Here is a 72,089-nt window from a genome sequence, read left to right as displayed (position 1 = left end):
ACGGCTCCGGTGACCCAATGCCGGTGCAAGAAGGAGACCGTGATGACGGCTCCGGTGACCGAACCGAGTCCGGCCAGGTATATATATTAGTTAAGCCTGTGCTGACTAGCTGATTGATGCATTCATTGTTTTGGTATGTACACATATTAATTAAGTCATTGTTCTTTTTTCTAGCCCTCCGGATCGAGCACAACTTCGGTAAAGAGACGAGGCCCGAAGAAAAAGTTGAGCTCGGATGAAAAGTTTGAGATCATAGCAATCGCGCCCGATGGCCAACCGATTGAACCCCTCCGGACAAAGAGCGCATTTATTGCTCAGTGTGGGGTTCTGGTTAGGGACAAGATCCCGATAAGCATCCAGCAATGGTTTAAGCCAGCTACAGAAGACCCTGAGGTGTCTTATGTCAATGATATGTAGAAAAATGATCTTTGGACTGAGCTGAAGTCAAATTTCACCCTACCGCCAGAGGATAATCCAGAGAACCCAGTTAAAGAGAAATTAATCAAGTCTTTTGCTCTTAAGAGGATGGCAGAACTATTCAGGAGGTGGAAGAAAGAGCTGAATAAGTTTGTCGAAAATAATGAGACACCAGAATTCAAGGGCAGATATGAGAAGATCAAAGATCACTGGCCCACATTTGTGGCCCACAAGACATCGGAAAAGAGTAAGAAGATGTCGGTGACAAACAAGCAAAATGTTGCGAAGAAGATGCTTCACCATCGCACGGGTTCAGGTGGCTACCTCGTAGCCCGGCCTAAGTGGGCCAAGACTGAGAATGATCTGGTTGATAAAGGGATCGAACCAGAGACAATTAGCTGGCCAGACCGTTGCCAGACTTGGTTCTTCAGGGCTGGCGGAACCTTGGACCCTGTAACAGGGAAATGCATTTGGACGAATGATCAAATGGACATACCAGTCAGGAAGCTTAAGCAGTATATCGAAGCAGCGCAGCAAGGGAAGTTCTTTCCAGACAGAGAGAACGACGAGCTCACAATGGCCCTCGGGAATCCCGAGCACCCTGGACGGACACGAGGCACGCCAGGCTCCATTCCGTGGAAGGTTGGGTTTCCGGACGCAGGCGGTTACAGATCCCATGAGAGGAGGAAAAAAGTGCAGCAGACCCAAATGCAGGCGCTGCAAGCAAGGGTAGACGCGATAGAGGAACGAAAAGCAAATCGCAGCTAACGTACTGCCGAAGCCTCCCCCGAAGCTACCCCGCCATCTCAGCGCAGAAGCAGCGTGGCTTCCACGGAGCTGCTTCAGCCGGAGCATGCCTTGATGGCTCCTGCCAGCTATCCCGTGGATGCTATCACGAAGTCTCAAAATTGCCACCTTATGACGCAATGGATGAATTTGAAGGTCAAGGCGGCTATTGGCTCTGTTTATCCTACTGAACCCGGCGCAACTTTTCACTGCCAGCCGATTCCAGAAGGATATGCTAGGGTGATGGTGGATGAAATAACGGAGGGATTTGAGGACCTCTAGCTTGACCACCCTACCGGTGAAGGGGAGACTCGGCTGGGGTCTGCTCTGAAGACTCCATGCCTATGGCGGAAGGAGCTCATCAACCTAACGAATTGGACGCCTCCGCCTCCTCCTCCTCCTCCGGCGAGTCAGGGCACTCCGCCTCCTCCTCCGGTGAGTGACAATCAGGGCCCTCGGCCGGCTCCTTCTCCGGCGCGTGGCGGCACTCCGCCTCCTTCTCCGCCTGCGCCGACGTGCCCGAGCAGCCAGCCTCCTACTTCTCCGCCTCGTCAGCAAGGGCAAAAGAGACCAGCCGCCGCTCCAGCTGCTTCGGCGCGTCGTAGTCCTTCTCCTCCGCGTCATAAGCAAGTAAAGAAGACAACCACTCTGTCTGCTCGGTCGGTGTCTAGCAGTACAACCAGAGGCGGGGGGACATACATATTCGGTCCTTCTCTGAAGACTCCAGAGAAGTTACCATATGAGAGGACCCCGGAGGAGAACGCCGAGATCGCGCGAACCGAAGTGGATGACTGGTTTCAAGGGTTGATAGCAAAGAGACATCCACCTCCGGAGGGGAAGGTAGATCCGGTGAAAGTGAAGCGCACTCTGGCTGCCCTGGCAAAACCACCCAAGTCTCCGCCGAAAGGCAACTATGAGCGCATTATTGCAAAGACATGGGTCGAAGCGGAGCTGTCGGGAAGTACAGTCAGTGATCAAAGGCTGAAAGAACGACGAGCAGCTAGGAAACAAATTGCCCAGCTAGGTGAACAAGCGAAGCAATCATGCCCCCCCCTCAAGGTGCCTAGCAACATCGTCGATCCGAGGATGGTGCCCGGTTATGGCAATGTTGACGATTACCTGCCCGACGATGTACATTATGATACCATGGAGGTGCAGATACACAGATACGAGTACGGGAAGCCTCTCGTCAAAGATGAAAAATCTTTAACAATGATGATGCGAAGATTACATGATTGGTACTTGAAAATCTGCAGAGAGTCTGGGGGGAGGAGTACTTTGTATGCGAGAGTTAAACCGGAGCATGACCTTGTTGGAATTGAACTGTTGCCTATTCCATTTGAGGAGTTCTATCAGTTTTTCAATCAATTGGCCCTCGATAAAACAAAGATCACCTGCTACTGTCTGTAAGTACTACTACTTCTGTCATTAAGTCTCTCTATATAGCTCATCTCTTTCATTGCATGTATTTATAATTATCCTCACTATATTATGCAGAATGAAGATCGCTGAATTGAAGAAAAGACAAATCGGTGATATTGGGTTCATTAACACATATCTCATAGATGCAACTGAGGTTCAACATCGTCCTGGAGATACCGAGGCCAACTTGCTACGATCATTCAAAAAAATGAAAACAAAGATATAATACTCTTTCCTTACAACTTCAAGTGAGTGTTACTATCTTGTGCATATTCGGTTTCCCTTATATATTAGTCCAGGTTATAGTAATGTAATTGATGAGTTATGCATGCGTGTGCAGTTTCCACTATATTCTCCTAGAGATTAGGCTTGAGCAGGGAGTAGTAACTGTCTTGGACTCTAAACGAAAAGATCCCCAGGAGTATGCGGACATGACTGAAATCCTCAAGAAGTAAGTTAAATCGATCATTATCCACCATATCAGCAACTTTGTTCATTTCCTGATATCAAGTAATTGTTTTCTTTGTCCGGCAGGGTTTGGAGTAAATTCACCAAAACAGTTCCGGGACTGCCGAAGGAGCTGGAATTTAGACACCCGAAAGTAAGTACTATAGTAGCATGTTCCGCGCATCTCCTAGTGATTCAAGCGCTAGTTTCATCAATACCATTTAGCATTCTTGCTTACCAGTTTGATTGACCTCTATTTCTTGTAAAGTGGTTGTGGCAAGAAAAAGGGAATGATTTCTGTGGATACTATGTCTGTGAGTCCATCCGCCACACGACCTGTGAGCGGGGCGGGTACTCTGACGAACAATATGAAGTACGTAAATAACAACATTCACAATTTTATTTTATTACCATCATTTGTATTGAGTTTCATTCATTCATATATATATATATATGTATTGACCCCCTTCTTCAAATTAGATGTTTCGGAAGCGGGATGAACTCCTAGCACCAGCTCGCATGCGAGCAATTCAAGAGGAATTGGCGGCATTCTTTCTTGACCAAGTGATCGCTGAAGACGGAGAATACTATGTGGACCATGAGTCCGTATGATTATATTTGTAAGAGATAATTATTGTATATATGTAGCCGCTAGTGTCGGATAGATATACGAGAACTTGTTGTTCGACCAATCTCTCGGAGAAGGAGAGGTGGTCGATATCACTTCTCTCTGTATGCATATATGTTCATGACGATCTTCTGTTTCCTTCGTTTGCTTACTAGCTAACTAGCGTGTCTAGTCCTCTCTATACGTATGTATAGTACGTAGCATCGACCAAGCACGGACGTAAGAGAGGACACTTCTCTCTATTAATTATAGCTAGCTAACACAATATATGAAACACCTAAATTAACCCTCCAAAACCCCCAAACCCCCCCCCCTTTCAAAAAAAACAAAAACCCCAGCCACAGAAATGCTGACGCGTGGATGCCTATTGGTCCCGGTTGGTGCCACCAACCGGGACCAAAGGGTCTCCTGCCTGGGCTCTGCGCACTGCCCACGTGGAGGCCCATCAATCCCGGTTCTGGATTGAACCGAGACTAAAGGTACAGGGCATTAGTACCGACACTTTAGTCCCGGTTCAGGAACCGGGACTAAAGGCCCTTACGAACCGGGACTATAGGCCATTTTTCTACCAGTGCTCGTAGGTAAACCAGAGTGAGATCCGCACCAGAGTGGTACGGTAATCCTGTTCTGAAGGTCATGTTACTTGACCATGACGAGCCTACGAACTATGAGGAAGCGATGATGAGCCCAGATTCCGCGAAATGGCTTGGGGCCATGAAATCTAAGATGAGATCCATGTATGAGAACAAAGTATGGACTTTGATTGACTTGCCCATTGATCGGCGAGCCATTGAGATTAAATGGATCTTCAAGAGGAAGACGGACGCTGATAGTAGTGTTACTATCTATAAAGCTAGAATTGTCGCAAAAAGGTTTTCGCCAAGTTCAAGGTGTTGACTACGATGAGAGTTTCTCACTCGTATCTATGCTTAAGTCTGTCCGAATCATGTTAGCAATTGCCGCATTTTATGAAATCTGGCAAATGGATAAACAAAACTGCATTCCTTAATGGATTTATTAAAGAATAGTTGTATATGATGCAACCAGAAGGTTTTGTCAATCCTAAAGGTACTAACAAAATATGCAAGCTCCAGCGATCCATCTATAGACTAGTGCAAGCATCTCAGAGTTGGAATATATACTTTGATAAGTTGATCAAAGCATATAGTTTTATACAGACTTGCGGTGAAGCCTGTATTTACAAGAAAGTGAGTGGGAGCACTACAACATTTTTGATAAGTATATGTGAATGACATATTGTTGATCAGAGATAATGTAGAATTTTTCTGCAAAGCATAAAGGAATGTTTGAAAGGAGTTTTTCAAAGAAAGACCTCGGTGAAGCTTCTTACATATTGAGCATCAAGATCTATAGAGATAGATCAAGACGCTTGATAAGTTTTTCAATGAGTACATACCTTGACAAGATTTTGATGTAGTTCAAAATGGAACAGTCAAAGAAGGAGTTCTTGTCTGTGTTACAAGGTGTGAAGTTGAGTAAGACTCAAAACCCGACCACGGCAGAAGATAGAGAGAGAATGAAAGTCATTCCCTATGCCTCAGCCATAGGTTCTATAAAGTATGTCATGATGTGTACCAGACCTATTGTATACCCTGCCCTGAGTTTGGCAAGTGAGTACAATAGTGATCTAGGAGTAGATCACTAGACATTGGTCAAAATTATCCTTAGTGGAATAAGGATATGTTTCTCGATTATCAAGGTGACAAAAAGTTCGTCGTAAAGGGTTACGTCAATGGAAGTTTTGACACTGATCCAGATGACTCAAAGTCTCAATCTGGATACATATTGAAAGTGGGAGAAATTAGCTAGAGTAGCTCCGTGCAGAGCATTGTTGACATAGAAATTTGCAAAATACATACGGATATGAATGTGGCAGACCCATTGACTAAACTTCCCTCACAAGCAAAACATGATCACACCTTAGTACTCTTTGGGTATTAATCACATAGCGATGTGAACTAGATTATTGACTCTAGTAAACCCTTTGGGTGTTGGTCACATGACGATGTGAACTATGGGTGTTAATCACATGGTAATTTGAACAATTGATGTTAAATCATATGGTGATGTGAACTTGATTATTGACTCTAGTTTAAGTGTGACACTGAAGGAAATATGCCCTAGAGGCAATAATAAAGTTATTATTTATTTCCTTATATCATGATAAATGTTTATTATTCATGCTAGAATTGTATTAACCGGAAACATAATACATGTGTGAATACATAGACAAACAGTATGTCACTAGTATGCCTCTACTTGACTAGCTCGTTGAATCAAAGATGGTTAAGTTTCCTAGCCATAGACATGAGTTGTAATTTGATTAACGGGGTCACATCATTAGAGAATGATGTGATTAACTTGACCCATCCCGTTAGCATAGCACTTGATCGTTTAGTTTTTTGCTATTGCTTTCTTCATGACTTATACATGTTCCTATGACTATGAGATTATGCAACTCCCGTTTACCGGAGGAACGCTTTGTGTGCTACCAAACGTCACAACGTAACTGGGTGATTATAAAGGTGCTCTACAGGTGTCTCCGAAGGTACTTGTTGGGTTGGCGTATTTCGAGATTACGATTTGTCACTCCGATTGTCGGAGAGGTATCTCTGGGCCCACTCGGTAATGCACATCACTATAAGCCTTGCAAGCATTGCAACTAATGAGTAGTTGCGGGATGATGTGTTACGAAACGAGTAAAGAGACTTGCCGGTAACGAGATTGAACTAGGTATTGAGATACCGACGATCAAATCTCGGGCAAGTAACATACCGATGACAAAGGGAACAACGTATGTAGTTATGCGGTCTGACCGATAAAGATCTTCGTAGAATATGTGGGAGCCAATATGAGCATCCAGGTTCCGCTATTGGTTATTGACCGGAGACGTGTCTCAGTCATGTCTACATAGTTCTCAAACCCATAGGGTCCGCACGCTTAAAGTTCGATGATGGTTATATTATGAGTTTATGTGTTTTGATGTACCGAAGGAGTTCTGAGTCCCGGATGAGATCGGGGACATGACGAGGAGTCTCGAAATGGTCGAGACGTAAAGATCGATATATTCGGACATCGGAAAGGTTCCGAGTGATTCGGGTATTTTCGGGAGTACCGGGGAGTTACGAGAATTCGTATTGGGCCTTAATGGGCCATACAGGAAAGGAGAGAAAGGCCTCAAAGGGTGGCCGCACCCCTCCCCATGGGCTGGTCCGATTTGTACTAGGGAGGGGGGCGCCCCCTTCCTTCCTTCTCCTTTTCCCTTCCCTTTCCTTCCCTCCTACTCCTACTACTTGGAAGGGCTCCTAGTTCTACTAGGAAAGGGGGAATCCTAGTCCCGGTGGGAGTAGGACTCCCCTAGGGCGTGCCATAGAGAGGGCCGGCCCTCCCCCTCCTCCACTCCTTTATATATGGGGGCAGGGGGCACCCCAAAGACACAACAATTGATCTCTTGATCTCTTATCCGTGTGCGGTGCCCCCTTCCACTATAATCCACCTCGATCATATCGTAGCGGTGCTTAGGCGAAGCCCTGCAAGGGTAGAACATCACCGTTGTCACCACGCCGTCGTGTTGACGGAACTCTCCCGTGAAGCTCTACTGGATCGGAGTTCGCAGGACGTCATCGAGCTGAACGTGTGCCGAACTCGGAGGTGCCGTGCGTTCGGTACTTGGATCGGTCGGATCATGAAGACATACGACTACATCAACCGCGTTGTGCTAACGCTTCCGCTTTCGGTCTACGAGGGTACGTAGACAACACTCTCTCCTCTCGTTGCTATGCATCACCATGATCTTGCGTGTGTGTAGGATTTTTTTTGAAATTACTACGTTCCCCAACACTGCTCTGTCGGCGTCTAGCAGTACAGCCAAATGCAGGAGGACATACAGATTCGGTCCTTCTCTGAAGACTCCAGAGAAGTTACCATACGAGAGGACCCTGGAGGAGAACGCCGAGATCGTGCGAGAAGAAGTGAGGAACTTCTTTGAAGGGGTGAAAGCAAAGAAACATCCACCTCCGGAGGAGAAGGTAGATCCGGTGAAAGCAAAGCGCACTTTGGCTACCCTGACAAAACCACGCAAGTCTCCGCCGAAAGGCAACTATGAGCGCATTATTGGAAAGGCATTTGCCAAAGCGGAGCGGTCGGGAAGTACTATCAGTGATCAAAGGCTGAAAGAACGACGAGCTGGGAAACAAATTGCCCAGCTCGGCAAACAAGCGAAGCAATCGTGCCCCCCGCTCAAGGTGCCTAGCGACATCGTCGCTAATGATCCGAGGATGGTGCCCAATTATAGCAATCTTGGAGATTACCTGCCCGACAATGTACATTATGATTTCATGGAGGTGCAGATACAAAGATACGAGTACGGGAAGCCTCTCGTCAAAGATGAAAGATCTATCAACGATGATGCGAAGATTGCATGATTGGTACTTGAAAATCTGCAGAGAGTCTGGGGGGAGGAGTACTTTGTATGTGAGAGTTAAAAAGGAGCATGACCTCGTTGGAATTGAACTGTTGCCTGTTCCATTTGAGGAGTTCTTTCAGTTTTTCTATTAATTGGCCCTCGATAAAGCAATGGTCACCTGCTACTATCTGTAAGTAGTACTACTTCTATCATTAAGTCTCTCTATATAGCTCAGCTCTTTAATTGCATGTATTTATAATTATCCTCACTATATTATGCAGATTGAAGATCGTCGAATTGAAGAAAAGACAAATCGGTGATATTGGGTTCATTAACACAAATCTCATAGATGCAACTCAGGTTAAATTTCATGCCGCAGATACCGAGGCCAACATGCTACGATCGTTGGTAATAAATGAAAACAAAGATATAATACTCTTTCCTTACAACTTCAAGTGAGTGTTACTGTCTTGTGCATATTCGGTTTCCCTTATATATTAGTCAAGGTTATAGTAATGTAATTGATGAGTTATGCATGCGTGTGCAGTTTCCACTATATTCTCCTAGAGATTAAGCTTGAGCAGGGACTAGTAACCATCTTAGACTCGAGACGAAAAGATCCCCAGGACTATGCGGACATGACTCAAATGCTCGAGAAGTAAGTTAAATCGATCATTATCCACCATGTCAGCAACTTTGTTCATTTCCTGATATATCAAGTAACTGTTTTCTTTGTCTGGCAAGGTTTGGAGAAAATTCACTAAAAAGCTCCGGGACTGCCGAAGAAGCTGCAATTTAGACACCCGAAAGTAAGTACTATAGTAGCATGTTCCGCGCATCTCCTAGTGATTCAAGCGCTAGTTTCATCAATACCATTTGGCATTCTTGCTTATCAGTTTGATTGACATCTATTTCTTGTAAAGTGGTTGTGGCAGGAACAAGGGAATGATTTCTGTGGATACTACGTTTGTGAGTCCATCCGCCACACGACCTGTGAGCGGGGCTACTCTGACGAACAATATAAAGTGCGTAAATAACAACATTCACAATTTTATTTTATTACCATCATTTGTGTTGTGTTTCATTCATTCATATATATATATATATATATATATATATATATATATATATATATATGTATTGACCCCCTTCTTCAAATTAGATGTTTCGGAAGCGGGATGAACCCCTAGCACCAGCTCGCATGCAAGCAATTCAAGAGGAATTGGCGGCATTCTTTCTTGACCACGTGATCGCTGAAGACGAAGAATACTATGTGGACCGTGCGTCCGTATGTTAGGAGATTATATTTGTAAGAGATAATTATTGTATATATGTAGCCGGTAGTGTCGGATAGATATACGAGAACTTGTTGTTCGACCAATCTCTCGGAGAAGGATAGGTGGTCGATATCACTTCTCTCTATATGCATATATGTTCATGACGATCTTCTATTTCCATCGTTTGCTTACTAGCTAGCTAGCGTATCTAGTCCTCTCTATACGTATGTATAGTACGTAGTGTCGACCAAGCACGGACATAAGAGAGGACACTTCTCTCTATTAATTAGAGCTAGCTAACACAATATATGAAACACCTAAATTAACCCCTCCAAAACCCTCAAACCCCCCCCCCCTTTCAAAAAAACAAAAACTCCAGCCATAGAAATGCTGACACGTGGATGCCTATTGGTCCCGGTTGGTGTCACCAACCGGGACCAAAGACCCTCCTCACTACTAGGAAAAGGGCTATAGATGGAAATGACACTAATGGCGCACCAGACATGTGGTGCGCCATTACTATATACTAATGGCGCACCATTTGTTGGTGCGCCATTAGTGTGGAAGACACTAATGGCGCACCAGGCACACGGTGCGCCACTAGTAACAAAATGTTTTTTTTTCATTTTTTCAAACATACTAATGGCGCATCCGGGCAGGGTGCGCCATTAGTAGTTAGAACTACTAATGGCGCACCAGCTGTAGAGTGCGCCACTACTGTATTTTTTACCTTTTTGCAAAACTACTAATGGCGCACCGTTGCATAGTGCGCCATTACTGGTTTAAACTAGTAATGGGCACTTTTTTTTTACTTTTCGATATCATGAATATTTTTAAATTTCATGGGCACCTTTTGAATTCATGAATATTTTTTTAAATTTGATGGTATTTTTTCATATTCCATATGAAAAAATATTGAATATTCATCAGGACACACGATCTCGATCCCCCTCCCTCTCGATAGCTATCCCCCTCGCCAGATCCCCCTCGCCGCCGAGTACCCCTCTGCACCCTTCCCCCACTCCACCGCCGCCGCCGCCGCCGACCCCCCGCACCCTTCCCCGCTCCACCGCCACCGACGACCCACCGCACCCTCCCCCGCTCCACCGCCGCCGACGACCCCCCGCACCCTCCCCCCCTCCACCGCCGCCGCCGATGATATTTTCAAATAACAAATTTGATGATATTTTTTAAAACATTATTACTGTTTTTATAAAAAATTATTACTGTTAGATATTCATATTCATTTTCTAAAAAATAATTATAAAAAATTGTAGACTACAATTGTTGTTAAACAACAATTATTACTGTTTTTATAAAAAAATATTACTGCTTCATATTCATATTCATTTATTAAAAAAATAATAATAAATATACTAATGGCGCACCGGCCTGGTGGTGCGCCATTGCTATCTAAGAAAAGATTTCTAATGGCGCACAGGCGGTGGGTGCGCCATTGCTATCTAAAAAAAGATTTCTAATGGCGCACCGACGGGTGGTGCGCCATTAGTAAGCTTCCCCCGATAGCTAAGTCCTCCCTCTCCCTCGCCAGAGATCCCCTTTCGTCCCTCTCTCCCTCCCCAGACCCACGACGCCGCCGCCCCGACCCCCGCCGGACTCCACCCCCGCCGCCCACGTGCCCACGTGCCCCCACCCCCGCAGCCCCCACCCCCGCCGCCCCCACCGCCCCCGCGCCCCCGCGCCCCCACCCCCGCCGCCCCGACCCTGAACGTCTTCGCCTTCCTCCTCGCCGTTGACGCCGAGTAGCGACGCAGCACCGTACGCCCCCCGACCCTCCTCCTCTCCTTCCCCTCCTCCTCCTACCCTTGCCCCCCGCCTGTGCCGGGGCTGACGGCCCCTTCTCTGTCTCGCAGGGCAAGGTCTCCGGCACCTCTACGACACCGACGCCTCCACCGTCTAGGGCGTCTGCGCCTTCTTCCACCTCCGGCCACTGCAGCCTCACCGTCGATCCCCGCACGAGCTCGCCATCGTCTTCCTCTCGGTGAGCTACACCGGTTCCCCTCCCCCCCTTTCTGTTAACTGAACATTGTCAGGTTTAGGTTCTGTTAACTAAAAAAGTTTAGATTCGGAAACATTGTTGGACTGATAGGAAGTTTGTTGAACAGAGCAATCTACACCTGTAATTTCTACGGTTACGCCTCTGTTGATTGTGATCTCTGCACATGTTTAATGTCTATGCTGTTGTGCGGCTGTTATGTGTGTCTATGTCGGTGAGCTTGTGTTATGCACTTCTGCGTTTTGATGTCCCCCTTACCTTAGTTTTTTCATCTCACTGGTCCTTTTCATTGTATTGGTCCTTTTCATTTTTGTCAAAGAGGCCCCGAGTTCTCTCTTCACTTGTGTGGTGATTGTCTTGGTCCTTTTCATTTTTGTCATGGCATTCTTGAGGTGCTGATGTGTCTGAGGGCATGAACCATGATCAAGTTGAGTTCAGATTTCATTAGATTAGATGGATTATCATGCCGTGTGTCCTGATAGTTGGATATTTGAGTAGTATTGTCAACAATAATAACTTTTACATGTTTGCATTGCTTCCAAGAGTAACAGCAGGTGCTTATGACACCTTTAGGAGATCTACTCATCTCTAATCATGCTACTCAAGGATAGGAATCGTAGGGATCTCTATATATTTTTTCAGTGTCCTTTATTGGTGGTTCTATGATGTAGTCCAGATGAAACCAATTGCATGCATTGAGAAATAGAGTATTAAAACAGGACTTGACGTGGTTTTCCACTTAGCTATCTGAATTGAGAAAAAACATAGCTTTTGCGGTCTCTGAGGCAAAACTTGCTACTCCATATACAACTAATACTACTACTAGACAAGATACTACTCCATATACTACTAATACTACTACTGTATTTCATTTCAAAGTTCAAAATGCTGGTACTGAGATTTTCATTTCCAATGAGTGATGTTTTTCCTAGCAGTAGAAAAAACATAGCAACTTCTCTGTTTTTATAAAGTTGTTCTTATATGGGTGAAACTTCACTTGTTTTTAGGCTAGTGCAGGGTGTTGCTTCTTCTGTATGGGCCAACTATATCACAAATAAATTGTTCCTTCTTCTGTATTTGACAAGTAATGACTTTTAAAGATGATGATCATCTTGCTAGTTTGCTGGGTTTTGTCTCCGACCATTGTGTCGTGATGAATTTGCAGGTACCCCGAGAGGCCCTTGAGTTTGCCGGAATGTCGATTAACTTCTGCTCCGGCAAATTCAGGTACTCCATATGTCCTATTTTTAGCAAAGGCCATGCCGAAATTTTCCGTGAATTTTAGCATGACTTTGCTAAAATAGAACATATGGGGTACTTGCGACTAATGCATGCATCGGCGTCGACAAAACCTAAATGATGAAAGCTTAGGCTTTTAGGGTGCCTCAGCGTCGACAAACCCTAAATGATAAAAGCTTAGCTTTTAGGATGTCTCGGTGTTGACAAACCCTAAATGATGTAGTTTTGAATTATGAACGTAGGATATGTCGTCATCATCATCGGACGACGAAAGTCTCCCGGCGGAGTGCGACTGGTGCCACGACAATCGAGGTCTGTGCGACATGCCTCACCTGGACGATGATCGGCGCTTCAGCATTAAGCTCGAGGAGACCTTCGAAGTTGAAACGGTACACAACGACGACAAGTGTTATTTTCATAATTAAGCATGACTTCAACTATTTCAACGTGTAATTTTGATCTTTTACAATTCGAGTATAGCTTATCCCATGCCATGCAAGACGCTATGTCTTGGAGAGGATGGATTTTGAAGACCTTGAAATTTCTGAAACAAAGAAAATTCACCTAAGGACTCATCACGATGTGGACTTTGAAGTAAATCTATATAATTCTGAGAGCGTAACCCATTTTGGTTGCAAAAATTGGGAAGCATTTTGCAAGATGTATGGTTTTGATGAGGGTATGCTTATCACCACGGATCTTGGTAATCCTGACATCAACCAAGACAATATGGACATTTGGGTCCTTGTTGATACGCCTCCAGTTCTACCGCTATGTGAGTTTCTCAAACATAGTTATTAGCTAATTTATATTGTTTATTTCAAAATAGTTGACAGCTTATTTCCATTGACAGCTTATTTTTATTGTTCAAAGAATGTGCGGGAGATGGTAGACAAAACCCACTACACCGATGGCTCCGAATTAACAACTTACAAGGAGAAAAATCATCTGGTCGGATTTTGTACTGACATTGAGAATTACACTATCCACAATCAAACTCCTCAACATTATGGTAAATACGTGCCACTAGTGCATGTGTTCAACTACGGTAACTACCATGGAGATACCCTGGTAAGATTTTTACTATTACGACATCTGTGCATCTTTTGCATACTTCTAAAACTAGTACATCATTGCTAACTATGAAGTTATTACTATGTTTTTCAACAGATAATCCCAGAGAATTGTGTGCCTCATATGATGTATCAGAAAGGTAGTGTTAATATTTTGAACATACAGCCAGGTCGTCCTACGAATCTCAACTGTCCATACGAGATTTCTAAAAGAAGTGGAGACTTGAAAATCAAAGGATGGAAAAAATGTATGGACAGTCGTAAGGAGCTTCTTGGAAGAAAAAGGAAGCGAAGCGCAAGAATTGGAGACAGGATGTTCTCCATTCTCCATAATGGAGAGTCAGGGTCTATATTGTTTTATGCTATTTTAGCTTAAATAGGGTATTTAGGTCCTGCCTAATATTGATGATCATGTGCTAAGAACAATTAAGTAGGGTTGGTTCGATGACTATCAAGATGGTGATCGTATGACTTGTTATGAATAACGAGTAGAAGTTGTATGATGATGATTAGTAGGACTTCTTAGGATTAGTATTACTTCCGACAAACTCGATACTCGCGGTCTCGAGACTTGTAATGTTTTATCTTTGTTCGGTCTTTTGAATTCGGAGACTAATATGATGAATTGTATTCGGAGACTAATCTTCTATTGTATTCGATGAATATGTTGTTGTTGTGTGCTACTGTCTATATTCAGTCAAATAATATATTTTATAACCTGTGCAAAAATCAGAAAAGTAAAAAAAATAAAACCTAATATTCATACTAATGGCGCATCACTACAGAGTGCGTCATTACAATGCCAACACTACTTGGGAAAACCCTAGCAGTAGCGCTGGTTTTGTGCTCACTAGTAGCGCGGGTAGGCGCGCTACTAATAAGGCGCTACAGCTATTGCTTAGCAGTAACGCGTGCCGCACGCGTTACTGCTAGGACAAATAGTTGCAGCGCTTGTTCACTCCCACGCTGCTGCTAATGTAACTACTGGCAGCGTGTTTTCTTTCCATCGCTACTAGTATTGTTTTTTTATTTTTTTATTTTTAGTGTATTTATGCGCCATCGTACAAATATTGGTACAATACCAGTTATGAGGTTTACATCATTATGTCCATAACAGTGTGTCAAATGGAGATGGATTAGGTTCAAGTGGAGGCAATATGTGGTGCACGTCAAAAGTATACTACTAATCCAAACTTGATCTAGTTTGGACTAGTAGTACTTTCGATGTGCACCACATGTTGCCTCCACTTGAATCTAATCCGCCAGTACAAGCTACTTAATCATCATCATAATCATTAGCACCAACAATATTTATTTAATCACCAGTAACACTAGCTAATAATAATCATCAGTCATTACCACCAACACTAGCTATTTTATCATCATAGTAATAGTGTAGCACATCATCATCCTCAAACTCATTTCTAGCTAATCACTCATGCTGCTCTCTCTTAGGTAAAACAACATAAAACATGTGTAGCTCTCCTCCTTGATCAAGTTGGAGCATGCAGATGAACCTGTCTCCTAATTTTGGGTAGCACATCTGTTTGCTGGCCCCTAGTACTTGTCTGCGCTCCCCCATCACATATCTGCTCCAGTCTTGCACTATTAAGCATTCATCGCTGATCTTGAATGCACTAAAGTAACATGTAGGATATCTTGGCCGTAAGCTAATAATACTCATGGTACCTTTAGTCTCGATCCCATAAGGCACAACATTCATCGGGAGTCCCTGTTGAAGAACATCGTATGGTCACATACTTAGCAATGAAGTTTAGCTTGTATGGAAAAGATGCACTGAGGACAAATAGTAAAAATCTTACCATCCTTCCTAAATAGATGTGACCGTAGTTCATGACGAACACTATTGGTCGCATGTTTTCAGTACTAAGATTTCTAAGTCCAGGAAGAAAATTTGTCTTGACGGTATCAAGATCCTCAAGCCATGAAACATAATGACTTAGCTCCTCGCAGTTTAGTTCAGCCCCGGGACAGTAGTAGGTCCTGTCTACCAAGCGTTGGACATGTTTGCTTGCACCGAAATAAGCTGACAATACAAATTAGTTGTCAACTATTTTTGAATAAACAATATCAAAGACATAAATATGGTTGACAAACTTACATTTTGGTGTAACTGGAGGCGTCTGCACATCGACCCAGATGTCGGTATTACCTTCAATATCATCTTCCGGACGAATATCAAAGGTGATAACCATATCAGGCTTAAATGCATAAGTCTTGCATAGTGCTCGCCATGTTTTGCATCCAAAATAGGTGTAGTTGTATGAATTGTATAATTTTGCGTGGAAAATATAACCATGCTCGGTCTTCAAATAAACTTTCTTTACCTCCATAGTATGACTGAAACCTATCTTATCCAATACAAAAACTCTTGCATGGCAGGGGATACGCTAGTAGAATAGTAAAAAAATATAAGTTGAAGCAAATGAAGCAGATGTCATGCTTAATTACGAAAAAATACTTGTCGTTGTGACTTACTGTATCCACTTCGAAGTTCTCGTCCAGCTTGATGCTGAAGCGCCTATCATCATCTAGGAAGACTCCGTCGCACAGGCCGCGCTTGTCTTCGCAGTATTTGCAAATACCGAAATCCTTTTTGTCGTCAGACATTTCCTATGTTCATAGTTAAAACATTAATTGAAAATCGATAAAAGACAACTACCAGGATACTCAACACACAAATCCGGGGCACTCGATATTTCCTACATATTCTGGCAAAAGTCATGCCAAAATTCACGGAAAAATCCGGCATGACCTTTGCTAAAATAGGATATATCGAGCGCCTGAAATTTGCCGGAACGGAAATGAATCAACACTCCGGCAAAACATAGGCCACTCGGAGGTGTAACCTGCAAACATGACCGGCCACTTGGATATTGAGCAAAACAAGATATACATTTCAAAATATCTTATAAGACTCAAATTAGCATGCATTCAATAAGCAAAAGTAAATCATCTCATGCGTCCGTACATCGTCGAATATTATCACTAATACATCCCGAATAGTGTCATACATAAAACATCACTAGTACAACTAAAACCCTAGCACACGACGGGTATCGGCGTGGGTGGTGGACACCCACAGAGAAGGAACCATCACGGGATCATAGCTCCAATGAGATCCCTAGAGAACCTGCCAGGTATTGGAGAACCTGTGCTCCAACGCAAACAAGTAGCGATGGACGTGCGCGTCCTCCTCACTGACATGGTGACGCACCACCTCCGCGGAGTCCTCGAGCCTCTGGACCGTCACTGGCCCACGCGACCGCCACCAAAGAAGGTTCGGGTCAATGACAGGCTGGCTCCTCACCAACCTATGCCCCCCGGTAGGTAGCGCCTCCCAGTACCACCCCGGCGGAGCCCAGTCCCGGACATGGCCCATCTGGTCAAGCAGGTGTCGTCCTCCGCCGACTCGACGACGAGGATGCGGGATAGGCATCGTCCACGTCGATGCAGGAAAATTGCTTTAACTAAAAAAATAGCAACAAGTTCTTACTAACTAGTTCTATTAATTCAACTAGTTCTTACTAAAAATAAACTTACTATAAATAAAAATATTCTAGTACCTAATTAGTACCTAGTTCTTACTACTAGTAGAAAAAAGGCTTACAGTCCCGGTTCATAAGGGCCTTTAGTCCCGGTTCTTGAACCGGGACTAAAGGGTCGGTACTAATGCCCTGACCCTTTAGTCCCGGTTCTGCCCTCCACGTGGCCGCTGCCTGGAGGTCCACCTTTAGTCCCGGTTGGTAACACCAACCGGTATTAAAGGTAATTTTCTGATTTTTTTTTGAAAATTTTTTTTGAAAATTTTTTATTTTCAAATTTCTGATTTATTTTAACCTCTAATCTCTAATCACCCCTCTCATCACTGCTCAATTTAATCTCTAATCATCCCTCATCATTCCAAATCATCTAACTTCCCGGACGGTCACCCATCCTCCCACTCCCCTAGCCTGAGCACGCTTAACTTCCAGGTTCTATTCTCCCTCGTTTCCAAGTCTGCACTCGTTGTTTTCCTGACAATAGTAAGATGTTAATCCTATTAACCCTCAAGATTTTAGCTTGAGCATGAAGTCACACATTTCACTGTTTGAGTTTGAAACTATTGTTCTAAAAAACAATAATTATTTAGTAACACTAATATTTCTTGAATAAGTAGTTTGACCATTGTTTGACCATAGATTGACCAGATTTGACCAAAATTCAAAAAAACTGAAATAATTATTTAATAACACTAATATTCTTGAATAATTATTTAGTAACACTAATACTTCTTGAATAAGTAGTTTGACCATAGTTTGACCAGATTTAATGAAAATTTAAAAAAACTGAAATTTGAGCATAACTTTTTTTCCTTTTGGAATTTGAGGATTCTACAAATTTGCAAACAGGCCGTAGGCGGTCTCCATCGGATGTAACTTTTTGAGTAGATGATTTTTCATATAAAAAACTTTTTAATCTGAGTTCGTATGCAAAAGTTATGCCCATTTTACAAATTCCAGAGAGATTTTGTAAATAAAGTCGAAATTCATATTTGTAAATTTTCCCAACAACTAGACCACATATCACACGGGAAACTTATTTTATTTTATATTTTTGACATTTCCATCATTTTCTTTTGTTTTTTCTAAAACTGAAAAGACGGTCCACGAGGGGGGGGGGAGAGTTTGAAAATTGGACCTTTAGTACCGGTTCGTCCCATGAACCGGTACTAATGCCTCAAAGCCCATTAGTCCCGGTTCGTGGCATGAACCGGGACTAAAGGACCCAGGTGAACCGAGAATAATGCCTTAGCCGCACGAACTGGGACTAATGCACCCTTTGGTCCCGGTTCTGGACTGAACCGGGACTAATGGGGTTACCCGGCCTGGACCAAAGCCCCCTTTTTCTACTAGTATAACTAATTAGTACCTAAGAACTATTTCCCTAATTACCATCTAATTTGATGAACCTATAGGGGTGGAAAGTGGTAGCGGATATTCCAATTATCCAACTATAAAGTGAAATAAGTGGTCAAATTTTACTCGTTTTATGATTTATCTTAGAAATTTGATTCGTTTCAACCCTTACATGAACCCTAACTCATTTGAGCCGCATCCGCATCCGATTCGTTTCCACCCTAACTAATTTGATGGAGGTAGAAACCCTAGGCAGAGGTAGGAGCAGGCGTGCTCACCTTAGGTGTCTGCGACGAGGGAGGGGCAGGCGGCGTCGAGGTCGTGGTTGGGGCTCCGGGGCGGCGCTGAGGTCGGGGGGGCGGGGGCGGCGTCCGGGGCGGCGTTGAGGTCGGGGTCGGGGGCGGCGTCCCGGGCGGTGTTGAGGTCGGGGGCGGGGCCGGCGTTGAATCTGGGGTCGGGGCGGCATGGGGAGAGCGCGCGGCGGCCAAGGGGCAACGGCGGCGGCAAGAGTGGAGTTGATTTGGGGGATGAAGTGGCCGTGGGGAAGGACGAACCGCGTGGTTAAGTCAGAAATACCAGTAGCGCGTTTCAGAAAGGGCGCTACTGCTACGTTAGCTACAGCGCGTTCTGAAATACACGCTGTAGCTAAGGAGATTAGCAGTAGCGTTGGGCCATTATACGCGCTACTGCTAGGTTGGGCTAGCCATGTGCGTCCAGTTCAAACGTAGCAGCAGCACTTTTCGCTAGTACGCGCTACTGCTAAAGTCATAGTAGTAGCACGGTTTATTTACGCGCGCTGCTACTAAGTAGCAGCAGCGCTTGATTTTGTACAGCACTACTGGTAAAATTCTGTGTATAGGCTTTTCCCTAGTATTGCAAGTATACTAATGGCGCATCCATCCGCAGTGCGCCATTAGTGTGCCAAACCACATGGTTAAATATGGCCCTGGGAGGCATACTAATGGCGCATGGTGTTATATACTAATGGCGCACTGGGTGGTGCGCCATTAGTATACCAGATACTAATGGCGCACCTGTGGTGCGCCATTAGTAATAAATACTAGTGGCATGATACTAATGGCGCACCAGTGATGCGCCATTAGTAGGCAAAACTGGTGCACCATTAGTAGGCCTTTTTCTAGTAGTGCCTGGCTGGGCTCCGCGCACAGGCCACGTGGAGGCCCATCTGTCGCGGTTCTAGATTGAACTGGGACTAAAGGGACAGGGCATTAGTACCGACCCTTTAGTCCCGGTTCAGAAACCGGGACAAAAGGCCCTTACGAACCCGGACAATAGGCCCGTTTTCTACTAGTGTGAACCCCTTGAAGCAACTGAGATTATTTATTTTTCCAACTCATCCACACCTTCAACACAAGAAAAGTCTTAACATGGTTTCTCCTAACTCCTCTTTCATATGAGAGTTAAGGGTATATAATAGATCTGGGCCGTTGATTTTATTAAGCAATTGGTCTGGGTAACTCTTACCTTCTTACCTCCGTTGATTTTATTAAGAAGTTGGGTTACTCGGTCTTCTGCCGGTGGCGCCGCTGATCCGGGTCTTCTCCGGTGGCCTTAGTGCCATGGGGGCGTGGTGGATCCTAACATTTGCTAGCGGGAGGACTATGTTTTCATGTGTTTCTTTGAGTTTTGTTAGGGTTTGTGTCCTGCTTAAGAAGGTAAGACGGCGGCGGCCTGAAGATGGAATAAGGATCTCCCCACCTAGCCCCTATCTCGGTGGTACGTCTAGCATCTCCGGTGGGCGTATGGAGGTATGTCTCTGATGGATCTGTCTTTCGAGGATCTGCTTAGATCTCGTCGTTGATCGCCTATGTTTGCATGTCTGCAGTTTGGATTCTTTCGATCTACGCTACTCTTCATCGGCAACCGTTGATGTTTTGGTGCGCTGGTCCTATGGGGCGCAGCACGAAGCTCTTCCTGACTGTCTTCTACAATAAGGTTTGCCCGGCTCCGGTGAGGGAGGGGCGATAACGGTGGTCCGCATTCAGCTCGTTACAGTGCTTGTAATCGTCGCTAGGTGGTCTATGGATCTGGATGTAATTTTTTTTTCTAATTTTCGTTATACTGTCATCATTAAAAATGAATAGATCAGAAGTTTTTTCGCAAAAAAAGGAGGAGGGCTGAGAAAGCCATCCACCATTACTTGTGACAAAGCTTCGCAGAACTCCACCTAGTTGCTAATATAGAAATTATCTAGCAACTCACTAACTCCTACCTCGACATAGCTCCAAGGAAAGCATCTAAGTTACAACAAAGTCTACCAGCTTTCAGTCGGTCCCTAGTTTCTTGTACAATTGGCTCCCTCCAACTGTCTACCTCTTCTTTTGGCCCACCTTTGCAAGATTCCTGGCTCCCTCACTATAAACACATGTGTGTGTTGTACGTTGTATAGCATTTGAGAACATAATAAACTTATACTTGACGTGAATTAATCCAAGAATTCAAATTATTTTAATGAAGTTTAAATGTTATACCGATCAAGTGTCAAGTGCCTTTGCTCGCCTCTTTGCCCTGTGGAACCATGCTATTCAATATTGGAATGTAATTACGCTTGTGCAGTTGCACTGCCGCTTCCAAATTCTCTTATAAATTCACACCTAATATATACATTATCACAACATGGGAACTGCATGTACTGTCAGGCCAGCATCATTGTTCTTTCGGAGTACACTGAAGACATACATGCACTTTGTTTTTTTAGCGAGCAAGCAATCGAAGTAAATCAAAAGCCCCTAAGATCTTGCATCTAAACTAATTGGTGTGCAGGGTTATTGGAAGACCTGGTAACTAACAACGGATGAATACATGTTCGCTCGAGAACATGGTAGGGGGCGATGGATCCCTACGTATTTATCCTTGTAAACGATTAAATCTCGGTCCCTACTAATCCCAAAACAAAGCATTCATTATTTAGCTGCCGCACGATGGATCTCAACATGTATACAAACGATTTCTCTGAGAAACGACACTACGGAAAAAAAATTCTCAACTTGGTCAAATTTTGTCTGTTGTCTTTATAAGTAGATTCACACTCTTCACTACTACTTTTTATAGTGTTGTTCTATATTGAGGTTGGCTATCATGGGAGATTTACTTCGTCCCATGTGTTTTTTGGTGGCAAATATGTATTAGGTCTTTATCTGAGGATCACACATATATTGAAAATGGCTTCGTACTGTCATTCTAAATTTTCTTTGAATGTATTGAACTTCACAAATCAAAGAAACGCACATGATCGGATGGAGCGTCTGAATGTGGTTCGGCACTCACTAATCGAGAAGTCATTCAAAACCCTCACCATGGGGCCAGGGCCATAAGGTTATGTGCATCGCTTGATGCGGAGGCCGAGGGTTATCATCCTTTTCGAAAACAATGGGGCCGGGGCCACCAGGACATTGGTGGTGATGCATGGGACAAGTAGGTCACTATTGTGTGTCCTGTCAAAAAGTTGTTACACCCTCCATGGATTCCAACAATGCAACTAAATGATGCCATGTCAAGACGAATCAGCCTGGAAAGTGTAGCACTAGGAGGCATGCGTCGTGTGGCCTATGAAGAAGCGAAATAGACAGGATGACCATCTACCTCAGCAGATGTTAACAGAATTTGCTAATGTTCTGATGTCTCCGACTCCCATACACATGTGTTTGCATGCCATCGCGTGTTCCTTCTCATCATCCCCTCTGTTTATGCGGTGTCTCCGTGTTCCTTCTCATCATCCCCTCTATTTATGCGGTGTCTCCTATATGAACAAACAATGTGGCTTGATGTCCACTTCCATGAAGATGGACCGGTGTATATATAAGGAAGGAACCGGAGAGGGGAGAGCATTGCTCACATTAGTGCAAGTGTGCAACTGGTTGGTAGACTATTCATTAGAGGAGAACATTAACACGCTTGTTGGTAAGCCTCTATGCTTCGCCAAAGGGACCTTTTAACCCCACATAAGTGTGAAGAACAAGACATCGTGTACTATTGTCACTCCAATATCGATAGGTTATTTGGTGTTATTAGTAGGTCCGCACACAATGGAAAACATAGAGCCACCCTTGCCCAGTACTTTTTTGTTCAGTGCTTCGGCACACGGTTCAACTTCTTCCACCGACGTACATAGTAAATTTCGAGTTGATGAGCTAGGCCTCTTCGTGACCCCTGCGTCCCCCCCCCCCCCCCCCCCCGCTCGGGCGACTCGGGTGGCACCACAACCCTAGCCACCGTCGGGGCCAAACTCATCTTCCTCCCCTCTTCCCGCCGCTGCCGGCTGGCGCCCGGAGGCCGACGGTGGTGGCAGGGGGCCTTCCTCCCTGCCGCGTCTCAGGGGTGGCGGGGCCCCAACGCGCATGGAGGTGCGACCGATCTAGAAGTGGCGGCGATGGCTTTGACGACGACGGCGGTGGTCGGCCCTACCTCGGGCCACGGGCGGCTGCCTGTGGCGGCTGGCCTAGATCGGGCGGCGGCGCGATGCGGTCTTCGGCGGCACGTCATCTGGCTTTAGATCGGCGACGGCGTCGAGGGCCTGGTGAATTGCTTGGCAGCACATCTGGCAGATCTATTCTAGCCGATGTAGCCAGTGGTGGTGGTCATCTTCTTCGTCGGAGGTGGCCGGCCAGAGGCTTGGTGATCGGATCTCGAAATCCATCGTCTAGTCCTAGTTGCGAGTTGGGGAGACATGGTTGCCGGTGAAAACCGAGCCGGCGGCAGGCGATGGCAGCGTTCTATGCCGCTACATTGATGAAGGCATCGTCGTGTAACTACTGTCGACCCACTCATGCTGATCCGGGGGAAACCCTTAGGATCTGGTGTTTCAGATCGGACGATGGTAACACCGTGGTGTCGTTTCTCTCTTGGGAGCATCGTTTGTGGAGCAGCGCTGGAAGTCGGAGGCAGAAGGTGGAGCGGCTTCGTCTTGCATGGAGCTTCGATGGAGATGTCAAGCCATGCCTGACCGACAGGTGCTACGCTTTGTCATGCCTGGTCGGCAGGTGCTACGCACGATAGATCTTCCAAAGACTTCAAGTTGTGTCAGCTGGTGATACTTGGCAGCATGGTCCTGAGGTGTATCGGTGGCGACCGCGACGTGCTCAGCTGTTTGCGCGCAGGCAGGTGGTGTCGTGGTGGTGTCGACGATAGCTAGACCGAACAAGGTTGATGCGTCAGTACAGCTTTGAAGATGGAGCGGTGGCAGTTGGCGGCGGCGGCCTCTGAGAGCGCGCCAGACCGGTTTGTGCCTAGACCCGACAAGTGGCTAGCTTGGGGCCTCGGGTCTTAGATGTTAGGATTCGCTGCGAGGTTTGGCGTATTAGGCCCGGACTATCAGTATCCCTTCATCAAGTGAATAGGAGTAGCGACAGATGTTGACTAGATTGTGGCTTCAGACCTATTGTTGTATTTCTTTAGAATGTCTTTTGTGAATAATTAATAAAGTGACTGCATGCATCGCTCAAATGCAGGACCGGGGTCTTTCTCTTTTTCTTAAAAAAACATAGTAAACTTTAGAAAGACAGCAGTCCATTATTACTAGCAAATATCGAGAAGGACGTGCACCAATCGTTCTGAACCATGTGTGAAACAAGTGTTCCATCTCCAGGAACGCGTCAAGCTCTGCCGATGCCGCCTCACGCGACAGGTGTATGTGCTGAGACCAAGCACCACGACGGCACGACTGCCTCGGCAAAGTTCCACTCATTCCATGGCCATACCCGAGCATGCACATGTTCTCTGCATCTGCAGCCCGAACGTTCACCAGAAAAGCCCCCTGAGCTGCCTCGTCACTTCAGGAACTCTTCCGCTGTATTTGTCAGGGGTGTTGTTTAGCTGTGAGCCGCTTCACGTGGGCTGAGACGGGGAAGAAAGCTGAACGAGACGTTTTAGATCTCTACTGTTGTTGTCCTGCTACCATCCTGATACTGTCGACAGTCCCGGGTCCTCCCCCCGAAAGTCTTCACCCCCCACACTGCCCGACTCTCTCTCTCTCTCTCTCAAAGAGAAAACACACACGCGCACTTAGAGAAAAAAAACTACAGATACTCACAAAAAGAAAGAATTACACAACCACAAAAAAAAGGAAAAGAAAAGGTCACATCATGAAAAACAGGGAACTAAAAAAATAGTAAAATCCCCAGAAAAACCGAGAATTTAGTCAAGTCCTGTATGTTGTGTCTACATCCGGATTTGGCAAATCTAACCCCTCAAATACCGACGGACGCGCCCGGACGTGTCTGCGGACAAAAACCGGTCACATCTCAAATAATGCATTCGACATACGGATACCTCAAATTAGAAACCTCAAATCCATATTAATACATGCAACGTAAACCGATCTTAAGCCGATCTCGCCCAATTCCGTCATGGCCATATCCGGTGGCTGGCTACGCTCCCCAGAGCGTTGGTCTGGTCTCCAACAAGGTAGAGTAGGGCATGGGACATGAGTCGGCTCACGGGACTAAAGGCAACATCATCTCCCATGCCATACTCTTCCTGGTCGGAGTCCGGAACCCGTTGGGTGTCGGTGGAGGTCAGGTCGATGAAGAATCCGTTCTGGGACGAGCCGGCTACATCCACCACGACGCGGTTGCGGTGGCTGGACTCGTGCACCATACGGGGCACCGGAGAATGTGTCTCCGCCTCGCCGACCTCTGCGGCCACGAGGGCTTCCACCACCTCCCGCCCCCGCTGCTTTGCACGGCGGGCACGTCGCGCCATGTTTGCGTCGGTCGATGCCCATAGTGCGCCCATGGTCTCCGAGCGCCAACGGAGGGGTTGCACGTACGCCACCGCCTTCAGACGCTAGATGGACCGCACCGCCTCCGGTGAGGCAGCAAAGGCACATCTAGCGCGATCCATGCGCCACTTGGGGGGACGCAGTTGATTCCCGGCGGAAGGAGGCCCAGAGCTGTCGTGCACGGGCCTCCTCCCGGGAGCGGTGGAGCACAAGCCGGACGGCCATCTCCTCCTCAAGGCCGCGTGAGATGAGTTCAGGGTCGACATGGTCTGGAGCTGAAGGGATCGGATCTGCTGCCCGACATGCTGGAGAAGGCCGAAGAACGCTGGGGTTGAGCTTGGGCGACGGAGGGGAGTGGGAGGTCGTGGAGTGCACTGGCTAGTGTTTGGTCCGGCGAGCGAATGAGGAGGGATTGTTGGGTCTGGTGTGTCAGCATGGGCCGGGTCCGACGTGGCGGACGTGTCCAGTCGCCCCCATATCCGCCCAATATTTGGGCTGGATATGAGGGGTGCTGATCGGCATGGGCGTTTGAGGCTTGTTTGAGGCATCCTTCTGGGTCACATTATTGTGACAGGTCAGTGACCGGACGGGCATGGCCGATTTAGGGCGCTCGGCTGTAGATGTTCTCATAGGCCTTCTCAAAGTCAATCTTGAAAACTACTCCACTCATTTTTTAGTACATCTCATGAATGGTATCATTTATGATTACTACTTCATCGTGCATATTCATTCTTTGCATAAAAGTTGTTTGAGATGACCGGACGGCATGGCCACTAACCATGTTGAGCATATTAGTAGCCACTTTGGTGAAAATTTTGAAACAAGGCCAGACAACGTGGCGGATATTTAGGAAACATGTGAGTTTATATTGCAGCAAAACAATCTTACCAAAATTAAGGCTGGATAGGTCAAGTTGATCGACGTGAAGACAATTGAACAACATCAATAGGTCAGACTTGATGACATCTCAGAAATTATGATAGAATTATGCCGGGAAGCCATAAGATCCTGCAGCTTTATTATGTTGCATTTGGAGCACTGTAACCCTCACCTCGTATTGAGAGAAAGGTGTTACGTGCATGTTGTTCTCTTCTATCGTGATTTGTGAAATATCATCTATTCGACTCTCATCAAAGCTGAAATTTCTGTCAACTGATGCATGATGCTAGTTTCCATGGCGTTTGCAAAATATACGGATAGCAGGATTAGTGTGCAATGGATACATATATAGTACCACCAGGTAGGTCTTTCAACAACCGGTAGTAGCTCTGCATCCCATCCCATAAGATACATACCGGGAGAACCCCAGCCTCCTCAGAGTTTAGAGCTTCTCGGCCGTCGGATCCGGCTCTTGATGTGTTCTCGGCCATCTGGTCAAACTCGTGGAAGATCCAGGCCGTTGGATCAAAGTGTGACACTGTGGATCGAAACAGTGCTAGAACTTCTTTCCACCGCCTGTAAATTTGTTGCCTCGATGAGGGCATTCTTGGGATTTCGCATGGTTGGGAAAGTGCCCAATATCGATAGGCTGGGCATCGGACCGTTCCCCTCCATGGCCCACCCACTCTCGTCTCTTCCCTGATTCCCTCCCAGCCCTAGCTCGCCGCCGCCGCTACTCTCCAGTCAGATCCGCCCCACCCTTCCTCCTCCCCTCCCGTCGTTCCCCTCCCAAACTGTAGGAGTGGGTGAGGAGGTTGAGCCGCTGACCGCCTCCGGCTTCCTCTCCTCCCCGTTCCTCTCCGGCCACCGAGTTCGCCATCGATGTTCCTCGCTCCTCCTATCCATGGGATCTCCACCAGCCCTCCCTCGTGCTCAAGTGGTGGAGGGGCGACAGACAACGGTGGACGAGAAGATCCACGACCAGCCGCCGACAGTCGTCCTCTTGCTGCGCCGACCTGCACCATTTCTGCAACCTCCACAAGCCGATGTGCCTCGCCTCCCTCCTCTCAATGTTGTTGTCTCCGCTGCGGCCGAAGCAACTGAAGGTCGACTGCTCCTCATCTGTCAATGGCATCCCCAAGCAGTAAGGTTTGTTCTTGCTCCTACCTACCAATTACTTCCCTACACCGCTTGATGTTGCTATTCCTCCCTCCACAGCAAGAATGTGGTGTTACTTTAAACGATATTGTTGTTCTAGGTTTGATTATTTGTAGGTTTGCATGCAGCTGCTAATGTATGCTTAGTCCATATGTATAATTGATTTTTACAAAGGCCATCCATGGTTTATGGCAGGAGACCTGGAGAAGAACAAGCAACTTTATCTGAAAATGGAAGAGCTAGCACCGATGAGCCCCAACCCACCTCCACGATCAAGTTCTACATGTAATTCACGGATAGTGGTATGATGCTTCACCTGCCTTTTTATTAAGATGAACATGCTTTGTTTTGTTAACTGAGTAAGGTATCTCAAAATAATTCTGATGGATTCTCATTTGGGGCTTCTCTAAGAGTCTAAGATGCGTTTGTTGAATAATCGTTCTTTAAAGATAGAAGTATTAGATATGCCTTGGCAATTCCTTTATGGTGTAGATTTATGTTATCAACATATTTGCTAACCACGAAGTTGATCTTAGTGGATATGTAAATTATTGTTCATTGAGAATGCTTCAGCTGATTTGTCGATGCAGAGTCCTAATTAAGCAAACAAACCTTACTCATCTCCTTCTCTGTAAATCATTGTATGCAGGTTGTTGGCACATCTTTTAACCAAGTCACCTCCATTGATCCTTTTGTTGACAGGCAGCTAGACCCACGGTTAGTCTCTTAAGATGTTTGTTCATATTTTATTTTGTCTGTCACATGTATTTCATTGTAGCTTTGTGCTTTGCTTCCTGTCTATCTATATAGCTTATGAGTTGAGACAATTCCAAGTGTGATCAAATAGCTTGTGTATGTGCCTTGTAGCTCAAGGATCTTTCAAAATGGTTATTCATGTATGGTTGCGTCTGTCGGGCAAGGCGCGACAAGTCGTGCCACCTATAATTGAAGCATCGTTCATGGTCAGGCTAGAACTACATAATATTGCTGCTCGAACTGCAGCTAGCAGGTGCATTTATTCTCCTCCTCAAGCTTCGGCAAGAATATACTACACATATATAGTAGCTGAGAAAGCATGACATGCCATAATTTGTTGTCCTTTTGTATCTTCATACACTGTATCTTCCTTTTTCATGACCCAAAAATAGCTGGGAAAGAATGACATCCATAATTTGTTGGGCAGCACTCTGCGCTGGTGCGCCGGCCGAAAGTTTCGGCCGGTCGCACCGCAACCGCCCGATGCCATGTGCGCACAGCCGTTCGATTGGATCCAAGCAAAAAAAATGAATCACCCCCAGCTCTCTTTCTTCTTCCTCGGGCAGTCTTGTACGGGGGAGCGCGGCGCCGCGACTCCTGTGCCCTCCGGTGGTCGTCGGTCCCCATCCTCGCTGGTCTTCCTCGTCGTCGCCGGATCCCTCCCTCGCCGGCCATCCTCGACGTCGGTCCCCGCCGTCACCGGCCGTCCTCGTCACCGGTCGCCATGCAACAACTCCACCTGCGTTGCAGCTCTTGACGACGGTGGTTGTAGCTCGGCCGCCACCCCTCGCCATTGATGCTCGCTGCAGGGAATTATGTCGATGGCGGTCATCAGTCAATCAACGCCATTTTGAGTGGATGTAGCAAAAAACTTCACCCGTAGTAGCAAAAAATAACTACGGTTGCAGCAAAAATCAAACACCGTCGCCATCTTCGCGAGGTCGCAACTCCGCCTTACATGGATGTAGCAAAAAACTTCAGCGGTCGTAGCAAAAATTTACTACGGTTGCAGCAAAAATCGCCGTTGTCGTCGTCGTGAGGTCGCAGCTCCGCTTGATGGATGTAGAAAAAAGCTTAGCCGGTAGTAGCAAAATCCAACTACGGTTGCAGCTTCCCCTTGTTATGAAGTGTTATTGAAGCTTTCTGTGTCTATGGTTGAAATTTTTGTCAATAGCTGTTGAAGCTTTTCTAGGTCACGGTTGCAACACTTGTATACGCGGGTGGATCCGGCCATGGCGGTAAGCAGCCATGGCGGCCGGCGAGGGAGCGCCTGACCATCGTCGATGGAGCCTGTGGTGGCCAGTCGCAGCCCGATAGGAGAGGGGGGAGGGGATGTGCGCGCGTGAAGGATGTAGGTAGGGGATGGATCTGGCCATGGCAGTAGGCAGCCATGGCGGGTGCGCGAGGGAGCGCCTGGCCGCCGGCGATGGAGCTCGTGGTGGCTCCGTCGCAGCCTGGGGAGGGGGAGGGGATGTGCGCGTGAGGGCTAGAGGTAGGGGATGGAGGCGGGGTGCGCGGGGGCCACTGCGTATTGCGCGTTGGGCCAGCGTGGCGAGTGAGCCGGCCGAAAGTTTGGCTGGTGCACCGCGCCCAAACTTTCCCTAATTTGTTTTCCATCCTAGGCTCATTTGCTGGCCACTTATTATTCTTTTTTGTCCTTAATAAATTGTATCCTTTATTTAGTATTCTTCTTTGCTTATTCAGGTAACCGTCGAGGATGTTTAAAAAAGACATCATCAATAGCAGAGCACTCTATTGTTGCAATTACAGGCAAGTACAAAATCGAAGCCCACTTTGGGATCTCCCCTTATGGTCTTTCCTATAATCATAAGAGATACCAAGAGAAGCAATTGCTTTTAGTTGAAAAAAGTGGATCAACCTCCTCTGCTGCTCGCGCGGGCGATAGGGCAGGCCTCCAACCCCCTCTGCTGCTCCTGCCACCAGCCGATGTCCCTCCTCTTCCTCCTATCCCCTTGCCGCCGCCCAGGCACGCCGGCAGGCAAAGCCTGCCTGGCGTGGGCGGCGGCGGGGCGCCTCTCCCCTTCGTCGTTTGGCTGGCACAGGACGACCCAATCGATTGAAGGGGTTGGGCTCATGTGGGGCACAACAGCGTGGCGACGGGCGCTCCTGGCGACGGCGTGCGGTCGGCGCGTCGACGATATGGTGGCGTTCTCACGATGCGATATGGCGGCTGCGTCCGGTGCAAGATTTAGCGGCTGCATGCGTCGACGGCATCAAGTCGGATCTCTCTGGATCTAGTGCTTCAAGGCTGGAGGCCAGCGCAGGGTGGTGGCTTCGGTCGTTTTTCAGGTCCGATCCTCTAGATCCGGCTTGGCGGCCAGGTTCGGGTGCTCCGGCGGCCCAGCTGGGATGTTGCTCTTTTCTAGATGTCCTTCTCGACCCTCCTTTTTGAAGGGCTGAGCACACATGGCAGTCTCGTCTCAATATGTTTTGGTTGAAGGCTCTTTGTCGGATCCGGAGCAGACAAAGGCTCGTGGCACGGGATGGAGACCAGAGGAAACTTTGGTCGGCTAGCTCGATCCGGCATCGCCGACGGCTTTGGTGTCGTTACTCTCCTTGGAGGCGAAGCCGAGGACCCTCCTATCCACCCCTGACCGCCTCTCGGATGAAAGTCCAAAATCCATCTTGGATTGGGCGGCGACGGTGCCTTGCGCGCCGTGTCCTCCATGGAGGCGCCATCTTGGGAGATTTGGGTGTTCGTGAAAGAGGTACTATGGGTGGTGGGCTCTGCGTGACAGTTGCAGCGGCGGTGGTGTGGAGGTTGGCAGGAGGAGCGGCGTCGGATCTACCGCGTCGACAACGAGGAGTATTGGCGGCATGGTGCTGCTGGATCTCGATAAAGGATGTGTCTGGATGGACGAGCGTAGGGCAGTGGCGCCATGGCGGCGTCGACGGCATGCCTGACAAGGCTGTTACATCAGTACCTGCTCTGAAGATGGATCAGTGGAAGACGGCGGCAACAACCCATGAGAGTGGGTCGGACCGGTATGTGCCCTAGACCCCATATGTGGCTTGGTTGGGGCCTCCGGCTTTATATGTTATGCTTACGTGAGAGGTCTGGGTATTCGGCTCAGCATTTCTGCACCCCTTCATCAAGTTTATAGGAGTAGCGACAGTTGTTGCCAAGATGGCGGATTCAGACATATTAATGTACTACTTTGTAAAATCGCCGCGTATAATTAATAAAATGGTTGCATGCATCTCCCAGATGCAGAGGCCGAGGGTCATCCACCTTTCAAAAAAAATTATCCCCATCAGAATACTAATTATTGATGTAATGTAGAAGGTAAAAGGGAATAAAATGATCTCTTCCAAATACTTCAGAATACATGCTTCAGAACAGTAATTATAGCTATAATATCTCTTCAAATTTAAGAGGAGCTTGGTACTATTTTTTCTGATGGGTTTTCCTTATTAGTAATGCTTCATGAGGATCATAAGATTTGTCTCTGATGGCTTTTATTACAAGTTCCCAGCCATTTTGTCACCCTCCTATCCTATCATTAAAAATAGGACAGAGTTTCGCGATCAGCGACCTGGGGCGCCACTGATAGTATTATCAGCTGGCACTCAGCGGCCAATGATGCACAATGGCACAAGTGACATCATCTTCGTTTTTTTTTCTTTTGTTCATTGCCATTAAAAATTAGCAGGCTGCATTGAGCTTCTAATATTCATTCGATGTTTCAACTAATGGGTTTTATACTATGTATTGTCAGAGATTGGATTGCAGAAACATGAGAAAATAACTGGATGACGATAATGTTGACCTTTTTGGAGAGGAAACCGAACCGGAGAAGGCGGCAGCTGAAGAGCATGCTGCGAAAATGAAGGGTTCTGACAAGAAGAAAGAATTTATGTTATTTTACATTCTTTCTATTTTGAAGATTGCCTTGAGTGTGAAAGATATTGAGCATGGACCTATGTTCTTATTAATAGCTCTTACTGCCTGTACCGTATAGATAGAAAATAGCTATCATTTCGAATGAAATGATAAGATTTCTTGATCTTCAATAATGATGTGTACATAAATATCACTAAACTCGATGCTGCCTTATGATAATCTCATGGTGATGTTGAACTCCATAATGTCTTGCTTCTATCACATGTGAATGTTTCTTCTTACTTTTATTTTGTTATATCATGTTTGAGTAATTATGCTAAACCTGGATTAGTACTAACTCGAGCATTGCCTGCATAACCACAATGCTGGGACTGGCACCCTCGCGCCAAGGCGCGTTACCGATTGAGTCTTCATTATGTAAAGAGAATCGACCGGCCAGTAGAATATCCGATTGAAAACCGATAGAAATTGCATCTAGCTTACAGAGCGTTACCCCCTAAGAAGGTGCACGCGCACTTCAAGCCATTGGCTAAGATCCATTGAGAGCATTGCTAGTGAAGAATGAACCCTTGACCAGTTCGTAGCATTACCACGAAGAGGTTAGAAGTGCTTGACGCTGTGCATGGCCACTTCAGTGTTGGGGTATGTTCCTGATTCCACCCTGGAGTCGCGACTTGTGCGTGACATACAAGTTTGGAGAGAATAACTTTAACTAAAACCAAAGAATCAAATTAAAGGTGACCTGATTATTGTTGGTTCGATAAGAATCAAAGAATCAAATTAAAGATGTTATCAAGTACTCCCTCCGTTTCAAAATAGATGACGCAACTTTGTACTAACTTTATACTAATTTAGGACCAGTCTGGCGGAAAATTGACATCTGAGCACGGGTGCAATGGAGAACTTTATTTTGAAGTTCAAAAAACACATATTTTTAAGGCTCGAAAAATTTCAATTTTTTGCGTGCATGAACATATACCAGTGCAGTATATTAGGCCAAAATTTTAGCAATATACTCCCTCCTTTGATAAATACAAGTCTTTTTAGAGATTTCACTATGGACTATATACAGATGTATATAGACATGTTTTAGAGTGTAAATTCACTTATTTTACTCCGTATGTACTCCGTAGTGAAATCCCTAAAAGGACTTATATTTAGGAACAGAGGTAGTACAACTTACATGTAAAAAATAAAAAGACAAAATACATGAAAATTAGAGGCTTGTTTTTTGTTGTTTTAGGGCCAAAATTTTGCCTTTTTTGTGCAGCACCTAATAAAATGTATTATTGAACGAAATTTGCAGGTACTTAGACCACATGCATGCATTCTCATGTAAAAAATCATTTTTTAATCTTTTAAGCACTTTTTTGGAGCAGTTCAAAATAAAGTGTTGTGTTGCCCCGTGTTCTGAAAATCTGTTTTACAGTCTGGCTCACTACTTCCTTTAAGAAAGACGACCCACACTGGGTCCCCTACCTCGTATATTATCATCAAGGGCCCCTACCTAATAAACAGTTAACACTTAATATTGTGGTGGACAAAGAACCTAATTAGCTCCGTTCTCAAGTTCAAGCTAGCTCGCTGGGCTCGTGAGCTGAGGGTGCTTTAACTTTAAGGGTTTAGGTGAGGTCAAATTGTGGGTTCAAATGTCTCAAATGATTAACCAACAAAAATATTATGTAAATTTCCAACATGCATCCATAAATTTTCACTTCTCCTAATTTTTGGCCATCTAATTTTAAGTAGACTAGACTTGGCTCCCTCCATTCCTTTATGTAAGGTGTATTATTTTCGGTACTGTGACCAAGGCAGATGATTATAGACAAGTTAGGACGAAATTACCTTTGACGAATTTGTTTGTTAGCGGCAAGTAAATTAGTTAGTCCAGAAAAGTTAAAAATACATGCAATTGCCAGAGAGATATTTTCCTTCTTTTGCTACATGGAGACACAAACAATCGGAAGAGAGATACTTTCCTTTTTTCTAAAGGACTACCAATGGAATTATGAGGAATTAGAAGAAATGCACCTTACATTCTGGAATTTTATCAAAAAACAAATATATCTTATATAAAGGAACGGAGGATTCCACAGAATGTTTTACAAGCAATATAGCCATTATTTTGTGCTATACACCACAAAAAATAAGCAAAACTAATTCAATCTGACAAATTTTGCTTAAACTGAAAGATTAACCGTCGGCTACAAAACTGATCTTGCATTTACATGTTGGTTACTGGCTTGTCAAGAAACGAACTACTCGCAGAAAGTAGGCTCAGCTCGGCTCCACCAAACCAAGCCAAGCCAATCCGGCTTGATCGAGCAATTCTCTTTCCTGCCTTGGAATCTATGACGGTGTACATCTTAGACTGATCACAAGGTGAACATTAGAAGGAAGGTATTTCTTTCTTTCGAAGGAAAAGCTAGGAACAGATACTTGCCTTGTGCACGTGAAGAAGAACAAATTCTTGCCACCCACCCACATGGGTGCATACCGAATTAGTGCATCACCGATTTGAACTAGACACGAAGCCACCGGCCGGCACTGTTGTGGTGCAACCGGTGCATCTCCAATACAGAGGCGAGAAGAACTAGACACAAAGCCACCGGCCGGTGGAGTGAGGAGCTAGAAGCAATGGCGGAGCTCGCGTCGGGCGCCGTGAGCTCGCTGCTGGGCGTCATCCGCAACGAGGCCCTGCTGCTGGGCCGCGTCCGGCATGACGTGCAGTTCATCCAGGAGGAGATGGAGAGCATGCAGAGCTTCCTGGCGCACCTGTCAAAGAAGGCGCCCGGCGGTGGCGACCAGGACGAGCAGATGCGCACGTGGATGAACCAGGTCCGGCTGCTCGCCCAGGACAGCAACAACTGCATCGACATGTACCTGTACCGCGGCAACCCCGAGCTCCATCTCGCCAGGGGCGGCCTCCGGCGCTACGTCTTCTGGTTTCCCTGGTTTGTTCACAAGATGGTGGCGCAGCGTCGCGCGGCCGTCCAGCTGGGTGTCCTCAGGGAAAGGGCGCATGACATTGGCGAGCGGCGAACCAGGTACTGTAACACTCACTGCATTCTCAGAACACTATACTGTAGCATATTTGCCGCAATTAGCCTCTTTTATCTCCCAATCCATGGCAGACAACTAACAACAGAAATAACAATTATAGACAAGAGTGTGGTTTTTTCATACCCCTATGTAGCTACACCTTCTACCTACACCATTCAGTTTGCATCAACACCCATGCTATCCTCGTATAGAAATTTCTCAATTTTGTTTCTTCCGAACAAGACCACATTTGATACTAAAACTTTGCAAGTCAACTATACACAAGTGCCACTCTTTGTATAAAATGCTTCCGATCTTTTTGATAAAACATAAATTTGTCAAACTTCAAAATTTGAATGAGCTGTATTGTTTTGAAAAATTCCTATTACTCCCAGATTTCATACATGTCGCTTCAAAGAGTAAAAATATCCCACAAGTAAATTGAAAAGGAAACATCCATATAACGAAACAAAGCTTCGAATAAGGGTTAAAACATAGAAAATTCTTCAAGATACTAGACACGAATTCTTCTCATTGTGAGAATTCCAAATTATGTCAAGATATTCATACACGTTCTTGCATTTATCGTGAAGCCAAGCAAATAGGGCCAGTACTTGGTCACAGACCACAGTTCCCTACTTCCACTATGGTTGTTCATCAGATTCGAGTGCATTAAGGTATACCAATGCAAATAATTGTTCATCAACGTGAACTTGTACCATAAAGTGGTGACAGCACAGGATTGCGTTTCTCCACTAGAGTGTGTCAAGGGAATCTAGAGTGCCATCAACATATTCATAACCTAAGAGGCACATGGACACCCCAAGGTATGGAGGAACAAAGGGACATCAAGATGGATGGCAAGGGAGTGGCACAAAAGTGAAAATCTATTGATTTCCTTAAAAATGCCTCCCTCAGATGAGATGGGATGTTGAGAGTGTCAATCTGGTTTGTGCTCCATAGAACAATCTGATGCATCTAATGATGTTGATTTTGTATTATAAATATTGATATTTCTTCTATAAAATTGGTCAAACTTTATAAAGTTTGACTTTAGACAAATCTTATATGTGGATTAAAAAGGACCGGAGGGAGTACATGTAAAATGTTAATAAAGAAACTTTTGTTTAAAAGCAACCCAAAATACAAATCCATAGCACCACAAATTATTATTTTCCATTACCCTATGTCTAAAACATATATTGATAAAACTATGTATGTACATATATAATAGACATCTATAAGAATATTTTAATTATATTTTTGAGAAAATTAGGGACCAAATATTGTTTTTTCTTTTTCTGGAGTGGATGTAGCTCGCCTCCCTTTTGACTTTTTAGCGACTAGAATGAGATAACACCTTGTGGCGCAGTCTTTTCAACATCGGCTTTCTTTATCTTAAATTTTGACCAGGCTCTTTTATTGTCCCTTATATTTTTTGTGGGATATGTTTGGGATCCACAAAAAGTGACTTAAAGTTGGGGTAGGCTACAGGTGAAAGCCATAAGATCCCGCGACCAACTCATGGTTCGGGCACATGGATAGCTAGCTTGCACGCACCCCTGTCCATAGCTAGTTCGTTGGTGATACTCCAATCCTTCAGATCTCTCTTTACGAACTCCTCCCATATCAAATTCCGGGTAGGCTAGAGGTGAAAGCCATAAGATCCCGCGACCAACTCATGGTTCGGGCACATGGATAGAAAGCTTGCACGCACCCCTGTCCATAGCTAGTTCGTTGGTGATACTCCAATCCTTCAGATCTCTCTTTACGGACTCCTCCCATATCAAATTCGGTCTACCCCGACCTTTCTTGACATTCTACGCACGCTTTAGCCGTCCGCTATGCAGTGGGGCTTCTGGCGGCCTGTGTTGTATATGCCCAAACCATCTCAGACGATGTTGAACAAGCTTCTCTTCAGTTGGTGCTACCCCAACTCGATCTCATATATCATCATTCCGGACTCAATCCTTTCTTGTGAACACATACATCTCAACATACGCATCTCCGCCACACCTATCTGTTGAACATGTCGCCTTTTAGTCGGCCAACACGCAGCACCTTACAACATTGCGGGCCAGACCGCCGTCCCGTAGAACTTGCCTTCTAACTTTTGTGGCACTCTCTTGTCGCAAAGACTGCCAGAAGTTTGGCGCCACGTCATCCATCCGTCTTTAATTCGATGGTTTACATCTTCATCAATACCCACATCCTTCTGCAGCATAGACCCCAAATATCGAAAGGTGTCCTTCTGAGGCACCACATGCCCATCAAGTCTAACCTCCTCCTCCTCGCGCCTAGTAGTACTGAAACCGCACATCATGTACTCGGTTTTAGATCTACTAAGCCTAGACCCGTTCGATTCCAAGGTTTGTCTCCATAACTCTAACTTCCTATTTACCATCGTCCGACTATCGTCAACTAGCACCACATCATCCGCAAAGAGCATACACCATGGGATATCTTCATGTATATCCCTTGTGACCTCATCCATCACCAAGGCAAAAAGATAAGGTCTCTATGCTGACCCCTGATGTGGTCCTATCTTAATCGGGAAGTCATCAGTGTTGACATCACTTGTTCGAACACTTGTCACAACATTATTTTACATGTCCTTGATGAGGGTAATGTACTTCACTGGGACTTTGTGTCTCTCCAAGGCCCACCACATGACATTTCGCGGTATCTTATCATAGGCCTTCTTCAAGTCAATGAACACCATTTGCAAGTCCTTTTGCTCCATGTATCTCTCCACAAGTTGTCATACCAAGAAAATGGCTTCTATCAACCTCCCAGGCATGAAGCCAAACTGATTTTTGGTCACGCTGGTCATTCTTCTAAGCGGTGCTCAATGACTCTCTCACATAGCTTCATTGTATGGCTCATCAGCTTAATTCCACGATAATCAATACAACTCTGAACATCCCCCTTGTTTTTGAAGATTTGTACTAATATGTTCCGTCTCCATTCTTCTGGCATCTTGTTTGCCCGAAAAATGAGGTTGAAAAGCTTGGTTAGCCATACTATCGCTATGTCCCCAAGGCCTTTTCACACCTCAATGGGGATACAATCAGGGCCCATCGCCTTGCCACCTTTAATCCTTTCTAAAGCCTCCTTTACCTCAGACTCTTGGATTCGCCGCACAAACCGCACGCTGGTCTCGTCAAAGGAGTCATCCAGCTCAATGGTCGAACTCTCATTCTCCCCATTGAACAACTTGTCAAAGTACTCCCGCCATCTATGTTTAATCTCCTCGTCCTTCACCAGGAGTTGGTCTGCTCCGTCCTTAATGCATTTGACTTTGATCAAGTAAAATATTCCACTGGCGAAAAATAAAACTGAAGGAAAAATATGAAAAGGAAAAATAATAAAATAATAAAAAAGGGTAAGAAACAAAGACAAATAGGTGAAAATGTTTTTTTCAAAGACATAATAACCATGAAATGTACAAATCGAGGAAAATCGCATGAACACCACAATAAAGAAAAGTAAATTGGATAACAAACGAAGGAAACATTACAAAAGACATGAAAACCATGAAAACACTACAAAAGACAAATAGGTGAAAATGTTTTTTTTCAAAGACATAATAACCATGAAAATGTTTTTTTCAAAGACATAATCAGACTCCTTATGCAACAAAAATAAAAAATAAAAAATCATCATACAACATTATTACTATTAGAAGAAAAAAGAATGAAATAAAACAACTCAATACAGCCAGTTAACAAAAAAGTGGGAAAATCATCTTGACAATAATTTAGGATTTCTATTGGGACAAGACAAGTGGAACAAAGATAATGTCATGGTGGAATAATTCAAGATTGGTGTTGGAAACGAGAAATTACTATAACTCGAACAAATTACTCATGATGAAACAACTCAAGATTACTAAAATTCATCATGGAACATAATTACTATAAGAATAAAAGAAGTGGAACAAAAATAAAATCATCAAAGGAAAAAACTCATAATTACTAGTGACACAAAAAAATTGAAGGAAATTGAAGCTGTTGTAAAGCAATCCACGATTACCGGTGGGGAAATTCATCTAAAAAGGAAGTTGTCATGAATATTCAAAATTAAGTGGTGCCGAATACACTAAAATAAGTAGAACAAAAACCATTAAATACAGAAAATATGTGAAATAAAAATTAGTACATATCAAACAATAAAATGGATACAATACCTATTGTGAAATCAAAAAATTAAAAGAAATGTACTCCCTCCGGTCCTAAATATAAATCTATTTAGAGATTCCACTATGGACTACATAAAGATGTATATAGACATATTTTAGGGTGTAGATTCACTCATTTCTGCTCCGTGTGTAGTCACTTATTGGAATCTCTAAAAAGACTTATATTTAAATATCAACCTCTGATAATATAATGAACAGTTACTACTGAGTTTACAGTTACTGGTAAGAACGAGTAAATGAGGGGAGGAATCATATGCTACTACTGTAGATAGCTGTGCAATTGGCAGCACTGAGATGAATACCTAGTGATAAATGATATGACAAACTCTCGGCTGAAACTGACTATTATAGCTAGTTAGAGCATCTTCTAGCAGACCCCTTAAAATGCACGAAACTGTAAAATTACCGTCAGTTTACAGTTTTAGGCGGAAAAAACGACCGGAATAGAACCTGTAAACTACTCCGACCTGTAAAAAATTTTAAGAGGCGCGGAAAATATCCCGGCCAAATCCATGAAAATAAGGATTTGAAGATCAACCCAAGAACGACCTATATACGACGAAAGACCGTTGGCGGAAATCCAACGGCCGTCGTAACCTTCATGAATCGCTTCCGTTCGCCTGTCCCCGGCCGCCGCGCTCATCCCGACCACCGCAGCCGCCGGCCGCCATGCCCAACCATCGCATGAAGCTAGCTAGCTAGCCATCCGCTCGAATTGCTAACTAGCTCCGCCCGCTCGAATTGCTAGCTAGCTAGCTAGCCAGCCTCATGCGAGTGTCGGCCGCGAACGGCTCGGCGGCGGCCGTCCGCTCGAATTGCTAGCTAGCTAGCTAGCCAGCCTCAAGTGTCGGCCGCGAATGCCTCGGCGGCGGCGGTTGCTGCTGCAGTCGGCACTGCTGCTGGCTCCGGCCCGATCGCGCTTGGTGGCGAGCACGAGGAGATGGTCATGGAGGCAGGACATGCACACACCGAGGGGACGGAACTCGACATGAAAGCATGAGGAAAAAGATGGTATATTTAGAGAATATTCTTTTTTACGGGTTGATTATACGGGCTCTGTTTGCCGCAGCTAAAATCAATCCTTATAATGCGTTTTTCTCGGCCCGTAAAACGCTTATACGGGACGTAGTTTTAAAAGATCTACTAGAGATGCTCTTAGCCACCGAGCGACTATTTTGTCACATAATATAATTATGAATATAATTTGCTTTAAGTTGTATATACATGAACATTGCGAAAACATTGTCAAAACATGAAGCCCATTCCCCCCTCGTCCAGAGTCTTACCTAAATAAACCACCACACGCCCCCCCCCCCCCCCCCCCTAAAAAAAATAAAATAGAAAAATAAACCACCATACCATTTTGACTTTTTTGATGAGATAAACCTATCAAAGGTCTCGGAATTTCCTTCTGGCTTATATATATTGCAGTTCCAGAAGTTATTTTTCTTCATCTGTTGTTCTGGCTACATGGTTAAACTTTTGAGACTAATTAATTATTTCTGGCATGTTACAGGTATGGTGTTGAGGTCCCGGCAAAGGAGGCGGCAGCGGCACTGTCGCCTACAGCGGAGGAGCAAGCGTCCGCATCATCCGCTAGTTCCGATGATGAAAAAGAAAAGAGCAACGATCAACTCATGCTAGCAGTGGCAACGACTAACCATTCTGGTGTAAGAGGGGCATTTTACCAGCCTCGTACGCCGGAGGAGAACACTAGGGTGAAGCTAGCCGAATGGATAGAGGATGTCGCACAATGCGGCACTGCTATGGGGGAGCCCATACCATCGGTCGCCGTTGTGGCACAGGATAAAGAGGAAACCCTGGCTATTGCGAACGAAGCTTCGGCAATGTGGGAAAAACGTTGTCCCCACTGGCGCAGTGTCATGGTCGACATCCCAGCAGTGCACATCCAGTCCCGAACCCTTCGAACTCGGGACATTCTGTACTACATCCTGCGGAAGCTTCAGTCTGTCGAACCCCAGCCCCAGCAACAGGAAGGTCAAGTCGGTGAAGAGGAGGCTGAAAAAATAAGATTTGTTATTCGCTTAGAAAAATGGAAGCTGCTCGATGAAGTCACAGAACAAATCCAAGCAATGAAGGTGGACAACAAACTTTCTGAAATCAAGAACACCATGGAACAAATGAAGGGCGGACAACTGCAGATCAACCTACAACAAATGGATGAAGACCTGCTGGGTCTGCCAGAATCTGTTAAAGATCAACCCTTATGGGTACTCCTTCGAGCGCTGTGGCAGCTCAAGCACAAGCCTATTGAAGGTGAGCCTACTACCAAACAAGACCAAGAATGGAAGGAAGACAGATTCACGCACGAATATATCATCAAGAGAACAGCCGAGAAGCTTAAAGGGCATATGGAAGAAGATGCAGACACAAAGGCAATTCGTCTCAAAGAAGCCCATTATGAACAGATCCTAAGGGAGGTGTTCCCCCCGGTGACCACCAAGAAGAACCCGCAGATCCAGGAGCAAGCCACCGCCGTCAGCGCCACTAGCACCATTATATTGGTCGAGGATCAAATCAAAGAAATGATCCGTAAGGTCCTTCAGGAGAAATCCGTGCACAAACCAGGTGCTGAGCTACAGGAAGACAAAACCATGAAGAAACCAGGTCCAGCTGAGCTGCAGGAAGACAAATCCATGAAGAAAATAGATACAACTGATGGTATACAAAGTCAGCATTGTATCCCCAATGCTCTAATTGAAGAAACCATAGCAAAGATTCAGGAAATCGAGTGCACGATGCAAGACCAGCTCCAGATCAAAAGAATCATGGACAAAATTGAAGATTGTTTGACGGGACAAGATGAAAAGATCCTGGTTATCCTCAAACTCGATGCTGACTGGGTATCCAGATGGAAGGAGACCAAAAATGCTTTCAGCATGTTTGGTTGCATAGCCGGTGCACTGATGTTGACATTCAAAGATAAGATAGCACGAGCCAAAGAATATTGTTGGCCACTGCGGGAGCCTATAGACTATAGTCTTCTTGGCTTCTACCATGATACTGCACTTGAGCTTACAAAAAACCACATGCTTGAAGATAACCCAAAGATTTATCTTGACATCTTGGACAAGTGTAAGCACCATGAATTCTGCATGAAGATCTTCATTCATGCTTTGCACGCCAACCCCAAGAGGAGCAATGAGGAGCTAAGCAAGTTGCACAAAGCCCTGCAGCCGGTACATCAAGCTTCACACACATCTGCACACAACTCATTGGACAGCAATATCATTGCTAAGAAGATGTTCATGTTCTCTTACAGTGACCTGCCTAAGGAATACAGGTCCTGCTTGCTATACCTAGCAATTTTCCCTCGAAGACAACACATCAGGCGGTCAACCTTGATAGGACGGTGGGTTGTAGAGGGGTTGATAACCAAGCAAGACTGGGCCAGCTCTGTGCGACATGCCAATCGATGTTTTGAGGCGCTCATTAACCGGTGGCTTCTTTATCCTGCTGATATTGGTGCTACAGGACAGGTGAAGAGCTGTGTGATAGGTGATGTAGTTCATGGATTCATAACCAAGATCGCCAGGAAACAGCGCATTGTAGAAACACGCCTGTCACATTACTTGGCTCGCCACTTCTCCATTTTCAACAATCTCCGAATCCGTCGCTCTGATACAATCAACAGATTCTTTGAAAAGCTCTATGAAGAATCATTTCGAGTATCCATTATCAAGGTGCTAGATCTAGAAGGTTGTAAATGCTTTGGTGGTAAGAACCAGCGGTACCTCAAGGACATCTGCAGGACGATGTTACTGCTCAAGTATCTGAGTCTAAGAAAAACAGATGTTAAACAGCTGCCTAGTGAAATCAACAACCTCCGTGAGCTGGAAGTATTGGATATTCGGGACACCGATGTGCCTGAGTCTGCAACAGTAAATGTCCTACTCCTGAAGCTGAAGCATTTGTTGGCTGGACACGTTGTGCTGAACTCAGTGCCTTGTGTTCCTGACAAGATTGGAAAAATGTTAAACATGGAGGTATTGTCCAATGTCAAGGCACGAAATCATCAAGTTTTGAAAGATATTGGAAAGTTGTGGCAGCTGAGGAAGCTTGGTGTGGTTATTGAAGACAATGACAAACTCGTTAGGAATTTGCTTCGAGCTATCAGCGACCTGCATGAGTGCCTCAAGTCTCTGTCAATCACTCTTCCCATGACTGACCAAGATCCTTCCACCGAAGATTTTCCAATTGATGTTCTCGAATATTATAAACACCCTCCCAAGCTTCTTGAGAGCCTAAGCATTACTGGAACCACAAAAAACAGGCAACTTCTTCAACTGCTGACCAAAGATAATGACTTCTTCCAACTTGCGAAGATAACTCTAACTGGAACCCGACTGAAGCAGGATAATCTGAAGGTCCTCAACCAGCTTCCCAATATAGTTTGTCTCAGGCTCCGGGAAAAAGCATACATCGATGACAATCTCACCTTCAAGAATGAAGAATTCAAAAATCTCAAGTGCTTTCTTGTTGAGGGCTCCAACATGACTGACATCTTGTTTGAAGGTGGAGCCCATAAGCTGGAGAAGATCATTTTATGCTCAACTGATGGCATACAATCTCTTTCTGGGGTCGAAGCCCTTCCAGAACTGAAGGAAGTCAAGTTGAACAACAACAACAATAAGCTTTCATTGTTTGACAAGGCTGAGAAAGTTTCCAAGGTGACTCTCTGTAGTACCAAACTGAGTGAAGATGACCTGAAAATGTTCGCCAAGATACGATATGTGCGCTGCCTAATCCTGAAGGAGAAAGCTTGTGTTGAAAGCCAGATTAAGTTCAACAAAGATGAGTTCCCAAGTCTCAACCTTCTTATTGTCGATGGTTCTGCCATCACCAACATAGGGTTCGCCAATGGATCTGCTCCTAAGCTCGAGAAGATCATCTGGTCATTCACAGAGGACAAGGTGCGGAGTCTCTCTGGCATTGACAACCTACCAAAATTGAAAGAGCTCGAGTTCAATGGCGACTTGATCCCTGGTGAGTTGAAAGAAGCAATTAACAAACATAAAAATAAACCCAATCTTATACACAACAAACCAGAAAACCAATACCAAGAAATGGGAAACATAAAAGAAATGGGCAAGGCCGCAAGATTCCCATCCTGCTGGAAGAGCCAGGATTGATGCTGGAGGTGCCGTTCCTATCATATCCATTCATCATCGACTCCCATCCCATGGTGTGGCTTGTGTGTGCTATTTGGCTTGCTGTTGTGTGTTTCTGTCCACAGTGCATGTGTGGACATATATATTCTGTATCTATGTATGTTGATCGGCTGAGTGTTGTCCCCTGCTACTTATTATGCATTTGTGCCTTGTAACTAAGATTGAGCATATGTAATGGTGTGTACGGACGGGTATGCTCTGAGTAACTAAGATTGTGCCCTGTAACTAAGATTGAATAAATGTAATGGTGTCAAGTTTGAGCTCATGGATTTGGGTGTCTCTACAGCCTGAGTGAATGACTGCACGGTGTGAGAATTAAGTCACTCGTCTCCAGGTTGCGAGTGGTTCATCCTAAGCTCGAGAAAACTATCTACTGAATGTGATCTCACTGCAGACATGGCCAAATTCTGGGCTCTTTGTTTTTGAGTTCCCGCGGCAGACATGCCCAAATCCCCACACCAAATTCCCTCTAATTTATTCATGTCCAAACCAATCAGATCCCCGTCGCTGCATCGCATCTCAAATCGATCGAGATCGACATCCCCGACACACACACAACACCCACACCCACACGCGCGGTGCGGGGAGCTCACCGTGCGGAGGCCAACGGCGGCCTTGCTTGAAGGTGGCGGCGCGCAGAGGGACGCCCGGGAGGAAGGAGGAGGTCCGGCAGGAAGGCGCCTGCTCGGACGGCGTCGCCGTCAGGGGCTCAGGGCCCCGCCCTATATAGCCGCCCCCGCCGCCAGCCGCCATGGCTCTCCTCTGCATTGGGCCGAGCTTGCCCAGGGCGACCACCACCTCGTCGGCCACGCCCTGGCCGCCCAGCCACCATCGCCGGGCTCCTCCGACTGCCACCTCACAGTCTCGCCGGAGATTGGCTCGACGGCGACGGCGCACGACCAAGCAGGGGGCAGAGATGGGGACGAGACGGGGCGCTGGATGGTCCAACTTATCGTGTTGACTTTCCTTACCAAAAGAATACCATGTGGCCTGACGACTGGGCTCAATATGTCATAATTGTTCTCCTTTCTTTTTGGGACTGTCTATTTAGCGTTTGACTGTTTTTGAATTCGGCAACATTCAAATTTCCCGATGTATAAACAGATCCATCTACTGTATGATCTGTTTTTCTTAAAAAAAACGGGTCAGCTTAAGCTCTAACCCAGTTTCAACTAAACCTGGGCCACAAACCCCCTGGACCACAGCGAACTGCCCATCAGCTTGCGACCCCCTGGACCACAGCAAGAATGAAGAACAGCAGCCAAACATTGAAGAAGATCCCAGGAAAATCAATCAACAAATGATCCCCAGGTCAGGAACACTTCTATTTCAACACCAATTCTTCAACCCCTTCACCCGCTTCACCTCTTTCATGGAAAATATGTAAAAGAAACTAATCAGAGAAACTAGACACAAAAATTAGAAACAACAAGAAACTATGGAATATGTTATCGCTAGCAGTTGTGAAACTTTGAAGTCTAGAATCAAGAATTACAGTGGCAACAAAAGCATGGAAATTACACTCTAATCTTGAAACATTCAGAAATTGACAGAAATTCAGTGCTGAAGTATCATACGAAAACAAGGCTGCAAATAGAAGACAGAAAATAATCAGAGCCTTCACACTGTGTAGACAAAGGAAATGACACTGCAAGTACCAGTGATTGCAAAAACTAGTGAACTTGCACTGCCGATTACCAAGAATTACAGTGTATGAGTCCAAGAATTATAGTGTAAATTCCCTACACAGGAAATGACATTTGCAAAACTTGGTCACTTACACTACAAATACATAAGAATTACAGTGAAACTGCCCAAGAAGTACAGTGAAAATCCTGTGTGCTCTATGATGCTTGGGATGTCAAGTGAGAGAGGGCAAATTACCAAGAATTACAGAGTAAGAGTCCAAGAATTACATTGTAAATTCCCTACACAGGAAATGACATTTGCAAAACTTGGTCACTTACACTGTAAATACATAAAAATTATAGTGAAACCGCCCAAGAATTACAGTGAAAATCCACTAGAGATTACAATATACATACACAGGAAAACTGATGACACTACAAGTAAAACTGATGACACTGAAAATACCCAAGACTTACACTGGAAGTGACCAAGATTAACAGTGTAAATCCCCCTATAAATTACATAGTACATACACAATAAATACACTGCAAGCACACAAGGATTTACACTAAATTACAGTGTGAAAACTGATGAGCTTACACTAAATTACAGTGTAAGTGAGCAAGAATTACATTGTAAAACCTCTATAAATTACACTGCATGTAGTCAGGGTTTACACTGAAATATCCAATAATTATAGTGAACGTGCTTACAATGTAATAAACTCAAAAAATACATAAAACATGCATAGGGAATTAGACTGAAATTATGCAGGGATTTGCAGTGATGAAGTTATGTTGTAACCCAGTAAATTACAATGGAACTTCAGAGCTACTCCACTATAATTTACAATGTTAGTTCCCATGATACACTGGGAATACCCCAACTATTAACAGCAAAATTACATAAAGTTGAACAAGAAGGGAAATCACTAGAACAATTCTGTCTCTACAAAGAACAAAAGGAAACAGAGATCAAAACACATAAGAGAGTACCAATGCAAGAAGGCTACAAAATACACAAAAGGAATTCCTAGAGCAAAACAAAAGACTACAGCTCTTTAGTAAACTAGATTACTTCCGCATATAAGTAAACAAAAACCAGGGGGTAAATTCTGAAGAAAAAAATACTGCAAACTAACAATGGAATAACAAAGAATAAAACATGCGAAGTGCAAGAAAAAAAGAAATGATAATTACATAAGAAATACAGTACACATCACTAAAAAATTACTATAAGGAAAATAAATTACAGAGCATTTTACTCAGATAGAACTTCAGGTACAACCAAGGGGGACTAACGACATTCCTTCTCACAGTAGATGATAATTTCCTCTTCAAGCATTTTACTTTCTGAAAAACAAAAAGACAAGGGTCACCCTAAAAAAAGAAAATAAGCAAAAACAAAATCAACTAGTACAGAAAAAGAATAACATACTTGATTCAAATAGAACTTCAAAAGAGCTTTCTCAAAACCTCCTTCATCACCAGAAAGTTCCTGCAAAAATAAAAAAGCTGACAGACTGAAATTAAATAAAATGATCTGAAGAAGTATGAAAATAAAATATACCTAAAGAAGAAGAAAAGAAATAACTACCATAGACATAGCACAAGAACCATTTTCCGCAAAGGCATTAGGCACAAACAGTTCACCGACACTCTCAAAAAGGTGATACTAACGGAACGTCCTGGTGTGAGACGAAGCATACAAACTACACTGTAATTACATAGTAATTACATTGTGAAAGTGTAAACTATCTCACAGTTACATAGTAATTAGACATATAGCAATTACAAAGATGAAGCATACAAACTACACTGTAATTCGGAGTTAAAATCCACTGTAATTATCTGGGGAATAATACAGTTAGTAAATTACAGTGTAAACTATCTTACAATTACACAGTAATTAAACTTACATCAATTACAGAGACGAAGCATAAAAACTACACTGTAATTCAGAGTTAAAATGCACAGTAATTATCTGGGGAATAATACAGTTGGTAAATTACAATGTAACTAGGGAATAATGGGATGCATTACAGTGAAATTCACAGTTAACATCCACCCTAATTCAGACTTAACATTACAAAAACATTTGCGGACAAAATGCTAAAGAGAATAACATCAACAAAGCTACCTAAACCTTACCTCTACAACCAAAATCACAAACACTAACCCCTACCACATGGAAGAACAACACGAGAAGGGGACGAGCCAGACCAATCCCCTATTAAATTTGACACACAATAATAGCATCAACAAGCAAGCTAAAACACTTACAACTACAACAAAAATTACAAACCCTAACCCTACCAGATGGTAGAACTACATATGCAGAGGGCAAGCCAGACGAATCAAGCCATACGAAGCAATACTACCAGCAGAAACCACAAGCCCGAACCCTATTCAGATGACCAACATCTAAACGTACAACCTACCAGCGCCTCCACTGAGGGAATCAAAACGAGAACACCTAAAACCTAACAGAGGAAGAACAGGCCAGACCTAAGTACCTAACACACGAATTCATACATCTGACGCGTGCAGAGGGGCATCCATGGAACCAAACGCATCAAAATACAACTACCAATAATCCACAGACATAGATCTGGAAGCTACACGAACAGACAGGGCAAAATCGCATGAGAGGAGGGGGAGAGACAAGAACAACCAACCGGGGGAGCCCTGAATCAAAGGAAAAAAAATCAAGCTCGAGCAGAGAGGGAACTCGGTAAACAGTAAGAACCCGACGGAACCGCCTCCTCTCCTCCGTCGCTCGAGCGCCTCTGCCTATCGCTCCCTCTCCGCCCCTCTTCCTTATCGAAACAGTGCGCCCAAAATGAAATGGGAAAAATTTCAAAAGGCAGGGGGGAAAGGAAAATAAAATACTAAAAGACACCGGCAGCGGTAACGGGCTGGCCGAAAATAAAACCCGCGCCCGCAACAAGAATCGCGCGCGAAAACCACGGAACTTAGTGCGAATCTAAACACGAGATTGGACGGACACAATTTTGAGTGACAGCGAATTGAAAAACACTCGAGTGTAAAATAGCAAATCCGTTATTTTAACCGAGTGAACAACTGGAGTTTTTTTAAGCCACCAACCAAATGTTGTGATAGTATTTTGAGAATTTTACAAAACATGTCGTTTTTTAAACTCTAGCCTGAAAGTGTTATTTTTTAGCTATATATTCATTAGCTAATTGATGATTAGTTGGAGTGCGTAGGCAGTTCTTAAGACGAGTAAGTATATGTATGTAAGGTTCAATTGCAGTCGAGTTAAACACTATTGTTCATACAAGTGCAAGTCTGGCCATCATATTGCCTTCAAGGTTGCTATGTTGACGAGTTAATTACTCAGGCAATATACACATTACGCTAAGAAGAAGGAGGCCGTGCAAGTCTGTCCATCATCCTAGCAAGCTAGTGGGACATTCCAAGATCTATCCAAACCACTACTACTGTCGAGAGACGCTCGAGCCCATGAGACATTCAAAGTGGCAAAGTAGTACTGCTACATGGAGCCCAATAATACGATGCATACATGAGAACGCGAGAGGTTGGCAGCAGTGCATTCAAAAACTCCCGTGTGATCAGACTACAATGTTAGCCTTCTAGTAAGAGGAGCCATGTCTCGTGAATTCCGTAGAGACATGCGCTACCTCGAAGGCCATTAGAATTACCGAGTAAGAATTAATTTTCTTCTGATGCCTCTAATTCCTAAGTGGATGTGCTTTTTTGGTTATTTTCTTGCATACCTTCTTCTCTGCTTAAGTGTTTGTCACCTTTCGCACGCAAACAAAAGGAGTGACTACTGAAGTGTGGACGAACAAACGACTGAACCTTGCAATCAGCCCTGGGGAGATGGAGTTATATATCGAAAAGGTATAATTTACACATGTGAAGGTTGCTGCACTATTTGTTTATTTTTCATTTCTTTCTTTAGAGCTTTTTTCATGTGAAATGCATGTGCGATTCTGCAGATGGATGTTACACCAGCTTGCCTGTTTTAACTTCTTTGGCAATCTATGTTTTTTTCTAATATTATGGTTATTGGATACGAAACTTCATTTAGATCTTGGATGCCTTTCAAATGGCAATATATTTTATTAAAAGGCTAAATGTCCTCGAGCATTACAACTCTAGAGGCCAACTTCAACTAAGATGAAATTGAAGTCAACGATTTTTTTCCTATCCCTTTTGTGTAGGCCTCGGGGCTAGAAAGATTCATTACATTGTTCCTCAGAGTATGTTGGGGTGTCATCAAAGGTGGCGCCCACACTTCCATTCACAAGGTCGATGAATTTAAGACATCATATTTGGGCTTTCCTAAAATCATCAAACATCATCTTGGTTCACTAAAAAGTGGATAAGTTTAAGCCACTTAGATTGTTCCGTAGCTTTGCAACAGAAAGAACCATGCTATTGGCCATGAAGAAATCTCCGACCCACTAGGACATTGTGTCAGCACCCCCTCCATGACTTTCACCGGAAGGTCATTTCAGGCTATTCATAAAATTAAACATCAAAAGCATTTTACATGGTTAGCTAGACTTTCTTGCTGGAGGTGCTTGCCACTTTCAATTGTGGTCAAAGATACATGCACTAGCTATGTTTGCGCTTGACCATGATCACTTCTGAGGTACTCCAGAACGGTGATCTAGCATGTCATTTGATAAGATTGAGGTCTCCATCATGTTGTTCATCCTTGTTTCTACCCCCTTGCAAAAGCTGATTATGCAGGAGCGAACACTACTAGGAAAAACCTTATACATAGGAGCTTACCAGTAGAGCTTTTTAAAAGGGAGCGCTGCTACTAATTATCAGTAGCGCTTTGGCAGAAAGAGCGCTGCTACTATGTACATAGCAGTAGCGATGTAGTAATAAAACATGCTACTATTATAATTGCAAGATCGTTGCCGGCAGGCTAGGTATAGTAGTAACGCTCATACGTAAAAAGCGCTACTGCTATTGTGCTTAGCAGTAGCGGTGCTTACGAACCAACGCTACTACTACTAAAACCTTATCCACCCCGGCCCGACCTCCTCCTCACTCTCCCCCTCACTCTCACTCGCTCACTCCGCCACGCGCCGCCGCCCGCCATCACCCACCAGCGCCCCAAGGTATCCTTCCCCTCCCTCCCTCCTCCTCCCTCCTCCTCCTCCTCCTCCTCCCTCTCCGGTGGCCCACCTCTCTCCGTCCTCCTCCTCCTCCTCCTCTCTGGCGGCCCTCCTCCCTCCTCCTCCCTCCAGCGACCCTCCTCTCTCCCTCCTCCTCCTTCCTGCTCCTCCTCCTCCCACCTCCTCCTCCTCCCACCTTTCTCCCTCCTTGTTGGGGATATAACTCCCAGGTATGACCCGCCCAGGAGGGGCCGGGTCACGCCATTGGTGGCTTAAGATGAGAAGGCTCGATAAGGTCCAAGAAGACATACAGATGGCGGTTTATAGGGCAAGCTTATTAAAGGCCCAAGACCCGGAGGCGACTCAAGGCCCAAAGTTGTGAGCCGCCATGTGTTAACTTGTTCTGTAAGGCAGGTTTAGTTAGAAACCGAACCGGTCACGTTTGTATGAGCCCGCCGGGATTCTGTAAGTCGTCTGGCATCAACCTGTATATAAACGAATGATCATGGTTATAATTTTTTTATCAATTGCCCAATAGTAATTTATCTACCATGCCATTAACTGCTTTTGAGAGAGATGGCACAAGTGAATCTACGCCCCGCGGGCCTATTCTCTATTAATACTTGCTCCTACATAATCGCTCTTTCATTTTCTTTCATTTTTTTCCACTTCACTATACCATTATCTATCCACCATTTCCTTTTAACCTTGTAACTAACAAGACGGGGGGGATTGACACACCCTTGCCTAAGTTGGGTGCAAGTATTTTTTTTGTTTGTGTGTAGGTGATGCTTATCTTGTTAGCTGACTCCTACCGGTTCGATTAAACATTGATTCTTAACTAAGAGAAATACTTTTGCTTATGTGCTACATCACCCTTCCTCTTTAGGGAAATCCAACAACTCCTACTGGAGTAGCAGATAGCACTCTTCGGGTGGAGTATTAGTTGTAGATGAAGTTGTATAACGGTCTACATATCATAGATAGAATGCCTATATGAGATTATACCATGAATGATCATAGTCATAAATATAAATATTTCAATTTAATCACTACCCAACTATAATTCATTCACCACCCCACACTTATATGCTTGGAGAGATTCCACTAGTCTAATGGACCTAGGGGTATTTCTTCTTATACCGGAAACTTTACTAAAAATATTATTTTCTTGTTGTACCGTACCATTTTGTTTATTTTATCTGTCTATTAACTCCTATCATATGGTGCAATTTAATTTTGTAGCTAGCAAGACAAGAAGCTTGCCAACCTTCTTGATGGTTGGGGACAAGTTTGTTCTGTATTTTATGTGCAGGTACCAGTGATTTTGTTTGCTGGAAGAACTGTTTCTGGTTCAATAAACCTTAGTTCTCTAGTGAGGGAAATACTTATAGTTAGGTCACTTTACCCTTATACTTGGGATTATCTAACCACTCTTATGAGAGAGCAAGCCATGAAGGTGCACGACAACCTCCTACGTGCACTCCTGCCACGTAAGCCGATGTGCTCTCCTGCCACGGCCGTTGGCTCATGCGCAACTGTGTCACATCCACCGGAACATGGATGATACCATGGTACTGCTATTGTCTCTGCTCCTGCACAGTAGCGCCGCCGCTGCCAATGACCTGCACTCTTGCTTTTCCTGTGTGCACATAAAACCCAGCTTGATGGTTAACCCCATGACTGCCAAGAGTCTGAAGAAGCCCATGGCCGTGCGCGAGTGCAACAGATAGCAGTGTCAAGAATCTCGAGAGAGCGTGACGCAATTAAAGCCGCTACAACATGGGCAAACTAATCGAGAAGGCTGGCCTCACCAAGGCTCCCATTGCTGCAGAAGAAGAGGTCAGCCGCCGAGTGACATCGAGCGCAATAGAGTGGAGGCCCGACGGAAGGTGCGGCGGATGGTGGACATGGTGTTGTTCAATGACCCCTACATTGATCCCTTCGACATGACCAAGTCCCTTCAGGAGCTGGTCCAAGCAAGACAGGAATCATGGCATGCTCAAGCTCAACTCATTTCCGTGGCTCGTCGAAGGGCCATGCAAATCAACGGTGCCCCATTGCCTGCTCCTTCCCCTTTTGTTTGGAATACTTCTTCAGTAATGATACCCAATACTCTGGTGTATACTACTCGCTCTGTTCTGAATTATAAGATGTTTTTGATATTTTAATATAAATTACATACAGACTGAAATGGTTGAACAAACATACTAAAACGCGTCTATATCAGGGTTTTGGTAACCCGCTCGAGAAACTTGGTTATCGGGCGGTAACCGCGGATCTTGGTGCCCCAGAAGTAATCACCATAACGAGCAAAATATCCCAAATTTTTTAATTTAAATGAAATTTAACTGACTTTTTATGAATTTTATCTGGATTGAAAATCCATTCAAAATTTTGTTCGGTAAGTGCTCGGTACTTGTCGGTTACCACGGTAACCGAAAAACTCGGTGCCCCATGTGTTCTTTTGGGATTCAATATCCAAAACCCTGGTGTATATACATCTGATTCCGAGAAAAGTTAGAATATGTAATAATAGTGAATCGAGGGAGTTGCTTACAAGTAGTATTTTGAATGTTTGTAATACCCGAGCCTGAAAAAAATTTCTGACCTATTGGTGGAAAATGTTTCATTGCTAGATTTGCACCTAATGAAGCACACTGGATACTATGTAATGTATGCAACTATTCCCGCCAAAAAAAAGAACCATGCCACAGTTCTTTTCATTGATTTATATCTACCTTCAGTTCATGAATTGTATAGAAAAATGCTGCTACACTATCCATAGTATAGAAAGCCATTTTCGTCCCTTATAACTGATGAGAAATCCACAAACTTTTGTTTAAAATATTTCTATATCTTTTAGGACTGAAACTTTCTGATGAGTATATGTGTTTTTTACAATGAAGGTTGATAGCAAAGCATCATAAGCGAGAGACCATGACAGAAGCAACAACATGCGTCAACATCGGCACGTTACTCACGAGGGAGTTGGCCACACCAGAGAACTATGTGGTCAAGGCACATCTTTAGACTCAGAGAAAGACGGTTCCAGACCCCCAAAACATTGCCACCACAGACACTATCGGTGGGTGCAGATCGCACATGCCGACAGCAGAGGAAACAGAGCTGTAGACTCGGGCGGCAAATGCGAAACTCAATGCTAGCTGTTCAACCATGGGCAGATTTTCTGGGCACTGAGGGCAACCACCCTCCTTGGCGTCGACTATTTCCTTTCGGATGAGCATTACTCCGATGTGGACGAAAGCTTAGCCAGCAACCAACCGAAAAATTGGACGTGGGAAGGCTCGCACCTGCTCCAAATGAAAGTGGCACGGTTTGTACAGCCGGACAGTCACGATCATGCTGGCTGTCATCAAGCAGTGGAGGAGGCGGCTTACGTGTCTGATGTCTCTAATTCCCATATACTACATGTCATCTCTCTGATTCTGTCCTCATCTTCCCTTCTGGGTATGTGGGTGTCACCTATCTGGTGTGCTAATATGTAGGATTATGTCCAAAAAGAAGGGGTTCATATATCAGTGTGGATGAATGAACATTCTGGCTTCCTACATACTGTACTTCTGTAAGATGGCTTCCTACTTATACTGGTGAAGATCGATCAGTATATGCATAGTGGAGAGGTGGATAGCATTATGCACACAAATGTGACAGGTTGGTAGAGTATATTCATTATGTGTACGTGAGTTGAATGACCATTTGTTTCTATATGGGGCCTAAGTGTGGGTCCACGTCCAGCCTTCATTTTTTCCCTATGTAATGGGTGTTTTATGAAAGCATCAATAGCATGCGCACAATATACTAATAGAGTAGCATGGTTATCTGTTCAAATACTAATATTTGAATGTTGTTCAATTTTTAGTTTCATGAGGCAGTGCTGCAATTTCGTTGAAAGGATCCTACATCCACTATATGTATAAGAACTTCTAGATATAACTTTTAGAAGATGGACTACCCTGCGACATAGTACCGTGCGATGTCATTTGAAAATTCTGCTGGTTTCATGCAACCATCAGAAACCTGATCATGTACGCCCTGCTTGGTGAGGTGATACATCCAATAAAAATGGAGTGAATTGTAAAAACAATCGACATTGGAGGCAAGGTTTGCAGGAAACACATGTTTACAGATTTATGCCAAAAACCACCAGGCCCTCTTTTGGGGGAGAAAATGCTAGTCGTGCTTATACCGTTTTGAGCACGATTATGACATGTGTGACCAGCCTATAACATTTACTCGCATAAAAAGCTAGTTACATACCGATACAAATTACTTTTGCAAAAGGGCTCCTGAGAAAAGCAATCGGGTGCTCCAGCATGTCATAGCCGTCGGGGAGGAAGGTGGCGTAGCGGGCGGACACCATGTAGTTGGGGCAGCAACAGCTGGTGGAGCGCGGCATCAACCTCGTGTTCAGCGGGTGTAGCATGGTGTTCATGGCCGGGCCTGTGTCCCATGTTGTGCACGACGGTGGCAGGCGTGTCACGGGCGTGGTGCACCGGTCGGTGCTCCTTCAGGGGCTCATGGCGAGATGCCCAGCGGCGAGGAGGTGAAGGCAGCCTCCAGCATGTAGCAGTGCAAGGTAAAGATGGCTCACCGAGGAAACGCTTTCGTGGCCCTCCCCTGAGGCTACGACGCTGATGCTGTAAGGGGAGGCCGAGGCCGGGTGTCAGGGGGTAGGTAGAAGCAGGGGAGAGAAGAAGAGGACGAGGCGGGGCGTCGTGGAGCTGAGCAGCATGCCGTCGTCCATGCTGAGCTCGCAGGTCGGGAGATCAATGTGACGTCAAAGAGAAGAGGCATGACTGGGAAGAAGGATCCAGTAGTGACCTTATCCTCTCTTTTTGCAAGGAGGACCTTATCATCTTATGCCCTTTTACAATTTAGCCTATACTATTCTATCTATTTGCGACCCATTATGTCGGGCCACGTCACCCTAATAGGTGAGTCCTTTATGTCATAATCGTGTTCAGAATAGTCTAAGCCGCCGACTAATGTGTTCTCGAAAAAATAATTAGGCGCGGAAATAATGGTTTTTGGCACAAATCTGTAAACATGTGTTACCTTGCCTCCAATGTCAATGGTTTTTGCAATTCACTCCATTTTTACTTGATGTATCACCTCACCAAGCAGGAGCAACACTGTTTTATCACTGTAAAATAAAAACAGAGTGGGTTTTTATTTCGAACAAAATTGATTGTCGATCCATATCTTGCATATCACCTCAGCCGGATGCTGCTGCGCCTTGGGCATGAAGAAATTCTAAATAAATACCCCCTCTATAAACTAAGATAAGACGTTTTAGATCACTATAGTTTAAAGAGGTAGTAGATTGCGGCACATTGATGGATGAACTGAATATAATTTTCAATCATATATCCAAATAAAACAATTATTATAGTACTCCACAAAAACTTGATTGCAGAGAGATAGGACAAACAAATTATTAACAAAAGATCTATAGTGGCCAATACAAAAATAACATACCAGTGATGTGCCTTAAGGAGTTGATAGGAAAAATAGGTATTGGGATGTATACTTATTTAGTGACGTAAAGGCAAGCCACTTTGTGTTATTGGTGCTAATGTATGACGATTGATATATAACACCAGAGTTGCACTGTTTTTTTTTTTTTTTTTTGCGAAGACAGAGTTGCACTGTTTGAAACTGTGTTTTAAACATGTAATCTTTTTTAGGGAGTTTTAAACATGTAATCATGCATGCATGATCGGTCAAGACAGCTTACGGCCTTATGGAAATGATTTGATATTATTTTGATCAATGTAGCGGAAGCAATAATACATGTATGTATATCCAATTATTCAGCGCCGGCAGCAAACAGTGAACGGCAGGAGAGACGGTGTGTGTGCTTTGCTCTCCCCATTCCAAGTTTCCAAGGACAATGGAAAAGTTGATTCTTTTTGACATGGTGGCAGGGCCGGGATTTCGCTCGAGGGGGAGGAAACGGAATATGGTGATGATGAATTTCACATGACTGAACACATACGTGTTTGCGCCTTTGCGGTGAGCGCAGTTGAGTTCAAGAGGCGGCAATGTGGTGACGTCGCATGCCTAGCGTGACGGCGGCAGGAAACACGTACGTTGTGGGCGTCGTGATGTTAATTGTGCAGTACCGATGTTTCCGATTCCTGCTTGTCTTTGCGGGTGTCCCTATGTTTTTTCTTTCTCATTGTGCTGATATATGTAAACAAAGGGTGAATAAAAGTGTGGAGGAATGAAGGACGTAGTAGCATGCTTGTTCGAGCCGGCGTGGTACATGTAAGAGATGCTCAGGCGGACAACATCATTCGCACACGTCTTAAGGTTTGGTGCTCGCCAATATGGGCCTGGCTCAGCGACCTATAAAACGGGCGCCCAACCCACAACCAGCAAGCGAGCTCACCTAAAAGCCAGCCAGCTAGCGAGCACTTTTTATTGGTTTCAATTTTTGTAGGATTCTATTTAAATTAAAAAACTTGAATTTGAGAAATTTCATGTTTTTCAAAAATATTTGGGAATTCAGAAAAAGTTTGCAGATTAAAAAAATGTTGGTGGATTTTAAAAAAATGTTTGTGAATTCTAAAATAGATCTTCAATTTGAAAATTGTTAAAAACAGACACATCAAATTGTACAAAATGTTTCTGAAAATAATAAAAAATATCACAAACTTGGAAAATGTTCACGGGAATACAAAAAAAGTTAGTGACTTCACTATAAGTTCATGAAATCAAAAAAGTTTGCGAATTAATTAAATGTTTACATGAATACAATACATTTTTGTGAAAAATCTTTGAAACATCATGAACAAATTTTGAAAAACGTTAATTTTTTTTAAAGTTTGTGAAATTGTGTTGAAATTATGAACAGTTTTTTAAATTCCCACATTTTTGAGCAATATATTTTTTCTGTAAAATGGTATTTTTTTTGAAATTTCAAGTATTTATTCAAAAAGCTAACAATATTTTTTTACATGTGAACAATTTTTATAATACCGCACAGTTTTCCAAAAAGTGAACAATATTTGGAATTTTTAAAAATAAATTATTTGAAAAAAGTAAAAGAAACAGAAAAAATACAAAAACCGTAAAAGTAAAAAAAATAGAAAAGAAGAATGATGAAGAAATAATTAAAAAATTAACAGAAAAGCAACGAAAAAGCCAGAAGTATAACTATTAAATTGATAAAATAAACGTAAGAAATAAGAAAGAAAAAAAGAATGATGAAGAAAAAATAAAAAAATGAACATAAAAGCAACGAAAAAACCAGAAGGATAATTTTAAACCGATACAATAAACATAAGAAATAAAAAGGAAAAAACCGGATGGAAGGTTCTAAAACCGGACAAAAAATGCTCTCGGACGACCCTTCATGTCCTATAATGGGCCAGCCAACAAGAGCACCTGTGTTTAGTGATTGTTGTCTTATGCGTTGCAGTAAGTGATATATATCAGTTGTGCTACCAAAGGAGCACTCTGGTGGACAATCGAGCTCCTCCCCATGGGCCAGGCTGAGTGTTTGTAACTTGAGAGACCTGTAGCAAATAAGAAATATGTGGGCTGAACCTGGGCAAAATTCAATATCTTTGTATATTAGGCCCTGGGCCGTAGCCCTGGATGTTTTTTTTTATACTGAGGATGGAATTGGCAATCTCCTGGAACACTAAAGGTTGATTTTATATGCCAGATTTTATACTCCGAGAATGAGAGTGTTAAGCTAAAGCTACTGTAGATGCTAATCAGTGCAAAGCTTTGTGTAGCAGTGGCCCCACGGCAATGGTTGCAGCGTGTAGGCAGTAGTGGAGACCGAAAGCTCACCACTTGAGTCGAGTTCACTACCTTTTCGCAAAAGAACAATAAGAGTTAATCAGTAGTTTAGTACTCCCTCTGTAAACTAATATAAAAGCGTTTAGATCACTATTTTAGTTATCTAAACATTCTTATATTAGTTTACAGAGGGAGTACTATTCATTCAAGTCCACACTCAATTCTATACGGTACGACCCGATAATATATTTGTGCGTGTAGAGTGAACACAAACGATGAAGCCGTCCAGATACATAACATCGATCTGAACCAGGCAAACAGTGAGCAAGTGTTAGCCACTGGATCCTTCTAAGCACCAAAGTGCTAATACTACTGCTTGGAGCCCAAGAATTCGATGCCCACAAGAGAACATGAGCCCTTCGCCAGAGACAGATCCAAGGTAGGCCTATTAGTACAGACAGCCATGTCTCGTGTATTCCGTAGAGATATGTACACCCATGAAGCTCATTTAGATTTACTTAGTAAGCATTAATTTTCTCCTGATGACTCCGGTTCCCAAGTGGTTGTGCTCTTTGGTCACTTGCCATGCAAATGAAAATGATGGAGTTATATGTGGGGATGACATTTGTATACACACAAGCTAAGATTGGTGGGACATTTATTGCTTCTTCTTTCCATTATACGGATTTTTTCATTGATCAAATGCCTGTGCGATTCCACGGATTTATGTTACACCGGTTTGTCTATTTCAACTCTGTTGGCAATCTATGTGTTTTTCCCCTTATTATGTTTGGCTTATAATATTCGTTTGGAATCATGCGTATTGGATATCAAGCTTTGTTCAGTTGGGGCAAATTGCTAGAGAGGTGTTTATCATGCATGGATGACTATTTATTCTACCCGTGGGTTCTCCAACACCCTAGGTGATGCCATATTTTTTTTGTAAAACCATGTTACAATTATTTTTCAGTGTGTTTTGAACTTTATGGGGTGTGTGCATCTTCACTACATAGATGCTGGGTTTGTACTCGCAACGGTTGTCTCACCTCAATGTGTTGTCTTTTCAAGGCAACACATTTGTTTAGTCAATAAACTTTCCTTTACTAAAAAGAAACATGCATCAAGAATTATAAATTTAACGAGATAAAAAGGCAATAAGAAATTCTAATGTAGTTACCATAGCAATCGCAATTTCTGATAAAAAAAGCCACTGGGACAAAATCTAGCGATAAGGTTATCGTACAAAATAAGGTGCAAGCGCAAATGTGTGCATGTGTGTGAGCGTTTGTCTCTGTACTATGTTTCAGAAGAAAAAAACTGGCTGCAAGAGTGTGCAACCGTCCAATTCAGAGGAATTGCACAAGATTCCAAGCTGGTTGGTGTGGTGGTGCAGCTAGCTAGCAGCTCGGTGATGGCCGACGATTTGGCGAGGTGAAGAGACGATCAGACAATGAAGGAGCGGCATTAAGCGACTCAGCATCACATCTCCACATATATGTGTTATTACAGGCATGAGATATGGATAAGCCAGCAAATTTTCCCACTGAGGACAAATCTTCTCCTGATGCGTCCTGTTCCTAAGTCTCTGTGCCGCTCTTTAGTTATCTCTTGCCTTCTTTTACTATTTTTCTGTGTTTGTCACATTGAGCAAATGAAAGGAGTAGTGAGTATCAAAGTGCGGACCAAAGAACCACCGAACCCAGAAATTTGCTCATGTCAAGATAGAGTTATATATAGGGAAATCAATATTGACACAAAAGGAGGTTGGTGGATTGTTTGTTATTATTTGTTTTGGTGGGGGTGTGATTGATGCTTTACTAGCCTACCCGTTTCAACTCAATTTGTACTCGACGGATTTTCATTATTATGTGTGACCTATAGATATTCTTTTAGAGCCGCATATGGGCATAGTAATTTATTTTATATCGTACTGATTGTAAAACCCGATGTATTTCATCAACAGGCTAAATTAAAATCCTACGAGATTGGGACTATGTGCTCAGTAAATGAGTATGTAGTAGTTTCCAGCGTGGACAAAGTACATACAAGTCCTCAAAAGAGAAAACAAGAAGAAGAAAAATGCATTCAGCTATTTTCTATACTGACCACCATCACATGCTTCCGAGTAACGAGCTTATGCATGCAAGAGTGACTTCATTTGTGTGCAGTGGAGCATTGGAGCAACGCCTATTGCATGCCAACACTTTGATAGAAGGGGCCATATCATGCAAAATTATGAATGGCTCCTCCATATTATTGAAGGAAATATGCCCTAGAGGCAATAATAAAGTTATTATTTTATTTCCTTATATCATGATAAATGTTTATTATTCATGCTAGAATTGTATTATCCGGAAACATAATACTTGTGTGAATACATAGACAAACTAAAACGTCACTAGTGTGCCTCTACTTGACTAGCTCGTTAATCAAAGATGGTTATGTTTCCTAACCATAGACATGTGTTGTCATTTGATTAACGGGGTCACATCATTAGGAGAATGATGTGATTGACATGACCCATTCCATTAGCTTAGCACCTGATCGTTTAGTATGTTGCTATTGCTTTCTTCATGACTTATACATGTTCCTATGACTATGAGATTATGCAACTCCCGTTTACCGGAGGAACACTTTGTGTGCTACCAAACGTCACAACATAACTGGGTGATTATAAAGGAGCTCTACAGGTGTCCCCAAAGGTACATGTTGGGTTGGCGTATTTCAAGATTAGGATTTGTCACTCCGATTGTCGGAGAGGTATCTCTGGGCCCTCTCGGTAATGCACATCACATAAGCCTTGCAAGCATTGCAACTAATGAGTTAGTTGCGAGATGATGTATTACAAACGAGTAAAGAGACTTGCCGGTAACGAGATTGAACTAGGTATTGAGATACCGACGATCGAATCTCGGGCAAGTAACATACCGATGACAAAGGGAACAAAGTATGTTGTTATGCGGTCTGACCGATAAAAGATCTTCGTAGAATATGTGGGAGCCAATATGAGCATCCAGGTTCCACTATTGGTTATTGACCGGAGACATGTCTCGGTCATGTCTACATTGTTCTCGAACCCGTAGGGTCCGCACGCTTAACGTTACGATGACAGTTTCATTATGAGTTTATATATTTTGATGTACCGAAGTTTGTTCGGAGTCCCGGATGTGATCACGGACATGACGAGGAGTCTCGAAATATTCGAGACATAAAGATTGATATATTGGAAGCCTATGTTTGGACATCGGAAGTGTTCCGGGTGAAATCGGCATTTTACCGGAGTACCGGGAGGTTACCGGAACCCCCCCCCCCCTGATAACCTAATGGGCCTTAATGGGCCTAGTGGAGGAAGAGGAGAGGAGGCCTAGGGGCTGCCGCGCGCCCCTCCCCCCCTCCCCTCCAAGTCCGAATTGGACAAGGAGGGGGGCGGCGCCCCCCTTTCCTTTCTTCCCTCTCCTCCTTCCCCCCAAGTCCTAATCCAACTAGGGAAAGGGAGGAGTCCTACTCCCGGTAGGAGTAGGACTCCTCCGGCGCGCCTCCTCCTAGGGTCGGCCGCACCCCCCTTGCTCCTTTATATACGGGGGCAGGGGCACCCCTAGACACACAAGTTGATCTCCAAGATCGTTCTCTTAGCCGTGTGCGGTGCCCCCTTCCACCATAGTCCTCGATAATATTGTAGTGGTGCTTAGGCGAAGCCCTGCAACAGTAGAACATCAAGATCGTCACCACGCCGTCGTGCTGACGGAACTCTTCCCCGACACTTTGCTGGATCAGAGTCCGGGGATCGTCATCGAGCTTAACGTGTGCTAGAACTCGGAGGTGCCGTAGTTTCGGTGCTTGATTGATCGGGCCGTGAAGACGTACGACTACATCAACCGCGTTATCATAACGCTTCTGCTGTCGGTCTACGAGGGTACGTAGATTACACTCTCCCATCTCGTTGCTATGCATCACCATGATCTTGCGTGTGCGTAGGAATTTTTTTGAAATTACTACGTTCCCCAACAATCATCACTTCGAATAAACTTGTATCTGGAATATATATATATAAATCTGTATACATTGATATGTTTCATGTATGCTCCAAACCAAATTCGATAGAACTGAGCACAAGAATTGATAAAAATACCATTGACTTTGAACTTCCAAATCATTCACCTCATTTAGACATATCCAGGGGCGGAACTGCAGGGTGGCCAGGGTGGGCCGCGGCCCACCTTGGAATTTTGGGTCAGGTGATATACCTATGAATTTCTAACTGGGCCAGAAAAAAATCAGCCCAATAACACTTACCGATCGATCCAGCGAACGCCGCCACGCCCTGGTTTCGTCACACCCTTCTCTCGTCCACATCTCGCACAGGAGACTGGACAGCATCCCAGCCGCCATTCCTCGCAAGATAATTTCTGATGAGCAGTCCGCATTCGTATCAGGCAGACTAATCACAGATAACATAATAGCAGCATATGAATGCCTCCTTTTTATGAAGAGAAACAAAGCAAAGAAAAATCAACATTGTGCCTTGAAATTGGACATGATGAAAGCATATGACAGAGTTGAATGGAGCTATCTTCGAGCGGTTATGCTTAAACTGGGATTTACTGAAAGATGGGTAAACATTGTAATGGACATGGTTACGTCAGTCAGATTTTCAGTGCTATTCAATGGGAAGAAACTTCAAGAATTTATACCCTCAAGGGGTATCTGACAGGGAGACCCAATCTCTCCATATTTGTTCTTGCTGGCAGCAGAGGGCCTTTCGTGCCTGTTAAAATCAAAGAGTGAGTCATCAAATCTTCGTGGTTTGCAGGTGGACCCTTCGGCACCGCCAGTGAACCATCTTCTTTTTGCAGATGACAGCCTGCTGTTCTTCAAGGCGAATAGTGAGGGAGCATCGGAGGTGAACCAAGTGTTGGATACATATTGCAGGGCTACGGGCCAACGTATAAATTTTGACAAATCATCAATATACTTCAGCAAAGGGGTTCCTGACTTGGTGAGAGATGAGATCAAGGGCCTGCTTCAAGTTCCGGATGAAACACTAAATGAGAAATACATTGGGATGCCGTCGGATGTGGGCTCGTCAAAGAGCGGTGCCTTCAAATACTTGAAGGACCGGTTGTGGAGCAAGGTCCAGGGATAGATAGAAAAAACACTGTCAATGGCAGGCAAAGAGATATTAGTGAAAGCAGTTGAACAAGCAGTACCGGTTTACTCAATGGCTTGTTTCAAACTGCCGAGAGGCTTATGCGAGAAACTAAACATGCTAATCAGGAAGTTTTGGTGGGGAAGCAAGGATGGAAAGAGGAGACCACACTGGGTCTCGTGGAAAGACATGGCACAGCCGAAAGGCATGGGAGGGCTGGGTTTCAAAGATTTTGAGCTCTTTAACCTTGCTCTACTCGCAAGACAGGCTTGGCTTATGTTACAGCAACCGGATTCCCTTAGTGCGCGGATATTCAAGGGCGTTTATTTCCCCAATACTACCCTACTGCAAGCTGAGCTAGGCTCGCACCCTAGCCAAATTGGAGAGGTATTGTAGAAGGGCGAGATATTCTAAAACAAGGTTTGATCAGTCGCATTGAGAATGGTTCAGGCACAAGTATATGGGGTGATAACTAGATACCCAAAGATGAAATGATGAAGCCATACAGATGCTTGATTCCTAACCCACCGCAACATGTTTCAGAACTGATAGATGCCACCTCGGCCTCTTAGGATATAACACGTCTACGACAAGTTTTCCTCCCAATCGATATCCCACATATAATGCAAATACCCCTGAGCACAACCAACATGGAAGATAGCTGGGCATGGAATTTTGAGAAAAATGGCTCCTTCACAGTCAGATCAGCCTACAAGATGCTAGTAGCGACACAGAAGTGTAGAGAAGCATGGCTTGAGGGTACGGCCGACCCCTCATCCACCGCCGTAGAGGAGGGATCACGGAAGAAACTTTGGAAAACTGAGGTCCCAGGAAAGATTTGGATGTTCTTATGGCGACTAGCAAAACACTCGATGCCCACTGAAGATGTCCGTGCTCACCGCAATATGTCCACTACCAGCTGTTGTGGGATCTGCGGAGCCGAGGATTCTTGGAGGCATTCGCTGCTGGAATGCACAATGTCTCGATGTGTTTGGGCATTAACGGATGCAGAACTGATGGACAAGCTAATCGCAGCAACAGAAAGCAACCCTAGGCAATGGCTTTTCTTGATCCAGAATTCATTATCACATGCGAATTTTGTTAAAACGGTAGTCACTCTTTGGGCCATTTGGCACGCTCGAAGGCAAGCTATCCATGAAGGCATATTTCAGAGTCCGGGAGCAACACATGGATTCATTGATCGGTTCATCTCCGAACTTGAAACCATCAAGCAACCGGTCATGCGAGTTGCAGTCGAAACAACACGAAGTGGACGCAGACCACGACCGAAAGCACCACCAGATGGCTACGCTAAAATTCATGTTGATGCAGGTGTGGCACGGTCGAGAGGAGCTGCGGTGGCGGTATGCAGAGACAGCCATGGCAATTACATGGGGATTTCATCTTTGATCATCCCGGGTTTACAAGACGCAATTATTCTAGAGACGATAGCCTGCCGTGAAGCACTAGCGCTAGCAGAAGATCTTGCCATCCATAACCTTGTGGTGGCATCAGATGCACATCAGGTAGTTACGGACATTGCCAGATGCAGCCGAGGTCGACATGCTGTGATCATTGAGGAGATCAACACCAGAGTAAGAAATTTCAATTGTACCTTTTCTTTCGAAAGTCGTTTAGTCAATGAGGATGCTCATAAGTTAGCTAGATTTTCCCTTTCGCTAGCTCCTGGTCGCCATACTTGGCTTTTGCAACCCCATAACTCAAATGTAATCCCACTATCTGTGATCTTTGATGAAGAAAGAGTTGCATTACCCCTCAAAAAAAAGCCGCCATTCCTCGCCTGACCAGCTTGCCGACCTCGCGGCCTCGCCGGTCGCCGGTCGGAGCCCAGCCCGCCTCTCCTTCCACCCGGGCTCTGCCCTCGGATCCACCGCTCCAGTCGCTCCCCCACGGCGCCCCTACCCGGGCCGCCTAACCCCGCCACCCCGACCCTGCCTCCGCCCTCTGGCCTCGCTGCAAAGCTGCTGGCCGCCGCTGCCGCTCAGTAACCAGTCTTTGGCGGCAGCAAGTGTGTGACCCGATTTAAGTTACCGAAAACCCCCAATTTTTTACCCAGGGTTTGCTCTTTTGCACTATGAACACACACACATAATTTTGAACATAATTTCTGCCTCAATTACATTTATTGATACAAATTATTTTTTATTGCAGAATTGTTGAAGAATGAACAGGACGTAGACATTGTTTCGCTTTTCCAGAGAAAAGCTACGAAGTTAGGGAAGAAGAAGAAAGCGGGGAATACGTTAGATTTGGCCGGAGAGCAAACCAGAGAATTTGTGTGTATGGCGGTTGTGATTGAAGAGCAAACTCAAGAACCAGCAGTGTATGTCAAAAGTGACCATAGAGCAAACTCAAAAACTTCTCGAGGTATGCACTATGGTCCATATAGTATGTACTACTACTATGTATGTTTCTTTATGCAAAACTTAGACTTAACTGAGAATTTTAGTGTGTTTGTAAGACCATATTGATTTATTTCTATGTGATATTGGTAACTAGTTAGAACATTCACATGTCATATTTCTTGTAAAAATTCTTTTGAGGGATGGACCACCCTGATGTTAAATGCTACCTCCGCCATTGGACATATCAACCATCATATCCAAATACCAAATTCAATTTTAAGATAGCCTACATGCATTGTTTTGTTTCCTCTTCTTACCTCTAACGGGGGGGGGGGGGGGGGGGGGGCAGTTTTCATTGTATACAATATTCAATATTCACCATACACTATCTTTCACTAATACACAAAGCTTGCGTATAATTTGATTGATAAGTAGGACCATAGGAGAGAAAATAATTAGCTTACAACAGAGAAGGGGGCATCACACTAGGTGTGGGAAGAGCAGATAGGGATACAACACATCACTACACTCTACAAAGCTCGAACTCTAGACAGCAAGGCAAATAGACGAGGTATAAGGCATCTAGACCGCGTCATGACAAGCTAGGATCTTCCGTCATACGATCACAACTCCATCACTGACCGACTCAACATACCTCCCACCTCAAGCTCCTAAAAGATCGACAAGTGGGTTTATGGACCTGGTCAGACAGGAGGGAGAAGACATGGAGGAAGTTCGACCAATGTCATCCATTGCGCCCCGGAAGCCCACACCTTAAGGAGCGGCTCAAACCCAACATAGCTTTCAAAATCTCCAATTAACACCACGCACACAGCAAGCAATCAAGACATTGCCTTCAAGGCGATTTCGAGTCTTCGTTGTCCAATCCGGCAAATCGGGGCGATGGTTCCCCCTGTTACTCAAAAAGGGCATAGAGAGAAGGTCATGGCGATGCCTTCAAGAAGTGGGCGGCACCGTAGATGTTGCCACCGCCAGCATCGGCAAGCCGTGCACGGATTTTGCCCCGGCCGTGCACCGTAAATCGGGCCGACCCAATCGCGGACAGCAGCAACACGTGTTACTATAGTGGTACTATTGCAACACTGGGTTTAGCGACTGTTTTACGCGTACTGCATCGACACGTGTTCTAGGGTTTTTTGTGCATAATATAGCAACACATGATTGCACTGAAAAAAGCAACACATAATTTTTCGTTTTCTTAAAAGACATGGTCGTTTTTTAATATTTGTAAAGATTTTTTGGATTTGTTTTTGACATTATAGAAACACAAACATTAAAAAACAATATTGAACAATTTTTGAAAAAAAAAACAATATTTTTAGAATTATGTAAATTTAGAAATTACGAACATAGTTGAACAAATTTTTATGAATGTGAAGATATTTTAAACAAAATATGGAAATCATGGAGAAAAAACTAAAAAATAATAGAAAAATAGAAAACTACAAACATTTTCCGAAAAACAGGAACCATATTTTAAATTCTGATCATCTCTCTAAAAAATATGACTTTTCTAAAAAGTATTGCCAAGTATTTTTCTAAAGCACGAACATTTTCTGGAATTCTGAAAAAATATCAAACCTTTTTTGAAAAGCAAACATTTTAAATTTATGTGCTAATTTCGAAAAACAGTACATTTTTTAAATTCCGAAAAATGTTTGAAAAGTGCATTTTTTTAAATTCCAGATCATTTGAGAAAATGTGATTTTATTTGAAATTGTGACCAAATTTGAAAAACATGAATAGTTTGTGAAAAATAAAAGATTAAACAAATAAAGAAAAACAAACAGACCCCGAAAAAACAAAAGAAAGCTGGCTGTTAGAAGGGGCCGGCCTAGTTTGGTTTATTTTCTTTTCATTTTTTAGTTTATGTTTCTTTTCTATATGTTCTTTTTCAAAATTTCACAACTTTGCAAAATTTGTTCGCAAATTTAAGAAAATATTCATATTATGAATTGTTGCTCGTGATTTTCAATAAATGTTCCTATTACAAAAAAATTCGCAATATTTTAGACAATTTGGGTTTCCAAAAATATTTCACGAGATTCAAAAATGTTGCCGTTTGAAATTTCTTCACAAATTTCCATTTTTGTTAGTAGTTTTCATAAAAATGTTCGCAATATTATAAACAATGTTTGTGGTTTCAATTTTATGGGGAGTTTAAAAAATGTTTTTGTTTCCTAAAATTGTTTGGATTTTTTGAAATATTTGAGTATTTTTCAAATTTTGTTCACAGTTTGTAAAAGTGTTTGCAGTTTCATAGAACATTAGTATTTTTTCAGAATTGTTTTGCGATCAAAATTTCAAAATTGTTCGGATCTGCACTCGGTTTGGTTCTTAAGTTTCTGCGCAGCTTAGCGCACAATATAGTCTGCTAGCTCAACTGGTAAACACCACTTTTCCTGAACCACCTGCTAAACGGGCCTTTTTTTCTAGCGTTACTGTTTTCCGCTTTGCACTGCTCGCTAGCCACCTGGGCCGGACCAGTCAGGAAGCCGCTTGTGTCTAGGGTCGACGTTCTGCCGCAGAGAGCGCGGCACATAGGATCTCCTGCCTCGTTGAACTCCGAATTTCCGGCAGATCCTATATGACGCCAGCGTGCGTCCGTTCGTCGCTGCTTCGCTGAAGGGAAGCGAGCGAATGAGGCGCACGGGCCGGCGCACTTCGAGCCAGACCTGGTTTTAGGAACCTTCTAGTTGGTTCCCTCAACCAGTGTTCTTTCATTGATGTTATACCCAATGAAAATATGCACATAAATATCATATATTTTAATAAGTACGTGTTGATGTTATACGCAATGAAAATATACACATGAATATACCTTGATGCAAATATACAAATAAATATATACGTGTATACCCAATAAAAATATAAACACAAATATACATATCTCGATGTGAATTTTTCTTTTATATACCCATGTCACACATTTTATAAGCGGTATATATACCCGAGACAATCACATGTATATTTTTTAGACCGCGATGGCAATTAATGGGAATTATACCTAATGAAAATATGTGTGTGTTGATGTCATACCCAATGAAAATACATAAGTGTTACGGTTATATCCAATGAAAATATGTATGTATTGGTGTACGTGGTAAAAAAGTTGCATGGTATTTTTTAATTAATTATTATGCACCTGTCATACATGGCAACAAGTATGCTAAATAATTAGTTGCAATTTACTATCATGAAGCGAAAATAATGACACGTATCAATTAGGCAACCTTTATTACTTCCCATAAAAGTACCGTCATGCAAACAAATAAGAAAGTAATAATGCGGGTATGCATGCAAAGCCTATACCTATTTTAATAGTGAGATCAAGTATGATCCAACGGCATCTAGGTAAGGAGCCTGGGCACCTGTGTGTGTGAATGAAACTCAACATAATTGATGGTAGTAAAATAAAATTGTAAATATTGTTTACGTACTTTAAGTTGTTGAAAAGATCTGCACTGCTCACAGGTCGTCTGGCAAATGAACTCGCAAACTTAGTATTCACATAAATTATTCTCGGGTGCCCGCCTCAAGCACTTTACGAGAATAGAGTTCAATCAAAATAATAATCAAGCATGATAATGGTATTGAAACTAGAATCAATGAGAGATGCGCGGAACTAGCTAGTACTACCTACTTTGGGGTGTGAAAATCGCAGCTCCTTTTTTCATTCACCCGTAGCCTGCTTGGTGAACTTTTTCCAAAAACCCTGTCCCACAAAGAAAATGATTACTTGATATCAGGAAATAAACGAAAGTTGCCGATATGATGCGATAATGATTAATTGAACTTACTTCTGGAGCATTTCACTCATGTCCGCCCACTCCTTAGGCTCTTTACGTCTCGAGTCCAAAACAATTACTAGTCCTGCGTCAAGCTGAATGACTAGCAGAATAAAGTGGAACCTGCGCACTAACTCATCAATTACAGTTAACCTCGAGTAAGCGAAACAGAATGCATAAAATGGAATTGTAATGATGTGTAATGCATAAAATGGAATTTGTGGATTTTATTTTTAAATTCATAATTAGTTAGTAGTAGCGTTGGGGAAAAATCGTGCGCTACTAGTATCTAGATACTAGTAGCGTGTGTTACTATAGAAGCGCTACTAGTATCCTAAATACTAGTAGCGTGTGTTGTTAAAGAAGCGCTACTACTAGTAGTAGCGTGGGCTTACCCGCGCTACTACTAACTTTTAGCTGTAGCGTGATAGTAGTAGCCTTTTCCTTAGTTTTTCAGCGCTACTAGTAGCCTTTTCCCTAGTAGTGACAAGACAGTAACACTCACCCAAACTTGTAAGGAAATAGCATTTTCCTTCTGGTTTGTTGTCGAATTAACGCGTTTAGTAAGTATTTCTCTATATCCTCGGCCATGTGTTTTACCGTATATTCATTTACGGTATTTGAGTTAATGAACCCAATGTCATAGATTTGTCCTCTTTTGCATTCGAGGATCTTCAATTTGCATAATATAGTGAGGATAATTATACATGCAATGAACAAGTTGAGCTAGAGACTTAATTACAGAAATATTATTTACAGGCAATAGCAACTGATGATAATTTTGTCGAGGGCGTCTTGATTGAATAACTGAAAGAATTCTGCAAACTCAATGTATAGCACCTCAACTCCATTGAAAAAGTGCCCATCTTTAATTCCCACAAAGATATTGTTGCTCCCATCGTTGCAAGCTTTCATGTACCACTGATGCAATTTTTGCATTTGTGTTGTTAGAAGTGGGACCTCCTCAGGTCTGATGAGAGGCTTTCCGTGCTCGAATCTAAAGGCTAACTCGGCCATTTCGAACTGTACCTCATCGCCTAAGTAATCACCAAGAGTGTAACCAGGATGAGGGGCCGCTACCCCCAGATCATTAGCGATATCGGTAAACACCTTGAGCGGGGGGCATGATTGTTTTTCCTGTTCGCCGAGCTGGGGAATTGTTTTACCACTTCTTGCACCACCGCTACTTCCTCGACCGCTTCACGTGATCAAATTTCTTTACAATACAGCGATCATAGTGTGATAGCGATGGAGGCGCTGGTGGTCGCGTAAGGTTATCCAGACAACGGTTTGCTTTTACTGCATCAATTTTCTCCTTTGGATCTGGACATTTAAGTGCAAGCTGTCATTTCACATCGGCAACCACGATATCATTGTTTTCCTCATCAGTCATGTCGTATGGTAACTCGGTGCTACTTCTTGAGCTTGAGTTGTTTTTTTCTTTGAAGAGAGAAGGGTGATGCAACAAAGTAGAGATAAATATTTCTCTCAGTTTGAGAACAAAGGTATCAATCCAGTAAGAGGTACGAACAAGTCTCCAATCTATGCACCTACGGAAACAATCAAACACTTGCACCCAATGCGATAAAGAGGTTGTCAATCCCTCTACAGTCACTTGCAATGATAAGATCTAATAGAGAAGGATATAAAAGATTACTAAAACGTTAAACAAATAAATTGCAGCAGAGTATTTTTGGGTTTTTTGGTTTTATAGATCCGAAAATATATGATGAAAAATAGACCCGGGGGCCATAG

General features: G+C 43.9%; 1 protein-coding gene and 1 long non-coding RNA gene across 5 annotated transcripts; one reads left to right on the top strand and one right to left on the bottom strand.

The window, feature by feature from the left end:
* The first annotated feature begins 34,585 nt into the window (after positions 1-34,585).
* On the top strand, positions 34,586-44,748 carry LOC123150056 (uncharacterized). The gene is made up of 2 exons (XM_044569848.1): positions 34,586-35,095; positions 40,808-44,748. The coding sequence occupies exons 1-2, from the start codon at positions 34,686-34,688 to the stop codon at positions 44,442-44,444; spliced, it is 4,047 nt and encodes a 1,348-aa protein (XP_044425783.1). The 5' UTR covers positions 34,586-34,685; the 3' UTR covers positions 44,445-44,748.
* On the bottom strand, positions 43,721-48,969 carry LOC123150057 (uncharacterized). Of its 4 annotated transcripts, none has more exons than XR_006474930.1 (5): positions 47,550-48,954; positions 47,377-47,464; positions 45,077-45,850; positions 44,019-44,295; positions 43,721-43,910 (listed from the first exon to the last, which is right to left on the bottom strand). It is a non-coding gene; the product is annotated as an uncharacterized lncRNA (long non-coding RNA). The 4 variants fall into 4 exon arrangements; XR_006474927.1 differs by lacking the exon at positions 43,721-43,910 and having other exon boundaries at positions 44,020-44,295; positions 47,365-47,464; positions 47,550-47,609; positions 47,709-48,954; XR_006474929.1 differs by lacking the exon at positions 43,721-43,910 and having other exon boundaries at positions 44,020-44,295; positions 47,550-47,609; positions 47,709-48,954.
* Between the last annotated feature and the right edge of the window lie 23,120 nt (positions 48,970-72,089).

Source organism: Triticum aestivum, chromosome 7A, assembly GCF_018294505.1.
Source record: "Triticum aestivum cultivar Chinese Spring chromosome 7A, IWGSC CS RefSeq v2.1, whole genome shotgun sequence".
NCBI classification, from domain to species: domain Eukaryota; kingdom Viridiplantae; phylum Streptophyta; class Magnoliopsida; order Poales; family Poaceae; genus Triticum; species Triticum aestivum.
The sequence above is the reverse complement of the archived record's forward strand: the minus strand, read 5'-3'. Positions and strand labels throughout refer to the sequence as shown.

Bases quoted from the DNA above. Each gene is read 5' to 3' on its own strand.
- LOC123150056 (XM_044569848.1), top strand. From the start codon at position 34,686: ATGGCGGAGCTCGCGTCGGGCGCCGTGAGCTCGCTGCTGGGCGTCATC. The intron at 35,096-40,807 runs GTACTGTAACAC...GGCATGTTACAG, and splicing joins ATTGGCGAGCGGCGAACCAG to GTATGGTGTTGAGGTCCCGG.